This window comes from Stenella coeruleoalba (assembly GCF_951394435.1).
Source record: "Stenella coeruleoalba genome assembly, chromosome: 16".
In the NCBI taxonomy this organism is placed as follows: Eukaryota; Metazoa; Chordata; class Mammalia; order Artiodactyla; family Delphinidae; genus Stenella; species Stenella coeruleoalba.
In genome coordinates, this window is record NC_137162.1 from 20,618,396 (window position 1) to 20,690,484 (window position 72,089).

At 38.2% G+C, this 72,089-nt stretch overlaps 1 long non-coding RNA gene across 1 annotated transcript; it reads left to right on the forward strand.

Annotated features, from left to right (window-relative positions):
• The first annotated feature begins 14,446 nt into the window (after positions 1-14,446).
• On the forward strand, positions 14,447-37,829 carry LOC307174973. The gene is made up of 3 exons (XR_013824222.1): positions 14,447-14,543; positions 24,141-24,209; positions 37,704-37,829. It is a non-coding gene; the product is annotated as an uncharacterized lncRNA (long non-coding RNA).
• The last annotated feature ends 34,260 nt before the right edge of the window (positions 37,830-72,089 follow it).

Genomic DNA, 72,089 nt, shown 5'->3' on the forward strand with positions numbered 1-72,089 from the left:
AGGATTGCTTTGGCTATTCAGGGTCTTCTGTGTTTCCATACAAATTATGAAATTTTTTGTTCTACTTCTGCGAAAAAGGCCATTGGTAGTTTGATAGGGATTGCATTGAATCTGTAGATTGCTTTGGGTAGTAAAGTCATTTTCACAACGTTGATTCTTCCAATCCAAGAGCATGGTATATCTCTCCATCTGTTGATATCATCTTTAATTTCTTTCATCAGTGTGTTATAGTTTTCTGCATACAGGTCTTTTGTCTCCTTAGGTAGGTTTATTCCTAGGTATTTTATTCTTTTTGTTGCAATGGTAAATGGAAGTTTTTCCTTAATTTCTCTTTCAGATTTTCATCATTAGTGTTTAGGAATGCAAGAGACTTCTGTGCATTAATTTTGTATCCAGCTACTCTACCAAATTCATTGATTAGCTCCAGTAGTTTTATTGTAGCATCTTTAGGATTCTCTATGTATAGTATCATGTCATCTGCAAACAGTGACAGTTTTACTTCTTCTTTTCTGATTTGGATTCCTTTTATTTCTTTTTCTTCTCTATTGCTGTGGCTAAAACTTCCAAAACTATGTTGAATAATAGTGGTGAGAGTGGGCATCCTTGTCTTGTTCCTGATCTTAGTGGAAATGGTCTCTGTTTTTCACCATTGAGAACAATGTTGTCTGTGGGATTGTCATATATGGCCTGTATTATGTTGAGGTAAGTTCCCTCTATGCCTAGTTTCTGGAGGATTTTTCTCATAAATGGGTGTTGATTTTTGTCAAAAGTTTTTTCTGCATCTTTTGAGATGATCATATGGTTTTTATTCTTCAATTTGTTAATATGGTGTATCACATTGATTGATTGGCATATATTGAAGAATCCTTGCATTCCTGGAATAAACCCGACTTGATCATGGTATATGATCCTTTTAATGTGCTGTTGGATTCTATTTGCTAGTATTTTGTTGAGGATTTTTGCACCTATGTTCATCAGTGATATTGGCCTGTAGTTTTCTTCTTTTGTAACATCTTTGTCTGGTTTTGGTATTAGGGTGATGGTGGCCTTGTAGAATGAGTTTGGGAGTGTTCCTCCCTCTGCTATATTTTGGAAGAGTTTGAGAGGGATAGGTGTTAGTTCTTCTCTAAATATTTGATACAATTAGCCTGTAAAGCCATCTGGTCCTGGGCTTTTGTTTGTTGGAAGATTTTTAATCACAGTTGCAATTTCAGTGCTTATGATTGTTCTGTTTATATTTTCTGTTTCTTCCTGGTTAAGTCTCGAATGGTTGTGCTTTTCTAAGAATTGGTCTATTTCTTCCAGGTTGTCCATTTTATTGCTGTATAGTTGCTTCTAATAATCTCTCATGATCCTTTGTATTTCTGCAGTGTCAGTTGTTACTTCTTTTTCATTTCTAATTCTATTGATTTGAGACTTCTCCCTTTTTTTCTTGATGAATTTGGCTAATGGTTTTGTTTATCTTCTCAAAGAGCCAGCTTTTAGTTTTATTGTTGTTTGCTATCATTTCCTTCATTTCTTTTTCATTTATTTCTGATCTGATCTTTATGCTTTCTTTCCTTCTGCTGACTTTGGGGTTTTGTTGTTCTTTTTTCTCTAATTGCTTTAAGTGTAAGTTTAGGTTGTTTATTTGAAATGTTTCTTGTTTCTTGGGGTAGGATTGTATTGCTATAAACTTCCCTCTTAGAACTGCTTTTGCTGCATCCCATAGGTAATACGTTGTTGTGTTTTCATTGTCATTTGTTTCTAGTTATTTTTTTATTTCCTCTTTGATTTCTTCAGTGATCTCTTAATTATTTAGTAGTGTATTGTTTAACCTCCATGTGTTTGCATTTTTTACACATTTTTCCTGTAATTGATATCTAGTCTCATATCATTGTGGTCGGAAAAGATACTTGATATGATTTCAATTTTCTTAAATTTATCAATGGTTGTTTTGTGACCCAAGATATGATCTTTCCTGGAGAATGTTCTAGGTGCACTTGAGAAGAAAGTGTTATCTGCTGTTTTTGTATGGAATGTCCTATAAATATCAATTAAGTGCATCTTGTTTGATGTGTCCTTTAAAGCTTGTGTTTCCTTATTTATTTTCATTTTGCATTATCTGTCTATTGGTGAAAGTGTGGTGTTAGAGTCCCCTACTATGATTGTGTTACGATCGATTTCCCATTTTATGTCTGTTAGCATATGCCTTATGTTTTGAGGTGCTCCTATGTTGGGTGCAGAAATATTTACAATTGTTCTATCTTCCTCTTGGATTGATCCCTTGATCATTATGTAGTGTCCTTCTTTGTCACTTTAATAGTGTTTGTTTCAAAGTCTCTTTTGTCTGATATGAGAATTGCTACTCCAGGTTTCTTTTGATTTCCATTTGCATGGAATATGTTTTCCCATCCCTTCACTTACAATCTGTATGTGTCCCTTGGTCTGAAGTGGATCTCTTTTAGACAGCATATATATGGGTCTTGTTTTTGTATCCATTCAGCCAGTGTATCTTTTGGTTGGAGCATTTAATCCATTTACATTTAAGATAGTTATCGATATGTATGTTCCCATTACCATTTTCTTAATTGTTTTGGATTTGTTATTTTAAGTCTTTTCCTTCTCTTGTGTTTCCTGCCTAGAGAAGTTCCTTTAGCATTTGTTGTAGAGCTGGTTTGATGGTGCTGAATTCTCTTAGCTTTTGCTTCTGTGTAATGGTTTTAATTTCTCTGCCAAATCTGAATGAGATCCTTGCTGGGTAGAGTAATCTTGGTTGTAGGTTTTTCCCTTTGATCACTTTAAATATGTCCTGCCACTCCCTTGTGGCTTGCAGAGTTTCTGCTGAAAGATCAGCCATTAACTTTATGGGGATTCTCTTTTATGTTATTTGTTGCTTTTCCCTTGCTGCTTTTAATATTTTTTCTTTGTATTTAATTTTGATAGTTTGATTAATATGTGTCTTGGCGTGTTTCTCCTTGGATTTATCCTGTATGGGACTCTCTGTGCTTCCTGGACTTGATTGACTGTTTCCTTTCCCATATTAGGGAAGTTTTCAACTATAATCTCTTCAAATATTTTCTCAGTCCCTTTTTTTTCTCTTCTTCTTCTGCGACCCCTACAATTCAAATGTTGGTGAGTTTAATATTGCCCGAGAGGTCTCTGAGATTGTCTTCCATTGTTTTCTTTCTTTATTCTTCTCTGAGGTAGTTATTTCCACTATTTTATCTTCCAGGTCACTTATCCGTTCTTTTGCCTCAGTTATTCTGCTACTGATTCCTTCTAGAGAATTTTTAATTTCATTTATTGTGTTGTTCATTATTGTTTGTTTTCTCGTTTGTTTTTCTTGGTCCTTGTTAAACATTTCTTGTATTTTCTCCATTCTATTTCCAAGATTTTGGATCATCTTTAGTATCACTACTCTGAATTCTTTTTCAGATAGACTGCATATTTCCTCTTCATTTGTTTGGTCTGGTGGGTTTTTACTTTGCTCCTTCATCTGCTGTGTATTTCTCTGTCTTCTCATTTTGCTTAATTTACTGCATTTGGGGTCTCCTTTTCATAGGCTGCAGGTTCGTAGTTCATGTTGTTTTTGGTGTCTGCCCCCAGTGGATAAGGTTGGTTCAGTGGGTTGTGTAGGCTTCCTGGTGGAGGGGACTGGTGCCTGTGTCCTGGTGGATGAGTTTAGATCTTGTTTTTCTAGTGGGCAGGACCACGTCAACTAGTGTGTTTTGGGGTGTCTGTGAACTTCTTATGATTTTAAGCAGCCTCTCTGCTAATGGGTATTGTTGTGTTCCTGTCTTGCTAGTTGTTTGGCATAGGGTGTCCAGCACTGTAGCTTGCTGGTCGTTGAGTGAAGCTGGGTCTTAGTGTTGAGATGGAGATCTCTGGGAGAGCTTTTGCCATTTCATATTATGTGGGGCTGGGAGGTCTCTGGCTGACCAATGTCCTGAACTCGGCTCTCCCACCTCAGAGGCTCAGGCCTGACACCCGGCCAGAGCACCAAGACCCTGTTTGGAAGTCTGAGGTCTCCTGCCAGTGTTCAGTAGGTATTCTGTAGGAGTTGTTCCACATGTAGATGTATTGATGATATATTTGTGGGGAGGAAGGTGATCTCCATGTGTTACTCCTCTGCCATCTTGAAGGTCTCCTCTCTAAGAGTCTGTTTTTAAAATCTACTCTTTCTTCATCTTTTTCTCCATAATAATATTAGTAAGGAGCCAGATAGAGATTTCAAGCCTTCTAAATCTACCCTCTCTACTCATTTAATTGGAGAAATTATTCTTCATTCTGGACTTAACACATTATAGATGTTTACTTCATGTTGTCATGTTGTAACCTCATTTCACTGGTAGAAAAAAGAATATTATTGCTGTGAGCATTTATTTGTATCCCCATTTCATATTCTAGCCTTTGGCCCTGGTCACTGGGTTAACCATTATAAAACCTGATCTGACAAAGCTGGACATGACACAAATCAATCTGAAGTATAATTGTTATGATTTTTCAGGTAGCACTGAGGATTTAGGAAATGGGTTCTATGTATTTAATTTTAGAGGGCAAATGATGACTGAGTGACCCAGAGATTCAGCATCCAAGGATCAGAAATGTAAAAGTCTTACAGGAAATTCTTGTAAGAAAGCAGAGTCACGAAGCTGAGGCATTAGTGAGTGGTTATCAGTTTTTAAAAAATCTGATGTATGGGCTTCCCTGGTGGCACAGTGGTTGAGAGTCCGCCTGCCGATGCAGGGGACACGGGTTCGTGCCCCAGTCCGGGAAGATCCCACATGCCACGGAGTGGCTGGGCCCGTGAGCCATGGCCGCTGAGCCTGCACGTCCGGAGCCTGTGCTCCACAACGGGAGAGGCCACGGCGGTGAGAGGTCCGCGTACCGAAAAAAAAAAAAAAGTAGGCAATACTATTCCATAGGGTAGTGCGGCAAACTTAAGTGTCTGCAGAGACCCGGCAGGAAATATGAACCCAGACTAAAGGGAGGTCCAACATATTGCTGCTCCGTGGGAAGGTAGGCCCGGAATTGCGAGATTTCTAATTTTTAAGTAAAATCCATGACTCCTTAGTTCAACTGATATTTTTAAACTATTAAATGTAGGTTTAAATTAAAACAACAACAATGAAAAAGAACTGAGGTTATGAAGGTGAACAAAACCTGCCTAGAAGCTGCTGGCTTGAGTTATCTGTACCATAGAAGTAGGAAATCTTTTTGTCACAGTTATTGTACTAGAAAATGAACAAACAAACAAACAATATATGTATAGTACTAGGTATATAAACTTTGGTAAGGCATATGACCTTCTAGGACCTCAATTGCCTCAGCTATAAACTATTCTCCCAATGCCCTGTACACTTCTCTTGCCCCAACTCTAAAATCTCAGATGTTCATAATAAAACCCATGATACTGAATTTGCATCATTCATAGGATGGTTGAGGAGTTGTAAAACACTTAGATATAAAAAAAATATATTTGAAGATTCTTTCATAGCAGATGACAGTTAACTTCAAATGGGCCCTTATATGCATCTTTGATCTCCTCTTGCCAAGTGAAGGTGATTAGATTAAGTAAATGCAAACTTCCAAAGGTGTCCCAGTGGTCAGAGCCTAGAAAAGTATTCAGGCACCTGGAACTCTAGCAGTAGGATATATTTGGCAAAGATTAGGTAAACATGAATTTGGAAAATGGGGATTGGCAATTTGGTGAGCAATATATGAGTCTGCAGGAGAGAAGACTTGGAGGACAATTATGATTTCAAAGAGATGAATGACTGTCAGACACAGAGAGGGGTTGATTTTTTTTTCTGCCTGACTCTAGAGGTTTGCATTTGCATCAGCATATGAGGGATGCTGGAGAGAAATTTTGCTTGTATAGAAGAAATCACTTCTTAAAACTGTTATATATAGACAGAGATGCTTCAAGGGACATTTTGAGTTCATTATTAAAAATATTTAAGCCAAGGTAACAGAAACACTTGGCAGCAATATTGCAAAAGGGACTTGAGCAATGGAATTTAGGGTGAAATGAATAAGATAGTGATTTGCAAGTGTGACTGCCCACCAGACTCACTTAGAAGGGCGGTTAGGCATATAGTAAACATAGTATCTAATTCACTATCTATGGGGTATTGAATGAAAAAACACGTATTTTTTATCAAACAGCTCTAGACGATTCTGTTGAATTCACTTGTCTACAGAAACACTGGAGTAGATTTCCTTAAGCTTCTTATATGCCCAGTATTATCAAAAAAAAAGGAGAAGAAAATGATCATTAAAATCTACTGAACAAATGCTTTGTTCCAGGTATTGGCTACTTGCATTACATTTATTTCATTGTAAGCTCACTCATCCCCACTGCTTTATGGATGATAAAAGTGAGGCTTCAAAAAGTTAAATAAATGGTAACCATGAGGTTGTGAGGTAAGTGAAGGAGCAAAAATCTGAATTTGGAGGTTTACACCAAAACCTCTTAACTCTTAGATATACTGTCCATGGTATGTTTTTACTGTGCCATAGAATCTGCTGTTGGAGACAGAGATCTTGCAAGGCATTGGGTGGGGTGATACTCTTAGGAAGAGATTAGCACCTTTGTCAGGTATTCAAGCACCAGCATCTGTAATTTTGTCTCCCTAGAACAAAAAATTGCAACTTCCACCTTAACGCTAATCCCTCAGGTGGCATCTATGATTATATGAATAAATTAAATCAAGGGGCAAGGGCAAAGATAAAATGAAGCGAGGCCACAAAAAAAGCATGATTTTCAAATGGAATGCTATTTGTCTGATTGATGCTCTAGGCTGACTGCCCACATTTAATGAATACATCTCAGAGCCACACAGAACTCTGTAATGAATATGAAAAAACAAACTTAATACAAACACAAGCAAGAGGACCTGTTTCAGAGGGAAGCAGGGGCTGTGCCTGCAGTGTTAAATTTTTTTTTAATAAATTTATTTATTTTATTTTTGGCTGCGTTGGGTCTTCGTTGCTGCGTGTGGGCTTTCTCTAGTTGCAGAGAGCGGGGGCTAGAGCGCAGGCTCAGTAGTTGTGGTGCACAGGCTTAGTTGCTCCACGGCATGTGGGATCTTCCCAGACCAGGGCTCGAACCTGTGTCCCCTGTATTGGCAGGCAGATTCTTAAGCACTGTGCCACCAGGGAAGCCACTGTTAAATATTTTAATTTTCACTATCTCCATAGCTGCAGCAAGGCAGAGCAATGTCTACGTGATTAAGAAGAAAATTTTGTTCACTTCTTTAATTTATTCATTTCTCCAGGAGAGGACAAGGCAAGTGTGAAGGTATTTCTATTCATATCAAGAAGACCAAATTTTGTTAAATTAAAATAGTCTCCAGGTTGTAAAAGTTGGCCTCAGTCTTGACTGTTTTTATGTATTCTCAGCAACTCCTTGTCCAGTCTTTGTAGCTTCCAGCTTTTAACAGAGATGCTTGAAGATGCCATGAGAAATGGCCAGTGATGAATATAATACGTTTCAGAATTATAAATAGCTGGGGCAAGTTCAACACACACACATACACTCACAGACACAGGTACACACACCACACTCACACACACCACACTCACATTGACTAAAAGCACTATAAGTATACCGCATATAATTAAATAAACTATTAAATTTAAATAGAATGATCTTTCTAGAAAGAACAATGGGACCATTGTGTTGTGCAGTTCTGTTACTTGATGGTTGGTTGTTTAGGATCTGCAGTTATAGGGGTGTTAGCAACAAAGAAACCAAGTGACACCTATTTCTTTTTTTACTAAGGTCTTGGCATGTATTGCTATCCTATTTATGGTGCAAAATAGATGTTAGTTCCCCAGGTAACAAAATTCCCTGCTAGTAAATGCCGTATACAAGAGAAGAGAACAAGTAGGGGAATGTTACCATAGGGTAGTAGGAGTAGAAAGGGCATATATGCCTTTGAGGCTCCATTCAGAGACAGCATTTCTGCCTGTCACCACGCAAGACACATACTAAGCTCCCAATAAATGTTGCTTTCTTTTTAACTGAATTTAAAAAATGGCAACTGATTGGATAAAGGACAAGTTAAAGCCGACTTTAAGTTGAAAGGCAACACGTTCATGATAGAGGACCCAGGAAGGGTTGGGATTTGGAAGTATGAGAAAGCTGGTGATTTGGATTTTGACTGAATGATTTTGCCAACATTTGTAAATGCTGCAAAAATTCAGATAAAAACATGAAATAAAGTAATAAGTAACAAATTGTGAGATATCAGTATTTCAACAAAAAGATGATCTCCACATCTAAGGAATATGGATTTTTAAAAATTGGCCCTCCAGTTGGCACTTACGTACAAGGGGATGAGATTTGGAGCCTCTGCCTTAGTAGTTTTAGTTTCCACAAGTCACTATTGCTTGTAACAACCCATCAGATTAATGCACCAAGTTGAGAGAAATGCTTTGTACTGGAGGACAAAGACATAGAAGTCAGAGTTGGAAAGCATACATATGCATCTTAAAGTCAGGGTCAATTTTACTGCAATGATGTCTACCAGCAGAGTGACCATTTCATTTTATCAGGTCTTTGACGTGTTACCTACTAACATAGTTATCATCCCCTAAAAAAGCCTCAAATTTCCCAAATGTACAGACTCAGAAATGTTACCTAGGGATAGATTTACATAGAAGTGATTAAAACATTTGGTTTACTTCTTATTTATTTAAAGTCCTTCACTTCATGAACTTCAATAATTTTAATGAGAAAATAGAGACACATTAATACGTGTGATCACCAGGGATTTAATGCTCCTTTATTTTTTTTTAAATAGCTAATATCTTAAATAGTTATTTCAGATTTCTAAGCGTGAAAGCGTAATCATTCCTCGGTCACAAATATGGTGGTTGTAGGTTACTATGTCTGTTTCTGTCTCTCAGCATGGTTTGGTCTCTTGCCTTCAGCTTTCCACCTACAGAAACTGGATTACTGGTAAGCCTATTTCATGGGTGGTGAGGGGAAGACACATTTGACCTTCTTTTAGTGGTCCAAATTAGCCTTATTGAAAATCACAGTAATGTTTTCTCTGGACTTAGCTCCTGGCCTTTTTTCCAGATAAAGTCTAAGAAAGAGAAAAATATTCGAGTCTTGAAGAGAGGATTCATGTTTCTTTTGAATCATTTCTCTAGTTTAGTGTGCCTGGTTAGTTTACTCCTTTGGGTATAATAATAAAATGTTATCCATTCCTTAGTACATCATGTTGATGCAGAAAGGAGATACTTTTGATTCCTGCCAACATGGACGTCCTTCCTAGACTCCCAGTTAATTAATAGCTTTGCATTCACAGTCAGACCACCTCCTTCCATGGTTTCTCATGCTGTTCTCAAAAGCGAGTGTGTGCTTTCCTGTTTGGATCACGGACAAGTTATTATCCTGAACTTAGTCATCCAATTTCTTGCACTTATTAGACCACATTGTAAAATCAATTTCAAACCCTTCTTGCCGTGCCATGTGTCACAGGACATAATCTCAATTACAAAGATACTAGGAAGTACAGGTTATTTGATGCAAAGAATACATACAGATTGAAGAGAGTTTGGAACGCTGGTCATAAAAAGAGTTCCCCCTTAACAGTTGTTTTTCTTATTTTTCCGGAGGTGACATTCAGTCTTCCCTGAGAATGTCCATTGAAGTTGTGCATCTGGGAACATTCCTCAAAACTGCCTGTGTTTAGTCAACTAGTCAATGCATGCCATCTATTACCAAATAGCTAATATTTTTAAGACCTTTGATTTAACAATATTTTATGCTGAGCAGATGCTCTGCATTCCTATTATATAGTATTTTTTATCCTTGCATGATGGAATAGTTCCATGTTCTCAAATACCTTATTGGAATCAGGCACTTCTAACACCAGTTAGGCTCACTATAACATGTAACGAAACAAAATCACTACATTACATGGAATGGTGAATTACTGGGAGTTTATTGAATTTATAGCTGGCTTTTCTTTCCAAATGCTTTTATTATTTATACTAAATGATGTTTGGAATTCAAATGGATAAAGCATCCAATTTACCCATGAATCAATGAATACAGCAATTTGGAATTTGTTACTTGGGTATCTTACTGCTCTTAGCATGTAGGATCATCAAAATACCCTAAGGGCAGTGAAAAATATTTGAATAAACAGCAGTTCAATTATTTCTGTTCATGAAATGAAAGGTTTTACAAAAGCTAAGTATTATATATTACCTACATCCTCTGAATCAAAACAACATGGGAAAGGGAATTATTCTGGAAGTGATTTAAGTCAGATAAAAAGGGAAAAAAAGAGTGAGAAAGAGCTAGGGTATACTAATCAAATTGAAAACTTACAGTCAATATCTGAGTTTCACTTGTGTCCACAAAAATTGCACTAGTAATTGCCAAGTCATCCTGAGGAATCCAAAGAGGACTGCCATTCTCTAGATACAAAAGCAGGGATTTATGAAGAGAATTTTGCTTGAGATTCTGGGAAAATTATCTATCATCTATCTATCATCTATCTATCTATCTATCATCTATCTATCTATCTATGAATTAGTGTGTGTGTTTGAACCTCTCCTGTGCATTTTCTAATTGATTCTTAATTTTGTCACATACTAAGAAAAAAATTTAAAAAAGGGAAACGAATCTCCTCAACAGTGGAAACTGGGCTTAAAAATGAAGAAGTTCCCTCAAGGATAATACTATCATATTCTTAATTCTGGATGTAACAATCTTTCTTCAAAGAGAAATGTGGCCAAACTAATGATAAACTGCTTTGAAATTCCAGATGGGAAAATCACTGTATGTCTCACATTCAGATTTGTTGCTTTTGGAAAGTAGAAAAATTGGCAGATTCATCAAAATAAGGCCTTCCACTTTCCATCATGCTTTTGATGAGGGTAACCTCTCATATTCACCCCAAATTTTGGCTTCTCAGTGATAGTTTTGTGGGTTTTTTCCCCCACAATAAATGATCAGTTTAGCACTTTTGAAGCAAAGTGCTATGTAGAATTTTTGAGGGAAAATGAGTTTGTAACCACATAAAAGATCAGCTGTTCTTGTTTTGAGCCAACACCCGGCTAGATCACGGTTATTTAGACCCAGGATCCTGGTAGGATGCCTGGGTTACCAGCTCTTTATGTTCCGAACTCAGCTAGCTGGCAACACACTCCTTCTAGTCACAGATGTAGAAGACACTTGAGTAAATAACGGGTAACTGAGCCAAGAACTCTCCATCCTTGACAACCTTTTCCACTATGACTGTTCATTCTCTTCTCTGCTAAAGCTGGGCCTTGATGTTTCCAACATTCACAGAAGGAAACATGTTCACTGAATGTCTTCAGTGGACTAGGTGCAGAGGCACCAGTGATTCAAAAGTGAACCAGGCCCAGGCCCTGCCTTCAGGATGCTTGCAGTTCTCTGAGGGGAGACAAAGAGATCATCTATTATCATATTATTGTTAAGAGCTACCATATTGCATTCCCGGGGTGTAAGAGGAACAAAGTGGAGGGATGAGCATGGTGAGGGATCCAGCAAGGACTGTCAGCAATGGCTGTTTGAGAATCTGTGGTCTGTATGTTGAAAGATTAATAGGGGATTGTAAGAGGAACAAAAGAGGACTAAAGATTATTAATAACAGTAGCCAACACTTGTGGAGTGAGTGCCAGGCATAAGTTACTGCACTTAATACCCTCGAGCCCCCTATGTGTTAACTGCTGTTAGTATCTCCATTTCACAGATAAAAAAAAGTAAAAGCTTTTGGGAGGGTAAGTGATGGACATGATATTCAAACCCATCCTCTTTACCAAGGCTCATATATGACAACAGAAGGGAGGAGAATCAAGTAAAGGTGACAAATTATAATTGTTTTTCACACTTTTGTAGTATGGCTATATATGAAAGTAGAGAAAATAAGAGAATAATAACTATACTGAAGAGGTAGGAAGGGATACATCAGGTGACATCATCTAAGCTGTACTACGGAGTATAGATTTTACCTGGAAAGCAATGAAGTATCATTGAAGAGTTTTCAGCAGTGTATTCCACTGGGGTCTACTGGAGTTGAGCTGTATTATTCTGCTGTTCATGGATGAGCCAGCTCGCATGTGTGGGCACAGAGTGGCTGTTGGCTGATTTAGGGTAACCTTGACTGGGACAAGACTGCCCCCATTTACCTCTGACTCTCCAGCACCTAGTCTAAGCATGTTCTCATTACAGAGGCAAAGATACAAGGGTACAAGTGGAAATGCACAAGTGCTTTTACAAGATTCTCCTTCTATAACTTTTGCTAACGTTGTCCAAAGCAAGTCAGATAAATGAACACAGAATTGAAAGGCAAGAGATCATACTTTGCTTCTTGATGGCAAAGGGCATTAACAAAAGGCAGGGTAAATAAGTGAGGCCAGTAATGCTATTGATCTGAAATAGTTTTCAAAAATGGGCCTGTCAACTTATATTCCCTCAGTATTTTTTTTTTTTTTTTTTTTTTTGCGGTACGCGGGCCTCTCACTGTTGTGGCCTCTTCCGTTGCGGAGCGCAGGCTCAGCGGCCATGGCTCACGCGCCCAGCTGCTCCGCGGCATGTGGGATCTTCCCGGACCGGGGCACGAACCCGCGTCCTCTACATCGGCAGGCGGACTCTCAACCACTGCGCCACCGGGGAAAGACCCCTCCAATACTGTTTGAGAGCCACAGTTACTCCTCTTCCAAACCAACACTTGGTATTCTTTTCTCTGTTTAAAAATTCTTCTTGGGCTTCCCTGGTGGCTCAGTGGTTGAGAGTCCGCCTGCCAATGCAGGGCACACGGGTTCGTGCCCCGGTCCGTAAAGATCCCGCATACTGTGGAGACGCTGGGCCCGTGACCCAAGGCCGCTGACCCTGCGCGTCCGGAGCCTGTACTCCGCAACGGGAGAGGCCACAACAGTGAGAGGCCCGCGTACCGGAAAAAAAAAAAAAAAAATTCTTCTTCCTCTTCCTCCTCCTCTCTCTCCTCCTCCCCTTCTGTCTCCTTCTTTTTCTCCTCCTCATTAGTATCATTATTATCTTAGTTCTTCTGGGGGATGTGTACATATTTGGCATCATGGTTTTATTTGCATTTGCCTAGTAATTAAATAAGCTAAATGCATTTTCATAGCTTTATTAGCAATTTAGATATCCTCTTTTATAAAATAAAATGCTTAAATAAGTTGTCTTTTTGTTTGTTTAGTTGGAGTTTTTGTCCATTTTTTCCCTGTTGGGTTGTGTGTCATTATTTATAGAGCTGGGTACAAGTTTTATTTATAGAGCTTTATTTATAGTTTTATTTATAAGTTGATTTTATTTATAAGTTGATTAAGTTATAAGTTGAATATATGTAAGTTGAATAAGTTATAAGTATAACTTATTTATAAGTTTTACTTATAAGTTGATTTTCCCACTTTGGAAAACTTTATATATATGAAATTTATGTACACACATGCATATGCACACACACAGATTTCTTCCTTTCTCTTTCTCTGAGTTGACTTTTCATTCTCTTAACAGCTTCTTTGATGACAGAATTGCTGAATAAATCCATTCTGCATTGCATTATTATTAGTTTGCTCAGTCCTGTGCTAGGAGATACATGTGACTCTGAATGGAAGAGAGTATCCTTTCTGCATAAATATTTTGTGGTCTAGGTTAAGGGTCAAGCGTAACACTCTGAGAGGAAGCGACATAAAACCAAATATAATTTTGAGCTACTGAGGCATTTAAAAGCCTAATTTAAATTCTGGGGTTTTTTTGTATTAAATTTAAATGTGTATAATTCACTCATCCTCTTTGAGTTTCAAATTCCTTGAAGAAGGTATTTTGTTCATTCCTCAGACCTAGGACCATGTCAAGTAAAAGAGATAGTTTAACTGTTAAGGTCATGTCCCAGATTGGGAGAAATATCTCCATCTTAAAAAAAGGCTAGAGGGGTTTCCCTGGTGGCGCAGTGGTTGAGAGTCCACCTGCCGATGCAGGGGACACGGGTTCGTGCCTCGGTCCAGGAAGATCCCACATGCCGCGGACCGGCTGGGCCCGTGAGCCATGGCCGCTGAGCCTGCGCGTCCAGAGCCTGTGCTCCGCAACGAGAGAGGCCACAACAGTGAGAGGCCTGCGCACCGCAAAAAAAAAAAAGCTAGAGTGAAAGGGTAATATTATTTACATTATTCTATAATAGTTCAGAAAGAAAGAGAAACACATGTAAAGCTATTTGTAGCTAGGCTGCATGTTTTGACTTACTATTACAATTTCCCAAGAAGTGACATTTAATGTGTTAAAGTGTCCTGAGTTTCTGATAAATATCTGTACATCGTTTCATATTGCAGAGCAGGGAGAGAAAAACCTCCAGGGGAATATTATTGAGAATTTTAAACGATGGCAATCTATCAGGAAAGACCAGTCCACGTTAAGGAGAATGAAAACTGAGAAGAAGTGTTGGAAGTCACTTCACAAAGGTAAATTGCTGTGCACAGAGGAGAGAATTTGAAACCAAGAGCTCCTAGAAAGAAGAACATTCTAAATATATGCACAGCCATCTCACCCTCAGGTATGAGGTTCTTCTCCAAGGCTAATTTCATAGTGTTATTTTAAATGAAAGTTTTATTCAATCTATAATGCCTTGAGATTGCAGCAGGTAGATCTCATAGAGAGAAGAGTCTTCCTGTAAAAACATAGGATTTAGTCTTCCACATCTCTGGGCTATTAAGAGGAAATTGTCCATGGGATTATATCATTAATTCAAAGCTGCTATAATTGTGTGTGTGTGTGTGTGTGTGTGTGTGTTTGGTCAGTATGTTTTTAAGGAATGTAATAGTTGGAATTCGAATATATTTGAAAAGGTACGTAATCATTTTTATTTTGTTGAAATTGGGACTTCAGAGAAATTTGCCTCTTCATATGTATGGTAGACTGAATAATGACCCTCCAAAGATGTCCATGTCCTAATTCCTGAAACCTAAGAATATGTGACCATACATATAACAGAGACTTTGCTGATATATGTAAATGCAGGATTTTGAGATGGGGAGATGTTGGCTCCATGTAATTAGAAGGGTCCTTATAAATGGGAAGCAGTAGGTAAGAGAGAGAAGGCAATGAGAGGATGCAAGCTGAGATAGGAGGGATGTGGCTACATGCTAAGGAAAGCCAGCAGCCTCTAGAAGCTGGAAGAGACAAGGAAGGGATTCTGCCCTAGGGCCTTCAAAAGGAAGCAGCCCTGAGAAGTAGCCCCAGAGTCTGTGTCAGGGTCCCCTTGCATCTCTGGCTGAGTACTGAGCTTCATATGCCTAAGACAAGGTCCTACGGGGCCTGATAGAGAAGAGCTACTGGTAAGCTGTGAACTTATTGGAGATTCTGTAATTCACACAGTGTTGGGCGATATTAAAATTCCAACCAGCCAGGGCGGAGAGACAGGCATTTATTTGAAATTCTAGAAAAGCTACATTTTAGGAGGAAGTTTTCTCTAACCCTAGATTAGCCCTACACTAGACCCACCCTAACAAAGCCTAAAATCCAACCTCAGTGATGTCAAAATAAGCCACTATTTAGCTGTCCATCAGAACAACACTCGAAAATCTTTGAGTAGACAACTAAATTCGGACTCTCAACAATATGGCATTCAGAGTGTTCAGAATGATAGTTGGGGAAGTTCACCATTAAGGTTTCCCTTCAAGAAATAACTTGCTATCCTGATGCAACCAGGCCAGTTAGCTGGGAGCCTCTGGCTGCAGTGCTTTCATGATCCAGCTCAACTTATGAACCAAAGCTCTTGCAGGTCAGCCTTCAGCTACTCTAGGGCTCTCGAATAAGTGCTTGTGTTTTTAAGTGATGTCTCTCCACTCTAGCTAGTTGGAATTCTATTATCTACCAGCACTGTGTGACCTCTGCATCCTCCAGAATCTCTATTCTGCTAGAACTATCTAATCATAATTAAATTCTTACTTTTCATCACTCTGGACATCAGATAATTTCCAAGTATCGTTGCTTGCTTCTTTTTCCCTAGTATCTTATCTCTCTGACTGCTTTTCTTGACACACAAGCCTTCAGTTTATATAATCTACCCAGCTTGCTCCCTCATTATTTCTTCCCTAGATTATTGTAAAAACATCACACCTGATCTTTATTGTATTCTAGGAATCTGGGGCTCTTCTAGTTACCTTTATCCAACATTTTCTTAGGAAAATTTCAAACATAAAAAAAAAATTAAAGAATTTTGCAGTGAATACCTAACCATCTACCACCAATATTATGCAATTAATATTTTACAGTACTTCCTGCAGATCCATTTATCCATCTGCTGATCCATCATTTTTTGTTACATTTCAAATAAATTCTAGATATCAGTATTTATATCTGAATGTTTTATTTAATGCATATCATTAACTAGACATCAATATTTTGCAGGGTTTTTTTCTTACGAGATAAAATTTATGTACAATAAGGTACACACATTTTGTACTTTTTCTTTACATCACAGAATAACAATAGTTTTGGCAGGTGATAGGGAAAAATAATGGTAGAAGAAATGAGCAAAAATAATGATTTTTCCTTTACACAAAAATCATAGTTTACATATACTCATACAAGTACCTATATGAAATTGTTTGAAATAGTTATGAAAACATTAGTTATAATAATATTGGGGTAGTAGATTGGGGAGGATTTTAAATAAGTGTATTTAGGGTACTATTTTATGTTATTCTTGTCAGAGTCTAACATATAAGTTTTTAACAATAAATTAAAATAAGAGGTGTTGATCATATTGACTTGAAGGGAATGAACATAAAGATTGAAAACAGAGAAACTAGGAATTTGACAGAGACCTTAGGATGAGAGATACAGGATGGGAGAAATGCTTTGCTTATAAATGCCACGAAGTCATGTTGATGATGAATTAATACATGCTAATTTAGCTTTATTAATTTAGTTTTGTCTACTTCCTTTGGCATAGCATATTGAATATTTGGAAGATAACATAAGCAAAACATCATGCATATTATAAATATCTAGAGGTAAAATAGATGGGTTTTTCAACTATATTTAATTGCATTACTACTATTAGCATTATTATCACTGCTATTACTGTTGCTAAAGCTTTTATTTTATTGATTGAATCTTCCAGTTTGTCAGCTCTCATTACCAAATAGCTCTGTAAGTATTATCCATAGGTTAATATCTATAGATAAGAGATAGTCCTATAGACCCCACATTTTTAAACACTATAAATACTATTTTATTAATAGGTTGCTTCCTTTATATTAAGTTACCCCTAAAAAGTACTTTCTTACAAATAGCTTATGCAGTTTTAAAACTCAACAGATCTGGGTTTAATCACAATTACTGAGAAATCAAGCTGCCAGCTTGATTTTGGCTAGCTCGTGTTCTAGATGAGCTAGCCAAAAGTTATTTCATAAATAAAAGCCATGAGTTCTCACATAGAGAATAGCCTGGCTCAGTTAATAGTGGAATTGGGGTAGAAAAGTTGTTCAGTTCTGAAGCCAATGGCTTTTCCCCCTGCCCCAACTTGCCTTCCCAGTTCATCCTTAGAAAATCCACATTTTTCTTCTAACAAGAATATCATCACATGCCCAGGGAAGTCCGAAGAACTTCGGAGATGGGTCAGAGTAAATGACTGTACTTTTCTTAAACTTGAGGCCACTCGCATTTATCTTTGCCTCTAAGAAAGAGAAACAGAGAGGGAACCGTAGTAGGGAAAAAGTACCTTGGAAGGAAACATGGTTTCTCCTATTTTCTAGATAGCTTTAATTTCCTTTAAATAATTATAAAAGTAATTGATGTTTAGTTTAAACAGTTTGGAAACTAAATAACAAAAGCACATAGAAGAAAATAAAAATCATTATAACCTCCTAACACAAAGGTCAACACCTTGTGCTGTAAATGTTTCTGGTTTTATATATATGCATATCAGATAATGTACAATTGTATGATATGAAATGATATATAATAATACATATACTCTCCAGCTAGCTAACATGTTTAGAGAAAAAAGAATATAACTTAAATTATCAATAGGAATTATTATAGTGATTACTTTGAATTCCATTGAAAGAATGTTGTACTGTAAGATACATATACACACATGTACATGTGTACATCTTTTAAGACTTTATTTTTTTAGATCAGTTTTAGGTTTACCACAAAATTGAGAGGGAGATACAGAGACTTCTCATATACCACCAGCCCACATGCATAGCCTCGCCCATTATCAACATCACTCACAGGAATGGTACATTTTTTACCAAGGATAGACCTACAGTCACACGTCATAATTACCTGAAGTTCATAGCTTACCTTAGGATTCACTTTTGGTGTTGTACATTCTATGGGTTTGGGTAAATGTATAGTGGCCTACAGCCATCTTATAATATCACAGTGTTTTTCACTGCCCTCAGAATCCTCTGTGCTCTGCCCATTCATTTCTCCCCCTGCCTCTAGCCAGCAAATATTCATCTTTTTACTGTCTCCATAGCTTTGCCCTTTCCAGAATGTCATACAGTTGGAATCATAGTATATAGCCTTTTCAGATTGCCTTCTTTCATTTAATAATATGCATTTAAGTTTCCTCCATGTCTTTTCTTTTTTTTTTTTAATTGAAATAAAGAAGTTTATTACACACGTCCTGGAAGAGGCACATAGCACAACACCAATATCTTTGAATCAACCCTTTGTTGATAGCTTAAAAGTTTGTATGCCCAGGGTGATGTGCCAGAGTTAGATCTAGGATGGGCAAGAAGTAGGAAAATGAGGATTATGAGAGGAGAAATAGGAAAGGAAACCCTGTGCTTTCATCTCACAAGAGTTCCTAAAAGGAAGATCAATTTTCAGAAAAGAATGCATATGAAAAATAGAGGATCTGGAAATTGTCCATGTGTTTTCATAGCTTGATAACTCATTTCTTTATAGCACTGAGTACTATTGCTTCCAATATGTATGTATCTTTAGGGAAAAATTCAACAGCGATACTTTTTTCTAATAGAACATGTTAATAATAAATGTGGGCATTTAAATTAACATATATCATTAGTGAAAACTAGTATTAAATGTATTTGCTTTTCATATATTTTGGATATTAATCTATTAATTTATAATATTTATTTCCTTATTGATAGTAGGAACTCTTTGTGTATTTAGTACAGTAACTCTTTTCTTTCATATATATTTCAAATTATTTTTACCTGATTATTTCAACTTTTGTGTTGGTAAAAGGCATTCTTTCTATTTGCTTATGTATCTGTTTTAGGGGTAGAAAGTGATAGGATCATTCTTTCTAAAATCAACATTTACAACATGAAAATTCAAAATTCATCCGCCCACATCACTATCTTATTACAGAATGCATTCCCATAGAATAGAATTGGTGTTTGATTGTTTTTACCCTTCCATCAGGCATACCTGTTTCACAGTTTAAAGTTCTCTCTGCGCAATATGTAAAGAGGTTGATGTTCTTGCATGCCAAACAGTAAATCTATAGGAAAACTGCCCATAACATCTCTTTCAAGGTGCTTAGTAAGATAGGCTTTGAAGAAATAGAAAATTTGACCTATATTGATTCTATGTCCTTTGAGAAACAGGCAGCTTAGACTCGATTAATGAGTATTTCCCATCTCATTTATGTCCCAAATCCCTGAAATTGACATCTGAAAATTCCTGTGTATTGTTCCAAAGTAAATTATGTTGAGTGCCTTCTCTGGTTGTAGTATCTCTTTGCCTCCAAAAGGCCAAGTGCTATATTCCTAGCCGTGTAGACAACAGCTAGTTTGGGAAGAAGCAAAAGAAACAAAATCAAAACAAAGCAAATCAAACCAAAAAAATTGAAATATGATAAATATGCTCTGAATCTTAGACCATAGCTACACTGAAATATTTTTGAGATGGTTTTTCTTGCATCCATGGACTCCCAAAGGACCTTTTTGTTTTGTTTTGTTTTTATATTTAAAATAGAGTAACAGTATCAGTATGAGTTAACCAATAGGAGACTGGAGATTTTGTGTCCTTATTCTGAGATTAAAATTGCATGCTCTTTTTCATGAATTTATAATCGGACATCTACACTGATATCTACAATTAAAGAATCTCAGAAATATAAGGGATCTTATAGATATGTTAATGGAGTGTTTTCTATAAAAGGATATATATTAAAATCATCTGGGAATTTTTTTTTTTTAAATACACATGTCAGGCTTATTTCCTAGAACAGGAATTGGTAAAAAAAAAAAAAACTCTGTAAAGGGACAGATATAAAATATTATAGGTTTTGTAGTTCACTCAGTCTTCATAGCAATGACTCACCTCGCTATTCTAGCCAAAAAGTAGCCATAGATAATGCCTAAACAAATAGGTGTAGCTGTGGTCCAATAAAACTTTATTTATAAAAACAGATAGTTGTCCAGATTTGGCCCAGGGCTGTAGTTTGCTGACCTCTGCTCTATAAGCTCAGTTTGATGTGTTAGCGACTTAACTGGCGATAGAAAAACAATAGCATTTGTCTTCAGAGGAGGATTGCAGAAATTAGTTTCTCTGATATATCACCCACAATGTCTCAAATAAATTTTAAAAATACTGGACATGAGAAGGAAACAGAAAATACCAGCCACAGTGAAGAGGAATAATACTTTAAAGTAAGAGATTCACAATTGCTCAAATGTTGAAATTAGCAAAGCCTTTAAAATAAGGCTTTGATAAGTTAGTTAAAAGTACACTGAAAATGATGATTATATAGGTAAAAATATTAGGAGTGTAGGGGAGATAATGAAACATAAAAGAGAATCAGGTTTAATAAGAACTAAAGAATACAGTAGTTGAAATAAATAATAAACATGAAGACCAGACAATAGAGAACCAAGTGGGTCTTGGGTAAAAGGGAAGCAGGTATTCCCAGCAGAGGAGCCAACTTAAGCAAACTCATGGCAGCATTAAAAAGAAATGCATGTCATGAAAACTGCACAGAGGTGGAGTGACTTGTCCAATATCATGCAAGAACTCAGTGGCAGAGCTCATTTTCAAGTTCAATATTCTTTCCACATCTTCTTCCCTGGTGGTAAGTATCCAGGCTCTGTCTAACACACTGCTTCAAGCTTCTTGATTAGGATACTTGCCTGATTAATTGCCCTCCGAATAGGTGCTCAGAGCAAATTATCATCTTCACTTCATAGTTGCAGCCAAAATTATTTGCCATAATTTGCAAAACAGTTATGATCATGGTAATAACATCATTTGAATAATCAAATGCAATTGAAAGTAAATGTGCAAATTTAGGCTGGACATGAGCTATCGTAATGTGCATTTATGTTTAACATCCTTATGTTTCCCTGGATGCTGTGATGGACTGAGCTCTGCAATTTAGTTGTATAGGCAAATTTTGTTTCAACCATCTCTGTCCCTACGTTTGAAAGGGAGGGGGAACAATCAACTTGCTGTAAACTGATTATAAAAAAATTACAATAGGGCTCAGGTAATGAAGGATGGGCAATTATAATTGCATTCCAATTATTATTATTGGCAGAGCTATATTGCACTAGTGTTAAGTAGACATGAAATAAACTGGATTTAACAAAGCACATCTGCCCTTTTGTGCGTTTCATGTAGTCTTGCTTAATACTACAGTATATTGTAAAGTGTGGACGTTTCTATTTTGGCTGCTCTAGAAATTCTCATATTAGTTGAAGATAGTGTCTGCTAAAATTTTTAGCTTTCTATACAGGAAAGGCACAATGTGTTTGGAAGTTGGAAATCCAGGACGTGTATTAAAGAATAATTTGCAGGGCTTACCTGGTGGCGCAGTGGTTGAGAGTCCGCCTGCCGATGCAGGGGACACGGCTTCGTGCCCTGGTCCGGGAGGATCCCACATGCCGCGGAGCGGCTGGGCCCGTGAGCTATGGCCGCTGAGCCTGCGCGTCTGGAGCCTGTGCTCCACAACGGGAGAGGCCACAACAGTGAGAGGCCTGCGTACAGCAAAAAAAAAAAAAAAAAAAAAAAGAAAAGAAAAAAGAATAATTTGCATATCAAAGACATTGCTTTTATCTGCATCTTGTATTTACTTGAGATAGGTTGGGACTGAGGAGCAGAGTGTGACAGGCTATCGTTACAGCTCTCCGAGGTTACCCTGTAGGGGTCACAAGTTTTGGAGACCAACTTACCCTCCCTCCAACTGTAATTGAGCTGAATGTATAAACATATTCCAAATGATCAAGCCAGGGATGGCACCTGCTTCTGTGGCAATTTATACCAATAAATAAAGACTCAAAAGCCCCTTTCCAGGCTTTATTGTTCTGTATAGAAAACAATAAATCAAATCCATCTACATTTCTTTTCCACGCAAGACTTGCTAGACATTTCAAAATAAGCGTACTGCCGTAACTAGTTGGCTGACAAACCACTTTACACAGTGAATATATACAACTTGAGGCTCTTAGAGTAATAACTGTGAATTTGTCTATTGAATTTATTTATATATAATTGCTAAAAGCATTGAGATGGTCTTAGCTAAAGACCATCTATGGGCGTCATAGAGGGGGTGTGTCCCCTGATATACCCAGGCCATCCCTGTGGGTGGAAAACATGGACCCCTCTAGACTTCCCACCCTGTAGATTCTTGATATAAATAACAAAGTGAAACAACCATACATTGCCCACAAATGTGTCCTCATATGCTGTAGTTTCATCAACTTTAGGCAAGTATGATTAACTAGGCAAGTATGTTAACTAACAGGCATGAAATAATAATTGAGGTTTAAATATTTGGCATTTCATTTTTCTAGAAGATCCCTCAGAATAAAAACATCTTTGTGCTTGGGCTAATTGATAATAAACCCACTGAATTAACTCCTAAGTCCATAGCCAACAGAAATAAAAACCAAAATTAATGATTACTATCAACATATGTTATTATGTACCTGGCACCAGTCTGAGCATCTTGCAAATATAAACGTATTTGTTTTTTATCAATGGCCCTATGACAGAGTTATTACTATTTTCCCAATTTTATCGATGAGGAAACTGAAGGTTATATATATTATTCAAGAATTTGGCTGCTCAAGAAAGTGGAGACAAGAGTACCAACAGCAAAATCCATACTCTGAACCAGAGATCTGCAAACTACACTTGGGGTCAAATCTGGCCCATTTTTGTTTGGCCCGTGAGCTACTTTTAAATAGCCAAAAAGAAAAAAAAATCAAAGATGTACAATATTTCCTCAGCCATGAAAGTTATGCTAAATTCAAATGTAAATGTCCACAAATAAAGTTTTATTACAGTACAGCTGTGCTCATTATATATTCTCCATGCCTGTTTTCCTACTATAGTGGCAGAGTTGAGTGGTTGTAACAGAGACTATATGTGGATACAGCGATGCTCAGATGTATTCTCCATGTCTGGTTTCCTGCTATAGTGACAGAGTTGTAACAGAGACCAGATGTGGTTCTGTCATCACTTTGCCCTGCTGCTTGGCACACTACAACTTGAGCGATGCAGTTATAACTGACAGTGTTTTGGTGCCTCATATATGGCGCTCAAATAGGGCATAAAATATCAAGATATTTTATTTATCTTTTTATTACTAGTGCATAATAAACGATGTAAAAATAACAACAAGAAGAAGAAGTAATGTTGTGATTTAAAGGCACAATAGTGTGGATTATTTTGTCATTGAATTAGAAGTCAAAGAATTGTATTTATTATGCAATGGCATTATAGCTATTCTAAAAGAATTCATTATACATTGACTTTAGCAAACTAAGCACTCATGACAATATCCCTATTGTGGGATATTGGAAAGCAATGTTTATAAAAATTAGAAAATTTGAAACAATATCTTATCACAGCAGAACTGCTTCACTAAAATAAAAATAAGACCACAACTAAAGTGCCTGAGTGACTCATTTGTTAGCCAAGCAAAGAAAATGGTTTACCAATTGTGGGTTAATTACACCATCTTTGATTACAACAGCAAAAGAAATGTGTCCAGAGAGAAACAAAATTGTTAAAAACTATTTGCCTTTCTGTGAAAAAAAAAATTGAAGAGTTGTGGATATTAGGAGCAAATCAGTAGTCAATTAAAAATAAGCTGGGTGATTTTGAGTTGTTCTCCTTGACTATTGATGAGTTAACAAATTTTACTTTTTTCCAGGAGTCAATACTGAGTTTGAAGTGATTGAAGAATTAGCCTTTATGAATAGCCTGCATGGAATAACCACAGGTAAGAATATTTTCAAAGAAGTTGAGAAAATACTAGCTCATTAAAACCTGAAGTGAAATCTGCTATGATGTGCTGTAACTCATGGTGGTAAAGGTATGGGTGAAGCATAAAAAGACTCATTTGGACAGATTTACAAAGCTTGTGAAAGTGTAAGTTGTTTAAAGATATGTTTATTTATTATATTATTCATCAGCACGTACTATGTGGAAAATATTTTAGCCTGTTGAATCAGTAGTACCAATGGTGAACATCATCTGCTCTAGTGGATTTAACATTGTCATTTCATGAATTTTCATAAGAAATGGGAGTTGAATATCCTAACTTGGCTTTACCACATAGCAGGTTGATGGTTTACCAGTGGTGAAGTTTTATTGTGATTTTTGATGGCAGGACCCAAATTGAATTTTTTTGAATAAGAAGAACTAACCTCAATCATTATTGTTAAACACTGACTGGCTTTAGAAATGAGCTTCTGTTGCAGATGATAATACTTCTTAGTGAATCCATCTAAACTTTCAAGGTGAGATATAGCTTATATACGAAACTTATATTGGTTTAAAGTCATTTCCATAAAAACGAATGTTTGAAATACAAGTAATTTCAACAGACTTATAACCTTCCCATGCTGACAAGAGTTAAAACAGGAAGTAAAATTATCACTATCACACAAATTTTCAGTACACAATCTACAAATTTCTAAGCTTAAACTATAGTTCCAACAGTTTGTTTCAAACCTCACACCAAGTGAAAAAAAATTTCTGTATTTCAAAATCAATTTAACCATGAAATTGAGTAGCTTCCACCTAACCTTCAACTGGAAATGATTAATCTGAAATATTATGGCATGTTAAAAGAAAAATATCAAGAGAAAAATCTAGTAGAATTCTGTAGATGCCTTCCAAGCAAAGCTCAATTTAAATTGAATAAAGAGTGACATCACCAAGATGGCAAAGTAGGAGATGCCAGCCTCTGTTCCACAACAAAGATGGACAATTTGACAGTTATTTATGGGAAAAAAACAAACAGCTCTGGAAGAGCACAGGGGTCTACTTAAGAAACTTCAGCAGCATACTAGAACAAAAAACCTGAGAATAACCAGGAAAAATGTGAAGGAAGAACAGCTTCATTTTGCCTGCATCATCATCATTCCCCAGGCCAGCACTGCTCAGTGCCGAGAGGAAACTCCCCACCTAGAAAGTGTTCCTCTGACTGGAAAGAGAGAGTGGAGTGAGTGACGAGCTTCCCCACTCTTTTGGGGCACCAAAAAAAGGACCTGCTTTGATTTCACCCCACCCAGAGACCAGCAAATCTCTGATATATAGAGATGGCTAGGAACAAAAAAGAAGAGCAGGGGCTACCGGTATCAGCCATGCAGCAGCAGCAGCTGTGGTTCCCAGTGATGAGCTCTGCAGGAGATCTTAGTAGCTTTTGCCGCTGAAGAAACCAATGGTCAGCACAGCCATAGTGGACCCAATGCAGATTTCACCATGCTTTGTCCTAGGTGTATTCATGTTCACAAACACCAGCCACTCAGTTCCCTCCCCACTCCCTCCTTGCACCTCGATCAGAGCCAGGGATTCACACAGGCCACCAGCCCAGGCTTCTGTGGCAACATGGGTGCAAGATGCCAGCCTGAAACCTCATGGCTGACTGCCACCACTATGTGCACACTTAGGTCTAGCCTCCCTAGCTGTGCACCTGTATACCACCAGCTTGACCTTTTTCACCAGTCTCTACTGCGGTGTGCACACCCATGGCAAGATCCTTCTACCACGAAGGATAGCATCTAAACTATTCTCTGGTTTAATACTAAAAATATTCTTAATCATGATATATTTGAAAACCATGTTATATTTATAATGCAGTTTCTAAAACAGAAGCACGTGGCATATTCATTTTACAGTACAATAAATTATAGATACAAAAACTCAGGTTAATGCTTTCAAGTTATCACCTTAATGCAAACAAAACTTTCCTTTAAAAAAGATTTTTTTTAATTTTTATTTTGAAAGATAATATTTCTACACATCTTTAGAAGACATAAACATATCTAGGCCATAACATGTCCTGACAAGCATTCAAGCACATTCCACCTTTACCTATATCATTTCTGTACAGATAAGGCCATTCCTGCTCTTTCTAAAATATGAATGCTTAGTCCATGAGATGATATATCCAGTTACATATTTACTAAATGAAGGAGATATTTTAAAATATGACTTTCACAGCATTGTGAACAACTCCCCACTTTTCTTTCAGCATCTAAAAGAAAATGCTGGCAACATCATTGCATAGTAATTCAAAAGAACATGGTAGGAAGACAACGTCAGTTACGATGGTTGAGTAAGGACTTTCACAACTTCTCTACTTCATAAAATCAAAGAGAACACTGGCAAACATTGTGAATATCAACTTTTTGACAAATCTGGAAATTAATCAAATACTTGCAACAATTCATAAAACACTTAATCCAGAAAAAAAAAAGCTGTGTCTCAGTAAGAATAACAAGCATTATGGTGTTTTAACTTTCTCTATCCCCATCCTCCACTACCTGACTCAGTGGTACCCTTGAAAACTAATACCTCCATAATTACAGTAAAAACCAGCAGCTTAAAAGTCCATGGGGCGGAACTGAATTGAAGCTCCTCTAAAACACTGGGTTGAGGCTTCTACAAAACTCCATTCCTAGAGAAGTGTAATTATTTGACTTATTTAGAATTTCCCCAGAAAACTCCATCTGCAAGAGTGTTCTTTCCTTGACCTGATGTAGAGCCCACCTAATGTGAACACCTTTTTCTCCCGGGATAGTTGTCAAAAGCAATCAGTAGCAATTGTTTAACGTTGCAGGAGCAACAAAAAAACTGACAAAAAAAAGAGAGAGAGAGAGAGAGAAATCTGAGAAATGAGATGGCCGTAGAAGCTTTGTAAAGTTCTGACATATTCCTGAGAATCTAATAGTCCATGAACATGCAAAGATCTAGGCGCAAGCTCAAGAAATACCTGAGAAGGCCCTAAGTCCTCACCTCTGGCTGACCTTGAAGCTCTGCACAAGCAAGAAGGCAGAGTTGTAAACTGCCTACCTGAGCATTGAAGGTATGTCCCAACGTGAACACAGAGCCCCTTGGCAAATAGTCTGGGGGACTTATTCATTCTAGGCATTTCGGGAAATATCTGGCGATCATTAACTGACACTAAGCTATCTGAGCAGAAACTACAGTGGCCACAGAAGACAAAGTATACAGACTTGACAAAGTTACATCGGCAAAGTCACTAAGCAAATAAACAGTACGAACAAGAATAGAAACAACAATAAACAGCTTATGGGAAGGGAGGAAAATCTGATATCCAGAATAGTCACATTTTATTATTTAAAACCTTCAGTTTTCAACAAAACAAGTGTAAGACACACAAAGAAACAAGAAAGTATGGCCCACACACAGGAAAAAATAATCACTAGAAATTGTCCTTAATAAAGCCAAGGTACAGAATTTATTGAAAACAGTATTTGTTGCCCATTCTGATTTTTATCTCAAAAAGTCAGGAATGCAACAGCAAAAGACTTAACTTTCTAAGTATCATTTCTTATTTCCCCAATGCATGTGTTCTCTCTTTCTGTATTTTAAATATATTGAAAGAACTAAAGTAATCCATGCATGATACCCTATAAAAAATATGAGAACTATATATCATTATGGAAAGAACATCAAAAGTTGAAGGCTTTAATACTTCACTTTCAATAATGGGTAACAAAATGAGACAGAAGATCAACAAGGTAATAGGACATATAAAAGACACAATAAACCAACTAGACTGAGTAAATAACTATAGAGCACTGCTATGATCTGAATGCTTCTGTTCCCCCTACATTCATATGCTTAAATTATAAGCCCGAAAGATGAAGGTATTAGGAGTGGGGCCTTTAGGCAATGCTTAAATCTTGAATGTATAACCTTCATGAATGAGATTAGCACTTTATAAAAGAAACCCACAGGGATCCCTAGCACTCCCACCATGTGAGGACACAGCAAGAAGGAGCATGCTGTAAACCAGAAATGAGCTCTCACCAAAATTCAAACATGCTGGAGCCTTGATCTTGGACTTCCTAGCCTCCAGAACTGTGAGCAATAAATTTCTGTTGTTTATAAGCTACCAAGTGTGTGGTGTTTTGTTGTACCTACCTGAAAAAACTGACAAGCACAACAATTTCAGATATATATATTATTTTCAAGTTCACAGGAGTCATTCCTAAGGTAGTCCATATGCTAAAACATAAAAAAGTCTCAGTACAATTAACTGGATTATAATCATACAAATTATATTCTCTAAGCAAAATGAAATGAAATTAGAAGTCAATAACAGAAGGAATTCTGGAAATTCACAAATATGGGAACGTTAAACAAATACTCTTATAATCAATGGATCAAAGAAGATAAATTAGAAAATACTCTTCTATACATGAAAACACAATGTTCCAGAGCTTGTGGAATGCAGCTAACACAGTGCTTACAGGGAAATTTATGATGTAAAAAGATATATTATAGAAGGAAGATCTCAAATTTATAATCTAACATCCCACTGTAAGAAACTAAAATAAAAAGAAGCAGGTACTTTGTTACAGCAGGTCTGAGAAAGTAATACAAATTTTGGTATCAGAAGTGGATATGTTATAAGATATCTCAAAATGTGGCAGTGGAATTGGGTAATGTATTGAGGCTGAAAGACTTTTGAAAAGTGTATTAGAGAAAGCCAACATAGTCTTGAGATTTTTGGTAGAAATATGGAGGTTAATGGTGCTTCTGGTGAGATCTCAGATGGAAATGAGGAATACCTTATTGGAAATTGGAGGAAAGGTGATCCTTGTTATAAGTGGCAGACAACTTGGCTGTACTGTGTTCTAATGTTGGGCAGAAAGTATAACTTTTAAACAATGAACTTTGATATTTAGCTGAGGATATTTCCAAGAAGTGGGCATGGTACAGCCCAATATCTCCTTGCTACTTATAGTAAAATGTGAAAGAAGAGAGGAATTGAGGAAGGGACTATTATGTAAAAAGGAACCAGAACTAAGTGGTTTGGAAAATTCTCAGCCTATCCATATTACGAAAGATACTAAGGCATGCTCTGGAGAGAACACTAAGAATACTACCAGAAAATCTTTTGCTGAAGATATTAATCATGTGCGATTTGACTTTAATCAAACATCTCAGCAGAAGCCAGCATAGAGGTGGTGTGCATCCTTTTGACTTTACATCCATGGGAGACCAGCAAATGTTTTGAGAAAGGTATATCAACAGAAACACTGCCAGCTTGGACTGAAGTATACAGGGACAGAACAAAATGCAGGAAGGCTATCAGACTTCCAAAAGTCTACAAGAAGGAAACAGTCGAGAGGATGAAGTCATGTCTGCCTCTGCAGATCCAGAGGGCAGGGCTCCAGTTGTTTCCATGGGCAAAGAGGTAGGGCAACGAACACCTTCACAGCTGAGAGGGCAGTGCCATCTCTGAGTGCTGAAGGGGGGCAATGGGCTGCTACCATAGGCCAGAGCATGGGGCTATTCCTTGGAATCCAGAGAACAGAGCATATACCCAAAGAGAATCATTCTCAGGACTTGAAATCTAATGAAAATTTCCCCTGCTGATTTTCATACTTGTTTGGGACACGTTACTCTTTATTCCTTCCATTTCTTCCTTTCTGAATGTGAATAGCTATTCTATCTATGCATGATTCAACATTGCATTTTGGAAACAGATAACTTGTTTTTTAGTCTCATTGGTCCACAGATGGAGAGGAATTTTGCTTGAGGATAGATCATACCCAAAGTCTCACCCATACCTCATTTAGATGATGAGACCTTGGACTTTTTGAGTTTATCATAGACTTAGAGTTGATCCTACAATAGGGTGGGGCTTTGGGGAATGTTAGGATGAAGTGAATGTATTTTGTACATGGGAAGGATGTGAATTTTTGGAGGCTAGCAGCAAACTACTGGGTTGAACAGTGTCCCTCCCAAAATTCATATCCACCTGGAACCTGTAAATGTGGACTTATTTGGAAACAGGGTCATTGCAGATGTAATCAAAGTTAAGATGTGGTCATAATGGACTAAGATGAGCCCTAAATCCAATGAACAGTGTCCTTATAAATAGAAGGGGACTTGGATACAGACACACACAGAGGAAGGAAGACCATGTGAAGATGGACATTGGAGTGATGCAGCTACAAGCAGAGGAACACCAAAGATTGCCAGCAACCAACCTCTAGAAGTTAAGAAAAGACAAGTAAGAATGACCCTGCCAACAGCATAATTTTAAACATCTAGCACTCAGAACTGTGAAGATATAAATTTCTGTTGTTTTAATTTACAGAGTTTGTACTACTTCATTACGGAAACCTCTGGAAACTATTAGACAGTCTGTAACCCCCCCCCAAAAAAGCAAAGCAAAGCAAATTGAATTAGTCGTCAAAATCTTCCCAAAAAGAGAAGTCCAGGATTAAATGGATTTATTGATGAGTTCCACAAAATGTTTGAAGGGGAATTAACACTAACCCTTCACAAAGTCTTCCAAAATTGAAGAGGAGAAAATTCTTCCCAACTTATTTTATGAGGCCAGTATCACCTTTGAGCAGACAAAGGTGTTACAAGAAAATACAACTACAGACTCCCTTAGGAATGTAAATTCAAAACTCCTCAATAAAATATGATCAAACCAAATGCAGCCAAATATACAAAGGATTATATACCATAACCAAGTGTTCAGTAGTGCAAGGATGCTCCAACATAAAAAATTAAACAAAAGAATATACTGTATTTATGGAATAAAAGACAAAACACACAATCCTCTCAACTGATGCAGGAAAAAAGTATTTGACAAAATCAAACCCCCTTCTATGTTAAAAGTCCTCAATGAAACTTTGAATAGAAGGAAACTTTCTCAAGCTAATAAAAGGCATTTATGAAAAACCCACAGCTGACATCATCCTTAATGGTGAAAGACTGAAAGCTTTTCTCCTAAGGTCAGATATAACACCAGAATGTCCACTCTATTCAACATCATATTGAAGGTTCTAAGTAGGGCAATTAGGCAGGAAAAATAAAAGTCATCAGACTGAAAAAGGAGAAGTAAAAAAATTTCTCTATTCACAGATAAACGATTTTGTATATACAAAATCCTAAAAAAACACACACAAAACTCTTAAAGCTGATAAACTACTTCAGCAAGGTTTCATGATATAAGATAGATATTATATAGATAATACAAACATCAGTTGTATTTTTACACACAAGCAGTGGTTACAATAGCGTCAAAAAACAATAAAATGCTTAGGAATAAGTTTAACAAACTTGAAAAACTTGTACACTTAAAACTACAAACCATCACTGAAATAAATTCAAGAAGACCTAAATAAATGGAGAAATATATCATGTTCATGAATTGGAAAATTTAATATTAAGATAATGCTACTCCCCATATTGAACTATAAATCCAACACATCCTACATCACAAGCCAGGTTTCTTTTGTGTGTGTGTGGAAATTGACAAGCTGATCCTAAAAATCTTATGTATTTTCAGTAGAACCAGAATATCTACAACTATCTTGAACAAAAAGAGAGCTTAAAATTGAGGAAATAATGTTTTCTAATTTCAAAAATTACTACAAAACAACAATAATTAAGAGTGTGTGGTACTGGCATAAGTATAGACACAGATCAATGAAATAGAATTGAGAGTTCAGAAATAAACCTTTGCATTTAAGGTCAACAGATTTTTGACAAAGATGCCAATATAACTTAATCATAACTTAAGGAAAGAATGATTTCTTCAACAAGTGGAGCTGAGACAACTTGCTATCCATTTGCAAAATACAAAATTGGATCTCAGCCTTATACCATGCACAAAAAGTCATTCAAAATGCATTAAGAACATAATGTAATTACTAAAAATATAAAATATGGACTTTAATTTTTATGACCATGGATTAGGCAAAGGTTTCTTAGATGTGACACCAAAATGCCCAAGCAAAAAAAAAAAAAAAAAGATATTTATATTGGATTTCGTAAAAAACAAACCATGTGTCCTTCAAATGGTACTATCAAGAATTTTTTAAAAAAACAGATAATGGAATAAAATATATGCAAGGGACTACTACCTATACTATGTAAAGAACTCATACAACTCAACAATAAAAAGACTATCCTATTAAATAATGGACAAAGTATTTGAAAACATCAGTTTACCTACAGAAGTTATCCAAATGACCAATAATCACATGAAAGGTGCTCAACATTATTAGTCATTAGGGAAATGCAAATTAAAACTACAAGGTATCACTTTATACCTGCTATCATTGCTATAATTTAAAAAATGGATAATAACAAACCTAGGACAAGAAGAGCAGAAATTGGAACCCAAATACATTGGTAGTAGGAATTTAAAATAGACCAGTGACTTTGGAAATTGGTTTGGGGTTGCTTCAAAAATATAAACATAAGATTACCGTATTTCCCTGCAGTTCCACTCCTGGGTATATAGTCAAAAGAAATGAAATTGTTCACACAAAAACTTGTACATGAGTGTTTATAGAAGCATTCATTATTCATAAAAGCCAAAACTTGAAACTATCCAAAGGTTCAATAATGAGTAGATAAACAAAATGCTATATACCAATACAATGGAATACTGTTTAGCCATAAAAATAATGAAATACTGATACATGCTACCACATGGATGAACCTGAATACTTTAAACTAAGTGAAAGAAGCTAGGCACAAAAGGCCAAATATCGTATGGTTCTATTTATTTGAAGTGTCCAGAATAGGGAAACCCATAGTGGCAGAAAGTACATTAGCGATTACCTGAGGTTGAGGTTACAGAAGTATGAAGAGTGACTGCTAATTCACAAAGGGGTTTTTGGGAGGCAATAATAATATTTTGGGAGTACACAGTGTTGGAGCTTGCATAAGTTTGTGCATACTAAAACCCACTGAATTTTAAAAACTTTTATACTTTAAAATAATGAATTTCATGGTATAGGAATTATATCTCAAAAGTAGCTAAAAATACTATATGATATATAATATTAGGCATGACTTAAGGTAGGCACAGGATAGGAGCCTTCACTGTAAATTACTGAAACCATTTATGTATTTCTTTTGTTCTAATCATTTGACTCTAAAAATTCTGATATCTGTGCCATGATTTCTCTGAGGTGATTCTTTTTTTCTTGTGATTTCACTATCATTTCTTCACTTTCTTTTTCTCCCATTGAAACATTGGTAATAAATTCAGTTTTTAGAAGTTCATTTCTATTAAAGTCTATTGAATGTTTAGAAATTTATGTATGAAACTGTGTGGCAGATATTTTACCAGGAACTAGGGATAAAACACTGAAAGATAAACAAACATATTCCCTGCCACCACTGAGTTTTGGGCCTAGATAAGGATTGGCACAAATTATGTCAGTAAACAAAGCCAGCGTAATATTTTTGAAGACCATATATTACACAGGATTGAAACAAGTAGAAGTAATCTTGACTAGAGTGTAATAATACGTCTTCCTTTATTTATCTCTTATTATATGCCTGTTAGCCACCATATTCAACTGAGATGTCAATTTCTAAAGAAATAGTCCATTTAAAATCAATACTCAGTTGATCCTTGACAGTCAACCACCTGTACTAGATTTCAGAACTTCAGAGATATTAAATTTGTGGTAAAAATAATGAAAAAAAATGGGGAAAAAGTTTTTGGTAGATGTTCAAACAGTTGATCTTAGTTGAAAGTATGATACAAACACTGATGGTTAATAAATTTATTCAGCTATAGTTTAAACATCTAGGGATGGTTTGGTGACCAGATCCATTTTCACCTGGGGTAATCAATTTCACTCAGTTTCCAGACTCTGCTCTGGGTCACACATGACATTACTAGAACATCGCTCCTGCTCTAAAACCTTACATATATGTGTAAAATATACGTCCACATATATATAATCCTACATACATAAATCATGTATGATTTATATATATATATAATTTATTTAAATACACATGTAGTTATCTATATATATAGAGAGAAACAGAGACAGAGACAGAGATAAAGAGAAAGGGAGAGAGAAATAATGTAATTTTAAAATTCTAAGCCAATAGCATAATTATTACATAGAATAAGTAGGTACGTGGCCGTTTCCTTAACATCTAGGGTATTTTAATGACCATGAGATCTCACTGTTTCATAATATAGGATTATATGATATTCTTATATGTGATAAAGCATTGGAAATAAGAATCTTATCAAATTTGTGCATTTAATCTTCTATTCATGGGTTACAAAACAAATATTTGAACTATCATTTGTTTATGAGCATTATTCAGTACCAAGGGCATTCTAATGAAGACTCTGAGCCTATTACTTTTAATTATACTCTTTCTAATTAAACCCAATAAATCATCTCCTGAGGAAGTACAGACAGTCCTCAATCTAGAATGGTTTGATTTATGAGGCAATATGTATTCAGTAGAAACTGCACTTCAAATTTTGAACTTTGATCTTTTCCCAGGCTAGCGGTATGCCATAGGATACCCTCTTTCATGATACTCTGTTGGCATGCTGGGCAGCCCCAGCACGTGGCAGCTGCCAGTCAGCCACAAGATCATCAGGGTAAACAACCAATATACTTACAACCATTCTGCACCCATACAACCATTCTGTTTGTCACTTTCAGTAAAGTAGTCAATAAATTACATGAAGTATTTAACAATTTATTATAAAATAGTCTCTGTGTTAGATGATGTTGCCGAACTACAGGCTAATGTAAGTGTTCTGAGCAAATTTAAGGTAGGCAAGGCTAAGCTATGATGTTTGGTAGGTTAGGCATTAAATGCATTTGCCAATTGTAACATTTTCAGTTTACCATGAGTAACCCTACCGTAAGTCAAGAAAGATTTGTAGTTTAATTTTTTGCTAGATCCACCATACTAAAGAATCCAAATAAAACTCGTTAGTGATGACTCCAAACAAAACACATTGTCCTTTTTCATAGTTGAAATCCACTATAATCTTCATAATCTTCATATCTAACAAATTCTCTTCCACTGGGCTTTCCAATGACTGTCCCTAAATTGCCATTGATCTTTTTGTCTTCCCTGAGTTCCTCAAATTTTCTGTATCTCATGGATGGGACAGTCTGTCTTCAATAACATCATCCTACCTTTGCTGGACTGTACGTTCCTTACAGGCAGAAATCATTTTGCCATTCATCCCTAAATCTTTAAATATTTAAGTCCCTGACCTTCAATATGAATCCTAGTTCTCTGAGTTGGCCTCAATAATGCAGTAAATTGTCTCCTCTAAGGCTTTCTTTTTATCACAGTTTTAATAACTGTTATGTCAAGAAGTAACCTTGAAACTGTTTGAAAAGAAACTACTTTGGGGGAATGTGCTAGAGGTAGGTGGATGTTCCCCTTGATGTCCTCCAAGATGCCTCTGGAATAAACGGAGGCATAGAGATTAAGCAACTCCTCTGAGTATGCAAAGCAAGGAAATAGGGAAGCAAAAATTCTGACCTCGGTTGGTCAGAATCTAGAGTTCAAACTTCTAACTTCTAAGCAATCTATCCTTAATAATAGGGTGTGGAGAGCATTTTTAGATCCTGTTCATTGTCTCTGCCATTAGATAGAGTTTTGATTCCTAGTAACTATGATATCTTCAACCAAATTAGTACATAATTTCATTTTTCCACTTTTTTATTGAGCTGAATACATCAAAACTTCTCAGTCATTCACACATTTTCAATAAAGAAAACCCTTATGGGCAAAGTGAGGAAAATGACTCTCAGACTACATGGCTATTCATCTCTAGCTGGGTTGCTTTTTAATACAGCTGTTTTTAAAACAGCCCTTTATATTTAAAAAAAATCCTTTTCTTTCCCCTGAAGCCAAGTCTAGAGGACTTTTTTTTTTTTTTTTTTTTTTTTGGAAGGAGTGTGACTCAACACTTCACACCTTCTTCTTTATAAGAGAAATGCATGAGACAGGGTTAGTGACCACTATCTCTGTGTGTGAGAATAATTCCTTGCTTGACCAAAATTTGGTCAGGGTCCTCAACCTTCTCCTAGGCCCATCTGTGCATTTCTTTGTAAATCTAGTTTTAGCAAAACCCCTGCTAAGTCATTTTAATTAGAACCCCCGACCCTTGATATCTGATTACCCTCGATAGCTGATCAGGTTCCTCACTCTCTGCTGTCCTCCAGATGATGTTCGATTCCTCTGGCCTGTCTTCAGCAAGAATCTGGTTAGGTCGGTTTAGCCAGAACTCTCCTTACCCCTAACGTTTTCTCTTAATAATTTTCCATCCACTGACTGCCACCGTGTTCCCTGGCTATAAATTCCCACTTGTCCACACTGTATTTTTAGTTGAGCCCAGTCTTTCTCCCCCACCGCAAAATCTCATTGCAGTGGTCCCTATACCTCTCCCAACGGTCCTGAATCAAGTCTGCCTTACCATGTTGAGCAAGTGTCATTGAATTTTTTTTTTTTCTTTAACACATGCCAAGGGTTAGTTCTGGGAATTTCAGCAAGAGTCATTATTGCTTGCAGGAAAGAGAGAAGGGAACCCAGTGATCCTCTCAGCATGGAGGGTCCAGCCCTTGAGTCAAGTCCCCAGGAGATACTGCAGTTCTGCCAACTCATGCATTTCATGGGTGGCATTAAGTCTCTTCAGTGGAGACCAGGTGTACAGGGGAAACTGGGACGGTGAACAGTAGGAAACCAGAAATAAACTTCATATATCATAGCTTACAATATTGAGATTATTAAACAACAATAATTCTAATAATAGCAGGCAACATAAATATGCCAAATGTCTCCTCCAGAACTAATTAAAAATAATGAGCAATTACTAAATAACACAGCTCTCCCAAAAGACTGTAGTATTCTGGGAATAGTAATAAGTATCAACAGCTTTCAGAGAGAGGTGACCTAAGTCGGAGAAAAGAAATACATCTCAGAATCTTATTTTATAAGCTACAAGAGGAGGAATAAGATGAGAGAAAAATTAGTTTATTGGTTCAAATAATTTTTCATTTTACAGATACAAGAGAAATATGAGACCCAGATCTGTCAAAATTCTAAAGAAATGCTATGTAAATTTCCTATCTTATTAAGAATCTTATTAGAAAGCAAAAAAAAAACAGATAAAATGTAATTGAGTTTGTGAGCCACTGTAGGGATTCTGAACTTGCAAATAGGTCAATTGCCAAGGAAAATTATACATGAAAGAAAAATCTAGAAGATTACTATCTAATAAGTCAAATGAGAAAACTTTGCATGTAATATCTTTATGTTTATCCCACACCCCCTGTGGATACTGAATTATTCAATTTTATTCTTTAAAGACATTTTCTTGTTTTGATTTCTGTGTTAGCAGAGATCAAAAATCCACTAGCGAAATAAACATTACAATGTATTTTGGTCTCATATATTATGATAATTCCAGCAGTCAAACAGCTGATGTCGGGAGATTTGAGAAGATGGCGGAAGAGTAAGATGCGGAGATCGCCTTCCTCCCCACAGATACATCAGAAATACATCTACATGTGGAACTGCTCCTATAGAACACCTACTGAACGCTGGCAGAAGACCTCAGACCTCCCAAAAGGCAAGAAACTCCCCACATACCTAGGTAGGGCAAAAGAAAAAAGAATAAACAGAGACAAGAGAATAGGGACAGGATCTGCACCAGTGGGAGGGAGCTGTGAAGGAGGAAAGGTTTCCACACACTAGGAAGCCCCTTCGTGGGCGGAGACTGCGGGTGGCGGAGCGGAGAGCTTCGGAGCCACAGAGGAGAGCGCAGCAACAGGGGTGCAGAGGGCAAAGCGGAGAGATTCCCGCACAGAGGATCAGGGCCGACCAGCACTCACCAGCCCGAGAGGCTTGTCTGCTCACCCGCCGGGCGGGCAGGGCTGAGAGCTGAGGCTCGGGCTTCAGAGATCGGGTCGCAGGGAGAGGATTGGGGTTGGCTGTGTGAACACAGCCTGCAGGGGGTTAGTGCACCACGGCTAGCCGGGAGGGAGTCCGGGAAAAAGTGTGGACCTGCCGAAGAGGCAAGAGACTTTTCCTTGCCTCTGTTTGCTGGTGCGCAAGGAGAGGGGATTAAGAGCACCGCTTAAAGGAGCTCCAGAGACGGGTTGCAAGCCCCGGCTATCAGCACAGACCCGAGACGGGCATGAGACGGTAAGGCTGCTGCTGCCGCCACCGAGAAGCCTGTGTTCAAGCACAGGTCACTATCCACACCGCCCCTCCCGGGAGCCTGTGCAGCCCGCCACTGCCAGGGTCCCGGGATCCAGGGACAACGTCCCCGGGAGAATGCACAGCGCGCCTCAGGTTGGTGCAATGTCACGCCGGCCTGTGCCGCTGCTGGCTCACCCCTCACTTTGTACCCCTCCCTCCCCCTGGCCTGAGTGAGCCAGAGCCCCTGAAGCAGCTGCTCCTTTAACCCCGTCCTGTCTGAGCGAAGAACAGACACCCTCAGGTGACCTACACGCAGAGACGGGGCCAAATCCAAAGCTGAGCCCCGGGAGCTGTGCGAACAAAGAAGAGAAAGGGAAATCTCTCCCAGCAGCCTCAGAAGCAGCGGATCAAAGCTCCACAATCAATTTTATGTACCCTGCATCTGTGGAATACCTGAATAGACAATGAATCATCCCAAATTGCGGAGGTGGACTTTGGGAGCAAGATATATTATTTTTTCACCTTTTCCTCTTTTTGTGAGTGTGTATGTGTATGCTTCTGTGTGAGATTTTGTCTGTATAGCTTTGCTTTCACCATTTGTCCTAGGGTTCTGTCCGTCCGTGGTTTTTTTTTTTCTTTTCTTTTTTACTTTTTAAAATTTTTTTCTTAATAATTATTTTTTATTTTTTCTTACTTTATTTTATTTTCTCCCCTTCCTTCCTTCCTTCCTTCCTTCCTTCCTTCCTTCCTTTCTTTCTTTCTCTCTCTCCCTCTCTATCTCTTTCTCTCTCTCTCTTTCTTTCTTTCTTTCTTTCTTTCTTTCTTTCTTTCTTTCTTTCTTTCTTTCTTTCTTTCTTTCTATTTTTTCTCCCTTTTATTCTGAGCTGTGTGGATGAAAGGCTTTTGGTGCTGCAGCCAGGAGTCACTGCTGTGCCTCTGAGATGGGAGAGCCAACTTCAGGACACTGGTCCACAAGAAACCTCCAGCTCCACGTAATATCAAACGGCGAAAATCTCCCAGAGATCTCCATCTCAACACCAAGACCCAGCTTCACTCAACACCCAGCAAGCTACAGTGATGGACACCCTACGCCAGACAACTAGCAGGACAGGAACACAGCCCAATCCATTAGTAGAGACGCTACCTAATATCATAATAAGGCCACAGACACGCCAAAACACACCACCAGATGTGGACCTGCCCACCAGAAAGACAAGATCCAGCCTCATCCACCAGAACACAGGCACTAGTCCCCTCCACCTGGAAGCCTACACAACCCACTGAACCAACCTTAGCCACTGGGGACAGACACCAAACACAATGGGAACTATGAACCTGCAGCCTGCAAAAAGGAGACCCCAAACACAGTAAGTTAAGGAAAATGAGAAGACAGAAAAACACACAGCAGATGAAGGAGCAAGATAAAAACCCACCAGACCTAACAAACGAAGAGGAAATAGGCAGTCTACCTGAAAAAGAATTCAGAATAATGATAGTAAAGGTGATCCAAAATCTTGGAAATAGAATAGAGAAAATGCAAGAAACATTTAACAAGGACCTAGAAGAACTAAAGAGGAAACAAGCAATGATGAACAACACAATAAATGAAATTAAAAATCCTCTAGAAGGGATCAATAGCAGAATAACTGAGGCAGAAGAACAGATGAGCGACCTGGAAAATAAAATAGTGGAAATAAATACTGCAGAGCAGAATAAAGAAAAAAGAATGAAAAGAACTGAGGAAAGAAGGACACTACATAATGATCAAGGGATCGACCCAAGAAGTAGATATAACAATTGTAAATATTTATGCACCCAACATAGGAGCACCTCAATACATAAGGCAAATACTAACAGCCATAAAAGGGGAAATCGACAGTAACACAATCATAGTACGGGACTTTAACACCCCACTTTCACCAATGGACAGATGATTCAAAATGAAAATAAATAAGGAAACTCAAGCTTTAAATGATACATTAAACAGGATGGACTTAATTGACATTTAAAGGACAATCCATCCAAAAACAACAGAATACACATTTTTTGAAGTCCTCATGGAACATTCTCCTGGATAGATCATATCTTGGGTCACAAATCAAGTCTTGGTAAATTTAAGAAAATTGAAATTGTATCAAGTATCTTTTCTGACCACAATGCTGTGAGACTAGGTATCAGTTACAGGAAAAGATCTGTAAAAAATACAAACACACGGCTTCCCTGGTGGCACAGTGTTAGAGAGTCTGCCTGCTGATGCAGAGGACACAGCTTCGTGCCCCGGTCCAGGAAGATCCCACATGCCTCAGAGTGGCTGGGCCTGTGAGCCATGGCCGCTGAGCCTGCGCGTCCGGAGCCTGTACTCCACAAAGGGAGAGGCCACAAGAGTGAGAGGCCCACATACTGCAAAAAACAAAAACAAAAACAAACAAAAAAAACACATGGAGGCTAAACAATACACTACTTAACTACTTAATAAAGAAGTGATCACTGAAGAAATAAAAAAATACCTAGACACAAATGACAATGGAGAGACGATGACCCAAAATCTATGGTATGCAGCAAAAGAAGTTCTAAGAGGGAAGTTTATAGCAATACAACCCTACCTTAAGAAACAGGAAACATCTCAAATAAACAACCTAACATTGCACCTAAAGCAATTAGAGAAAGAAGAATAAAAAACCCCCAAAGTTAGCAGAAGAAAAGAAATCATAAAAATCAGATCAGAAATAAATGAAAAAGAAATGAAGGAAATGATAGCAAAGATCAATAAAACTAAAAGCTGGTTCTTTGAGAAGATAAAACAAAATTGATAAACCATTAGCCAGACTCATCAAGAAAAAAAGGGAGAAGACTCAAATCAATAGAATTAGAAATGAAAAAGGAGAAGTAACAAGTGACACTGCAGAAATACAAAGGATCATGAGAGATTACTACAAGCAACTCTATGCCAATAAAATGGACAACCTGGATGAAATGGACAAATTCTTAGAAATGCACAACTTGTCGAGACAGAACCAGGAAGAAATAGAAAATATGAACAGACCAATCACAAGCACTGAAATTGAAGCTGTGATTAAAAATCTTCCAACAAACAAAAGCCCAGGACAGATGGCTTCAAAGGCGAATTCTATCAAACATTTCGGGTAGAGCTAACACCTATCCTTCTCAAACTCTTCCAAAATATAGCAGAGGGAGGAACACACCCAAACTCATTCTACGAGGCCACCATCACCCTGATACCAAAACCAGACAAAGATGTCACAAAGAAAGAAAACTACAGGCCAATATCACTGATGAACATAGATGCAGAAATCCTCAACAAAATAATAGCAAACAGAATCCAACAGCACATTAAAAGGATCATACACCATGATCAAGTGGAGTTTATTCCAGGAATGCAAGGATTCTTCAATATACGCCAATCAATCAATGTGATACACCATATTAACAAATTGAAGGAGAAAAACCATATAGTCATCTCAATAGATGCAGAGAAAGCTTTTGACAAAATTCAACACCCACTTATGAGAAAAACCTGCAGAAAGTAGGCATAGAGGGAACTTTCCTCAACATAATAAAGGCCATATATGACAAACCCACAGCCAACATCGTCCTCAATGGTGAAAAACTGAAAGCATTTCCACCAAGATCAGGAACAAGACAAGGTTGCCCACTCTCACCACTGTTATTCAACATAGTTTTGGAAGTTTTAGCCACAGCAATCAGAGAAGAAAAAGAAATAAAAGGAATCCAAATCGGAAAAGAAGAAGTAAATCTGTCACTGTTTGCAGATGACATGATACTATACATAGAGGATCCTAAAGATGGTACCAGAAAACTACTAGAGCTAATCAATGAATTTGGTAAAGTAGCAGAATACAAAATTAATGCACAGAAATCTCTGGCATTCCTATACACTAATGATGAAAACTCTGAAAGTGAAATTAAGAAAACACTCCCATTTACCATTGCAAGAAAAAGAATAAAATATCTAGGAATAAACCCACCTAAGGAGACAAAAGACCTGTATGCAGATAATTATAAGACACTGAAGAAAGAAATTAAAGATGATACAAATAGATAGAGATATACCATGTTCTTGGATTGGAAGAATCAACATTGTGAAAATGACTCTACTACCCAAAGCAATCTACAGATTCAATGCAATTCCTATCAAACTACCACTGGCATTTTTCACAGAACTAGAACAAAAAATTTCACAATTTGTATGGAAGCACATAAGACCCCGAATAGCCAAAGCAATCTTGAGAACGAAAAATGGAGCTGGAAGAATCAGGCTCCCTGACTTCAGACCATACTACAAAGCTACAGTAATCAAGACAGTATGGTACTGGCACAAAAACAGAAATGTAGATCAATGGAACAGGATAGAAAGCCCAGAGATAAACCCATGCACATATGGTCACCTTATCTTTGATAAAGAAGGCAAGAATATACAGTGGAGAAAAGACAGCCTCTTCAATAAGTGGTGCTGGGAAAGCTGGACAGGTACATGTAAAAGTATGAAATTGGACCACTCCCTAACAGCATACACAAAAATAAACTCAAAATGGATTAAAGACCTAAATGTAAGGCCAGACACCATCAAACTCTTAGAGGAAAACATAGGCGGAACACTCTATGACATAAATCACAGCAAGATCCTTTTTGACCCACCTCCTAGAGTAATGGAAATAAAAACAAAAATAAACAAATGGGACCTAATGAAACTTAAAAGCTTTTGCACAACAAAGGAAACCCTAAACAAGACCAAAAGAAAACCCTCAGAATGGGAGAAAGTATTTGCCAATGAAGCAACTGACAAAGGATTAATCTCCAAAATTTACAAGCAGCTCATGCAGCTCAATAACAAAAAAACAAACAACCCCATCCAAAAATGGGCAGAAGACCTAAATAGACATTTCTCCAAAGAAGATACACAGGTTGCCAACAAACACATGAAAGAATGCTCAACATTATTAATCATTAGAGAAGTGCAAATCAAAACTACAATGAGATATCATCTCCTACCAATCAGAATGGCCATCATCAAAAAATCTAGAAACAATAAATGCTGGAGAGGGTGTGGAGAAAGGGGAACCCTCTTACACTGTTGGTGAGAATGTAAATTGATACAGCCACTATGGAGAACAGTATGGAGGTTCCTTAAAAAGCTACAGATAGAACTACCATACGACCCAGCAATCCCACTACTGGGCATAAACCCTGAGAAAACCATAGTTCAAAAAGAGTCATGTACCAAAATGTTCATTGCAGCTCTATTTATAATAGCCAGGACATGGAAGCAAGCTAGGTGTCCATCAACAGATGAATGGATAAAGAAGATGTGGCACATATATACAATGGAATATTACTCAGCCATAAAAGGAAACGAAGTTGAGTTATTTGTAGTGAGGTGGATGGACGTAGAGTCTGTCATACAGAGTGAAGTAAGTCAGAAGGAGAAAAACAAATACCATATGCTAACACATATATATGGAATCTAAGAAAAAAAAAAGTTCATGAAGAACGTAGGGGTAAGACGGGAATAAAGACACAGACCTAATAGAGATTGCACTTGAGGATATGGAGAAGGGGAAGGGTAAGCTGTGGCAAAGTGAGAGAGTGGCATGGACATATATACACTACCAAACGTAAAATAGATAGCTAGTGGGAAGCAGCCGCATAGCACAGGGAGATCAGCTAGGTGGTTTGTGACCACGTAGAGAGTTAGGATAGGGAGGGTGGGAGGGAGGGAGATGCAAGAGGGAAGAGATATGGGACCATATGTATATGTATAACTGGTTCACTTTGTTATAAAGCAGAAACTAACACACCATTGTAAAGCAATTATACTCCAATAAAGATGTTAAAAAAACAACAGTTGATGTCACTTAAAAAACAAGAATACTTAAAATGCAACACTTGAGCAATAGCTCCTACCTGAAGATGGAATAGTCTCCCTTTCAACATTTAGAGCAAATATTTTCTTTCTGCTAGTACAATTAATGATCAAAAATTTTTTCATCTGCTTTTATACTAACATGAGTAGATTAAGTGGAATAAATATACAATTATAAGAATTCTGAAACTGTGGAATTCCTGGCAAAGGATTTTTTTGAACCTCTCTGCATGAAATATTGAAAGGAAGGATATTCTATCTGGATAAAGAGAAAAATGGAGTGTGGGAGTGGAGCGTGAATAGTTTTAAACCTCTCTTCACAGCTTTGGTTGCTTTCTGGAAGGTTTCAAATAAATCAGTGTTCATCTGACACAATTTTATGATAGCCATCTTAATTCCCATTTTATCTAGTGTTTGCATAAGGTTTTGAAATTTTCAAAAATGCTTTATTATTATTATTTTTAGAGCTGCACATCCACCTTATAGGAATGCAATGAAGATATATACATAGAGAGAGAGAGAAGTCAATTAAGATATAGAAAAATTAGGAATCTTGAAAAGGTCACACTCCAAGTTAATGGCAATATCCAGGACTGAATTTACCACTTACTCATTAATTCTTTTGGATAAGCATTTATAAGCTCATACCCATCATTATTTAAAGATAAGTTAGTCCAGCCTGTAATTACACAAATGTAAAAGCGAAGTTCTACGGAATAGGTAACAGAGCTAGAGCTCAAGGGGCAGGGAGGGAGGGAGAAGAATGGACTGGGAGTTTGGGGTTGATAGATGCAAACTATTACATTTAGAATGCATAAACAACAGGGTCTTAATATATAGCACAGGGAACTATATTCAGTATCCTGTGATAAACCATAATGGAAAAGAATATAAAAAAAGAATGTCTATATGTGTATAACTGAGTCACTTTGCTGTACAGCAGAGACTGGCACAACATTGTAAATCAACCATACTTCAATAAAATAAAAAGAAAGAAAGGACTAGGTCAAATATGGAAAATCTAGATTTATTACTTCTTTAATTTTACAAATGATTTTGTAATTAAATTCACACTCAATGTTTCCTGTCACGTCTGCACTTGCTGTGGAACAGGCTTCAAGACACAGTCCTGACTTAGCTCTGCCTCTCTAGCCAGCTTAGAATTGAAGCAAAATTTTTAAGTGTCAATGCATGTGAAACCAGTATGATGATAAAGGGCAACAATGGACATCATCAAAACACAACTTTATTTTCCACCATCCCTTTAAAATATATTCAAGACAGGGTGATTTTTCTCTGCCCTTGGATGAAAACTTCCACACCAGCACCTTTTATACACACTTTTTGACAGAGATCAGAATGTCCAATCAAAGATATCAATGAAAACTCTGAATTTTACTAAGCATTATAACCTCTCCTTCAGTGAGAACTTCAGGGGAAATGGAAGCCTGCAGTAGGAAAAAGAGAATAATAACCTTCTTGTTTAATTCTTTATTTGTTCTTTTCAGCCCTCACCCGACCTTGCTGGGCACATTCTGACACCTACAGAGTCCGGGAAGGGTGAGTGTGAAGTATTAAAGGAAAGTGAAATCTTTTATTTAAATGATACAATTATAGGTTGTTTTTATGGTCTCTGGGCCTCAAAGATGTTTAAAGCTGCTGTGTGTGTGTGTGTGTGTGTGTGTGTGTGTGTGTGTGTGTGTGGTGCTACCACAGACTCTTTAATAGTTTGTGGCTTTTCTTTCCAGCTAAAGTTCACGTGACCTGGGTAAGCAGATGCATCATTTTATGGATGACAGTTTTCCATAAATTAAGCAATTCCTAGGAATAGAAAGCATCCCCCCTTAGCTTCTTGTTACAGGGATTTGTGCATCCCATGTGACCCAATTGGACAAGACCCATTATGAACCCAGGCTGGTTCTTCCCCTTTACAGATGGCCTCCAACATCTGTAGGAAATACCTTGTTCTCACCAACTCTTAGAGGTAGGCTGATTGCAGACTAGCAGCCCTCTCCTAGATATCCAACAAAGTAGCAAGTCTTGGACCTTCCTTCTGTCCTTTGTAGGAGTCACACCAGCCTAGATGCAGGGTGACCTCTTTCACTGGGAATGAGATGAGACCTTTCTGTGAGGTGGTGGGCAAATCAGAGCACAACAACTCTTTCTAAAGAAAAACTCTTCTCAAATATTTCTTACCAAACCCTCTCTTCTTTCACTGCCAACCCCTTTTTGTAGATTTTATCTAGCTGAGGAATCCAAAAGTTCTAGACTTGATTCAAAGAATTGCCTTTTAACATCTGCTTATGGTGATTTGAAACCGCACTTTGGAAATTCTCATGTCGTGTCAATTGGTGCCTGGTTGGATTTCATTTTTAATATCTTGCAATATGTGATTTATAGTCAAGGGTATATGTATATGAGTCGTAGAGAAGCAGTTCCTGCAGCCAAGTAGGTGTTTATTAGATGTTGAGATAATAGATGGATAAAAGCAAATTCAGCCATGCTGTTGATCATTTCTGAGCTGAAATGGAAGATCTTACCTCCAGTCTATTATTTGCAATGGAGATGATTGGGAAAGGGAACATATTTACAAAAATCGTATATAGGGATTATTATTTTGACTTACCTTCCAAAACTTGTACAGTGAAAATTCTCTAATCAGGTGGGCTCTTCTAAATCAAATTAAATTTTAAGGTACTTATGGTTGTCCTTTATAATTTTCAAAATAAAATTTTAAAAAGCAATATTTATTTTGTTTAACTTAGAATATCTTCAAATTAATATGTATTTATCATATTATTTACCATTTGGAAAAAGTGCTTTTTTTTGAAGCCATCATTTGATACCACCATTAATGATAAAAACAGCAAATACAGTTTACAGATCATTGTTTATAGTCTTCTTTTCCCCATCATTATTCCTTTTATTCCAGAGGAATAAATAAGTTTTTCCAGAGTCAAGTGAAGAGCTATAGTGACAGTGATGGGCATGCATATTTTGTGCTTTGTCAATTCAAATAAAATCCAAGCTATTTTTTAGCAAGGATTGAAATCAAGTGATGTATATTTAAAAAGGACCTGTGTATACAGTCACAAGTAATGATGATAGTATTTTAGAGTATTCTTTTTTAAAAATTCATCATCTGTTCAACATGATTTGTCACGTGTCTAGTATTTTTGTTCTCCTCAGTTTTCTATCATTGGTTATATTTGAAACTGATTTGAAATACAAAACACATTATAAGGCATATTATGTGACTGGGTGCAAGACAAAGCCAAATTATCCATCAGGAATGGGGAGACCTACAAGGGGAGAAGGGGAGCAAAAATGAGAAGGATGTCACCTATGCTCACACTGTACAATTATACTGTCAGCAACTGTGCTATTCCCTGGATCACTGGCCTTTCAACACAGTAGCAAACTGAAATGACAAACACAATTTTTTCCTTCAGATACTTTATACAATCAGATTTGTTTGTACAAAATAACTAAAAAATGACTCAGAACTTAAAGAAGCCTGGAAATTATAACTGCCCAATTGTTATACTAGTGAAGCATGGATTGTGGGAAGGACTGCCCGGGTTCTAACACTGCCTTCTACACTAGTAGTTGTGTGACCAGGGTAATCACTTAAATTGCTTGAGTACTATTATTACTTAAGTAATAGTACTTACCTCAGGCAGTTTTTGTAAAAATAATGAGATAGTACATGCAAAACATGTAGCAAGTTCCTGGCACATAGTGAACTTTTGAGAATATCGGGTAGTGAGCTGCTGTACAGGCGTCAGTCAGTCCACCACTATTTAGTGACCATCACAGGGGGTCAGATACTGAGAGAGCATTGGGATCAGAGATTGACAGGCAGTGGTAGTCTCTATTCTAAAGAGCTTTCCATCTGGTAGAAAAGACAAACAAAACACAGAGTCAAAGGAAATGATTGCAAATTTTACAGACAATAAGGAGATAAAATAGGACAAAACTAGTGAGGGATCTATGTTAGCTATGGTTTTAGAAATGTTATCATTAAGAAGGGAACATTTAGTATTGCCAGTGATCAGCTTAAAAGATGAGAGGAGCCGTGTGAAGAATGTGAGCTCAAGCACTCAAGCAGGTGAAAGGCACGTGTAAATGCAATGAGAAGGGAACAATGCTTCGAACAATGTAAGAACTGATAGACCAGGGAGGCTGGAGCACACTCTGAGTAAGGGGGGCAGGGGCATCATGCCTTGAATATAAAGTCAGAGTTCACCTCACTCAAGATCCCATGGACCATTGTAAGGATTTGGGATTTCATTGTATGGAATGGGAAACAACTGAAAGGTTTTAAGCAAAGTTGCAACATGGCGTAGTTTGCACTTAAAACCTCTCTTCTGCTGCTTTATGGACAAGTATCTCCAAATGTTTTGCATGCTGATCCGTTAATGGAGAAGGCAGAATTTGAACCTAGGTAGTCATCCCCACAGCCATGTGCTTAACCATTGTGCAATGCTGCTTCTGATTCTATAACTCCTATGTCTAGGTTGTGTCATTTTTAGTTACTTCATACAAACAAATCTGATTGTACAGAGTATCTGAAGGAAAAAAAAAATAAATGCATAGCCATTTCAACTTGGCATTGTGTTGAAAACAAATAACGTGCTAACTACTCCTGTAATTCTGTGATGTGGGCACCAGGTAATATGATTTTCACTTTGCAGCTCTTCTCCCTCTTATAGGCTGTCCTAGTCTTAACTTGGCTCCTTCATCTTGCAGTCAATCACATATGTCTTATAATTGCAACAATGTTTTGATACTATTTAACAAAATACTTGGTTCCCAATGGATACCAGGCAGTATCTTGCATGTTAGATCAGTTTCAAATAGAACCAATGATAGAAAACTGGGGAGAAAAAAGATACTGAATGTGCCCAGACCCTATCAAAGGAATGGCAGATTTAAAAAAAAAAAAAAAGAATACTCTTTAAAATACTATTAGCACTAGCTGTGACTGTGTATACACAGGTCACTTTTCAGACATCACCGGCTGCTAATCTTTGCTAACAGAATAGTCTGTCATTTACTACTTGGGGTTTATTTGAATTGACAAAGCACCAAACATTTTTGCTTATCGCTGTCACTACAGTGCTTCAATTGAGTCTTGAAGAGCTTAATGCAGGAGAAAGAAAAATGATGACAGGTTAACTAATTACCAATGTAATCACCTATAAACTGTATTTGCAGTTTTTCAACAATAATGATGTTATGATCTGAGGGACTTCAAAAGAAAAAAAAAACTTTTTTTTTTTTTACCAATTGGCAAATATATTAGAAGACATTGCAAGTTAAAGAAAATAGTTTAGAAAATTATTTTGAAAACTATAAAAAGTAACCAGAAATGATGAAAACTTCCATTTTGTTTAGTGGCGATCATCTGATTAGAGAAACATAATTGTGTCAGCTTTGAGAAGTAAGTCAACATCATGACAGCAATCCATATATAAAATTTGGGAGATATGTTTCCTCTCCCAGTCATCTCCACTCCAAGTGCTAGATTGAGAGTTTGAATCTTCCATTTTTGTTTTAAGTTATATATGTACTGAAATCATCAAACGAAATAATTCAATAATTGATGGTTAATAAAAGTAAATCTCTCTATTTTTTTATACAAAAGTTAGTCTACCTAAAATATCTATGATATTTATCCTGAGTCCATTGCTGCTAAGATAATGTAACCCACATTGGAGACAATTGTAGTGGAAAGGGGATGGGAGCAAGCAGTGTTGGAGGTAGGGGGTGCATCAGTGTACATCAGTGTAGCTGCTGTGGTTGTCCAGTTGTTATTGAGGACAGCTTCAACGAGGGTGGTGGCGATTCTTATGGTGAAAAGACAATGCCTTTAAGATATATTTTTCTCATGCATAATTGACAGATCACCATAATTACTGTGACTGTACCCACTTCTTGGCTCACAGCATCAATGGTTTTCCCATTAAATGCTTATTCATTTTAATTCCACGAATGAAGTCTATTGAGGAAAGTTAGTGGGCTAATGGATTAAAAACACCTCTAATTAGATTAGTTCGCTTTCTGATATGATTGGCAAAAGGGGATTGATTTGGAGAATTTGTGATATTTTTATTCTGTTTATTGACAGAGGTCAATGGGTGGTAGAGATGTATAAAATTAAATGTAATAATGTCAAAAATTGAAGTCAACTTAATCTATATCCAGCTAGTTAGGAGGTGCCAATTTTATACTAGGGTACAATCCTGGGTTCCCAGAATAAGCCATTAATCAAGGATAGCACACACACCTGTGAACTTCCCAGGGTCCTCTGATGACAGACAGGAAACTTGCTCATTCTTCCTTCCACCTTTGTTATCAAAGGCTGAGACACTTTTTTTTTTTTGCAATAGTTTTCAGAAAGAGGACTGTTGGGTAACACCACTTGTGAAGGTTTGTAAAACAATTAAGTGTATCAATTTTCTATAAGTGTTACATACCAGCTGCAAACTTAGCGGCTTAAAACAGCAATCTTTCAGGTCACTCAGGAATTTGCCTTTGGGCAGGAACCTCTCTTCTCCGTTTCTCTTTTTTTTTTTCTTTTTACAACAGTCTGCTTTGATTTTTTTTAACATCTTTATTGGAGTATAATTGCTTTACAGTGGTGTGTTAGTTTCTGCTTTATAACAAGTGAATCAGCTATACATATACATATATCCCCATATCTCCTCCCTCTCTCGTCTGTTTCTCTTGACATTTGCTGGTACACCGTCACTAGGGCTGAGCATGCCCTTTTGAGATACCTTGATCACAGGGCCCAATCACTTGCCAAGCTGGCACTGGCTGTCAGCTGGGGCTAGTTTCTGGGGGCCTGTGTTCCTCTTCGTTATGGCAAGGTGGCTGAGCTCCAAAGCAAGTGTCCGAAGAGAACCAGGCAAAACTTGTGTAGTCTTCTGGCATCTAACCTCAGAGATCGCATAATGTCACTTCCGTCACAGCCATGCTCTGGCCAGGTTAGGAGATGGGAATGTCAAAGTCATATGATAGGTAGAGCATGTGGGGTGAGTGAAATTGTTGCAGCCATTTTCAGAAAATACAATCTGTCATAACTAACTTTTCTTAGATATTACCTAAAAGTTTTCATTTTTTATGATTAACAATTTCTCTCGAGGTGTTACCATTAGAGGCACACAGGCTAGATTTTCTGTAAGAAAACATAGTTATATTAGAAACTGGAAGTAGTATTACTTTATTGTAATTGTTATTTGTATTTTTGGCATCATTCGTTATTGATTAAATGAAGATATATTAGGATTCTAAGAACTGCAAAGACATTATTAAGCAGGCATTTCAGTCGGCTACAGGCAAACACACATACCGGTCCCCACACAAGCAGGACCTCACATTACCCTCCCCCCACCACGTGCACACACAGACCCTGCTGCTGCTTTGCATTTCCGGGATGTCCTCCACCCTGGGACGTTCAGGTTGTGTTCTGAGTGTCCCAAAGACCAAGAGCAGACAGGACGCCATCCCTACCTGCAGTACACATACCGATAACACTGACAGAGTTTCTGGAGCCCTGGAGACAAGGCTCCCAGGGGGGACAGGAGGCAGCAAAGAGAGAAGAGGTGGGGTAGGGTGTGGGACCAGGTGGCCGCAGCACCCGAAAGCCGAGAGGAAGGGTCGTTCGGGGCGGCGGCGCGTGCAATCCGTGCGCAGCCGGGGGCCGCAGCTCCCTCACTCCGGCCGCCCCGCCAGCCCGCGGTCCCTCCGCCGGTGCTTCCGTCCACCTCCAGGCCCCTTGGCGGCGGTGGGTCGTCCGCTCAAGGGGCGCCACCCGCCCCAGAACTGTCTTCGTTGGTGCCCCCTTCAACTTAAATGGAACGGGGGGTCTAAGCGCCCTGCCCTAGGACCGCTCAGGGGAGATCGCTGCGTCGCCACTCAGGTTTGGGACCTCTCTCGGGTTCAACGATGGGGAAAGGTGGGAAAAGTTGGGAGGCGGCGGCGCCACTCTTTAGCCGGGCTGTGCGCCTTCCATCACCTGTGGGCTCGCGCTCCTCTGCGGGGCGGAAGGTTGAGGCTTCTGCGGCCTCAGCCACACCCGGGCTCGGAGCTGCTCTGCACCCTGCTCTAAGGAGGGTGGCGGGATTTCAACTTGGGGAGGCGAGGCTGGGCTCCTACCGCGCCTCCGCTTCGCCCAGGGCGCCTTCTAGAGGGACCAGTGGAGAAGGGAAGGGAGCCTGAGCCCGGGGGGTAAATGCCCTGCCCTAGCGCGTGGACAAAACCTCTAGCTTGCCGGCGGAGGAGTTAAGGGGGATCCGCAGTGGGTTTGCTCCAACAGGAGATTCAGCACCGGAGCAAGCCATGGTCCGGTGGTTAAAAAAAAAAAAAAAAAAAAAAGCATAGTGAATAGAGACATGGTGATGGGCTGGGAGCCAAGAAATGAAGAGTGGAAAGGGTTAAAGTCAGCGGGGGATCAAAAGGGGAAGAGGTTGGATGAGGGCTTCTGGATTTGGGAGAAGCTATGAACTAGAGCCTACACCCATATTCCTTGGAAGTAATAAAACTTGCTGAAAAAACTATCTCCATCCCATCTCATCCCCATCTCCTTCAAAATCCAAGTGTCCAGGAAACTTCCAAGCAAGAAGACAAATCTATTTCCTGGAGAGTGAGTGCACAGATTATCCAGCCTGGTACCTTTCCCTGTTTTCAGTTGTAATGTAATTGCCAGAAATATTTTCCTGGAAGAAAAGTGCTACTTTAGTTAGTTGTACTCATCTTTAGGTTTTTATTTAAAGTTGTACACATTTTAAAATAATAATCTGCTCGTTTTTATTTCTTTGGTACATAGGTATATATTACATTAAGACAAATCATAATAATAACATTTAGTATGATATCATGCACAGGGTTTACCCTACAATTCAACCTTTATGTCACAGGTTATGATTTTATATCATTCTCTGGATTGGTTTAATTAAATAATTGAATCAGATATTCTTTCCATTAGGGTTTGAGAGACTTTTGCCTTCACTTCGTAACTTAATTACCATATCTCTCATATCACAACCCTGAAAATTAATCCTCCAATTTGAACTTGAATCCTCTTATACTAATTGAATAACTTTCCTGCTGCTTTAAATAATTATCAAAGTTCTATATTTAAGCAGAAAGTTTAAATTCTTGAAACATGTAAGACTCGTTAAGCCAAAATTCAAAGAACTTTGGGCTTGAATTATTTCTCCCTTTTAATACTGTCCAAGTTGGAAAACACCCCTTTGGGTTCTATATTTGTTCATCCTGAAATAAAAATCTTGGAAAGACTGAGGAGGAGAGAGCACATTTTTTTTGGCAAATCAGAAACTTCAGTTAAGAAATGGAACAAAATACTGCTGGGTTTTTGTCTAAAGTGCTCGAAATCTTAGTGGGGCTTATTTGGTTCAGGACACAAGAAGTGAATGACAGAATGAAATTTCTGTAGTAACCTATAATATTTGTTAAATATAAATATCAAAGCATGTTTATTAATGGAATTTCTTTTCTTTGAAGCCTTATATTCAATAATGACAACCCCCAAACACACTAAGAGGTAGCTTTTTCACTATGTGCATACTCGCTGAAAAGGAAGAATTTATTTTGTTCCCCTAAAATAATATGAAAATACAGTTCTACCTGTTTGTTTATCGTAATTACTGTGTTATTTCTCTACCTAAACAAAGATTCTGGGAAAGATTCCTTTCCCTTTCAGAAAGGGAAACACTGGACGAACAGCATTCCTGCAGCAAGCAAAAGTCATGGTAGACAAGAGTGTCAGGATGAAACACACCAGAGCGAGATTAATGGCCACCTTTGAGAAGCATGTTTCTCATTACTTTGGATGGGAAAGCTATTCGAAAGATGTACATGAGACAAAGAGCAACTTATTATATAATGTTTATTATGAAAAATAGGATCTATTCTGACATATAGGTAAGAAAAAAATAGGGTGTAAATGTTGTACACAAGAAGATTCATGTGTTTTTAAAATTCTCATGTTGGAATAATTTTAGATTCATAGAAGAGTTGCAGTGGATGTGGAGAGTTTCTGCATTCCATTCACCCAGATTTCACATTTCATATCAAATGTTTGTAATAAAATAAGATAATTAGTTTGCATCCCTTCCTGAGATTTCACAACATGATGGTTGACTTTTCTTTTAACTTGTGCTCTTTGTGATATACAGTATATGAGTTTTGTTAGATGCATAGTCATGTATCCACCACCTACTACTATAAAGAAGAGTTCCATCACCCTAAAATATTCTCTGTACTGCTGTTGTGTAGTCAGCACTTCCCCCTTCTCTCAGTACTTAGCATCCACTGATCATCATGCCATCTCACAGTTCTGTGTCTTTCTCAGTGTCATATAAATGCAGTCATGCAATATATATCCTTTTGGGTTTGACTTCTTTCACTTAGCAGAATGCTTTCAAGGTTCATCTATGTTTTTGCATGAATTAATATAGCCCATTCCTTTTTATTGTTGAGTATTATTCCATTGTGTGGATGTACTATAATTTGTTTATCCATTACCCTGTTTCCAGGTTTTATGAATAAACCTACTATAAACTCTCTTCAGGGGATTTTTACAGAGATGGTAATGTTTGTGTTGGGTCTAGAAGACTAAATTGCAGCTCACCAAGTAGAAACGCTAAATGAGAGACTTAGAGGTTGGAAAACTAATGAATAAAAATAAAAGAAAAACTTGAGTTTCAGCCCCGATTCTACCACCCAATGTTGGGAAGGACATTCTGAGTCTCAATTTCTTTATCTGTAATAGGGCTATTGCAGTAATCAAGGAAGATGCTGCACATGAAACATCCCATATGTGATAAGATGCTGTGCTTTATTGGCCATCATAGTAACTGCAGCTGAGTTCATCAATCACTTTTTTTTTTTTTTTCTTTGCGGTACACGGGCCTCTCACTGTTGTGGCCTCTCCCGTAGTGGAGCACAGGCTCCGGACGCACAGGCTCCGGATGCGCAGGCTCAGTGGCCATGGCTCACGGGCCCAGCCACTCTGTGGCATGTGGGATCTTCCCGGACCGGGGCACGAACCCACGTCCCTCTGCATCGGCAGGCGGACTCTCAACCACTGCGCCACCAGGGAAGCCCCCATCAAGCACTTTTTGAGCACACCCAGTGTGCCAAGCACTGTGTTGGTAGAAGTAGCAAGAACAGATGAGTCAGTTCCTAGATCTAAGCCCAATGTTTTATGGGAGACGGATCTGAAAAAGGAGGAACACAGAAGGTGTGTTAGGAAGACGGCATATAGATGTTAATGACAGCCTCTACTGTGCATGTTGGGCTGACTAGGAGATGGTGATGTGCACGGCAAATATGTAGATGTCAATCCTTAGAGTTAGTGTGGGGTACTGGAAAGAGCATGGACTTTGGGGTTAAAGAGAATACGTTCAATCTTATTATTCATGTGGCTATTAAATAAACCAATAGTCTTGAGCAGGCTTCATTTCTTAGGGCAGAGTGATTTACAGTTATTAATCAAGATATAAAAAGTACTTGACACGTTCACTCACTCACTCACTTATTCATTCAACCAATATTAACATTGCTTTTAATGCAATAGATTAGATAGCCAAGGAGAGGAAATAAAACCATAAATACATGAAATGAATAATGAATTCTGGATGATGATAAATCATGTAAATTTAATAGGCTGATGTGATAGGGAGTGACAGAAGAAGAGACATTAGATTGGGTGGATAAGGAAATGCTTTCAAAGGAGGGAATATTTTAGCTGAAATGTGAATGATGAGAAGGAGTTGGCTATGTTCAATGGACTGTTCCATAAACATAATGAATGCTTATTACAGAACCCATGTTTTTTATCTTAAAAAGTAGGTATCAAATTGTCAGATCAGGAAGGGGTTAGAGATAATCATAACGTGTGATTATTTTATCTTTAATTCTGAGGAGTGTGTTAAAATGCAGATCCCAGGGCTCCAGGTCTCAGTTGCTCTCTTAGCCCAGCACAGAGCCAAGGTCTAATTTCTAAGCTTGGCAAAACTATCCAAGTCCAGCTTTCTTTCTAAGGCCTCATTCTATTTGGCTTCCAAAGAGTCAACAGAGGGCTTCCCTGGTGGCGCAGTGGTTGAGAGTCCGCCTGCCGATGCAGGGGACACGGGTTCGTGCCCCGGTCTGGGAAGATCCCACATGCCGCGGAGCAGCTGGGCCCGTGAGCCATGGCCGCTGAGCCTGCGCGTCCAGAGCCTGTGCTCCACTACGGGAGAGGCCACAACAGTGAGAGGCCCGTGTACCGCAAAAAAAAAAAAAAAAAAAGAGTCAACAGATACACTGTTTCTGTGCTTCTAGCAGCCTAATTAAAAGGAAAACTGACAGGCCTCGGAGGTCCTGAAGGGTAGAATTGGAAAGAATGCCCTGAACTTATGCTGGATGTTGACCATGAATCAGGCTCTTCCAACTGCAGCTTTTTCTTCTCTGCTGGCTTCCCTGCTACCTAAAAGACAAGTTCTAGGAAAACACCATGGATTACTGTTGATTGGATAGTGAAAAATAATCTCATCTGCTTGGACCCTGCCTTGTATCAATGTTGCTATTAATGCTATTGATTTAATCAAAGGGATTTGATTGGTACAGCCCCTGTTACATGTTAACAGATTGCTGCTCTAAAAGATTGTCAGTTTATATTATTGCCAGCATTGGCTCAGGGGTCCAATAAACCCCAATAGTGAGTAAAAAAGAAGGTTCTGAATCAATTTTTTAGCTTGAAATAACTGATGCTTACTTTATATGCATACTTTTATTTAATATCCAACTTCATTTTTTCCCCTTCAAATAGCTTAAAAGAATTTTGAAATTTTGTTCCAGTTGTCCTTTCTTAGGCTCAGTTCTGCCCTCTCTTCCTCCCAGGAACTGGGTTATAGAATTGTATCTGCAAATCTTTAATGCCAGTGGCACGAAATATTGTGAAGCTATATACTGAGAGGGCTAAGTGCAAGTGCGAAGATGGTCCCTATATTGGGGACTTTTTCCTGGGCTGTGAGAGGGACTGTCCCTAAGAAAATGCACTTTGAGACCCCTTCTCTCTGTTGCTCTTTCCTTCTTACTTCCATAACTATGGGAGATCCTCTCACATCAACATTCAGAGCAGGTTCAAAAATGTGAAAAAGCCCCTAAATGTTTTCAGCCCAAGGCAGCCAACAGAGACTGAGGAGAATCCAATATCTCCCCTTTGCCTAGGGGATAGTAGGTGCTCACAGGTTTTCTGTTCTTATATGGAGTTTACTTGAGAGATAGAGGAGGCAGAAATAAATGTTTTATTAAATTAAAGAAAAGGAGTACACTGGAGTGTAAAAAGTAAAAATTAGTCCCCTTCCAAATAACATCTGGGTTAAGTTTAATGTGTTTCTAATAGATTTACATTATTTTCTTTAAAAAATGAAATAATTCTAACATATATAAAGTATTATAAAGTAACGTAATGGACTAGTGGACTCAAGAACCCATCTTTGAAACATTTTGCCATATTTCAATTTTTTATTTGCATATTAAAAATAAACTCATGATTAAGTTGGTTGATTTTTGTAACACAATTGGATCATACTGTTCATATTGTTCTTAACTTGTGTTTTTTTATTCAACAATAACTCACATTTTTGAATATATAGGATCATGTTTCTCAACATGGGAGGTGCATCATAAGCATTTGAGGAGCTTTGAAAACAACATCCACACCCACACCCACACCTGCTGAGATTCTGAGTCAATTAGCTGGGGGAGGGGTAAAAGTCCCCAGATGAATCTAATGGGTAGCCAGGCTTGGAAACGATTGATGTGAATATGCATCCTTTAAAAAAATTTATGTTGGATGTGCATGAGTTTCTGTACTTTTCCATTACTTACTTATTGATGGATATTTAGGTTAGGTTCAGTTTAACAGCATCTGGCATAGTTATCTTTTCTCCCGTACATATATATGTCCGGGAGCCCTAATGCAGCTGACAAGTCTCTGATTGATAGAAGTGCTCCTAAAATTGTAGGACACACACCTATTGACCTTGTTTGCCTTGGTTTGAAGCTAGCTTTGATAATTAGGAATCATGGTAAATGATGTGAGCTTAGACTTGATCCCAGAAAAGGCAGGTAATGACCCAACACAGGTGTGTCTGCTCAGGGCCAATCTGCGAGTTACTTTACGGCAGGCCAGCGCTGTCATGATTTGTGCTATTTAAACTCATTACCACAGCACCGGGGTGCTCACACTTTTCTAGTAGCTCAACTGACCGGTCGACTTGCGTGATAGCATCACCAGTTTTCCTGCCTCGTAGATTAGATGTTTGGTTGCCTGCTTTACGGCAGAGGCATCTCGTCAAAGATCCCGAGGAAGCAAAACATGGGACGAAGAAATATTAGCTCCTTCACTGTGTTCCTGGATATAAGGTAAGAGGAAATATTGAATTTTACTGCGTGCAAATGCGAGCTGATGTGACCTTATTCTTTAAAATGTTTGCCTGTGCTTTAAAAACAAAGCCTCTGAAAGAAATGCAAAGGAAGGGGATTAAATTGAAATGTAAGAGAACTGGAATTTGTATCTAGACTTTCGGATTTTAGAAAGGCTGGTGTAAAAGATAATTTATTTGAAAAGAAATATTGGTTGCATACAGATAGGCTGAAAGTGGTGTTTTCTCGGTGTTTATGCACCCTGTGCCCAGGGTCTCTCCTCTGCTGAGACTGCCTGGAACCAGGACTCTAGTTTTAAATTCCAGCCTGAGCTCCTTTTCAACAAAAAGAGCAATACTTCTAGGTACATTGGTGATAATTACTGGTAAAAATACGTATTTGAGGCAAAATTCATCCTTCTCAATCCTAGGCAAAGCTTGAATCTGTTTGACTTTATTCATTTTTTAACGTGTATTTACTGAGTGCCGGATATCAAACAAAGCAAGTATGGTATCCTCTTTCATAAAGCTACAAGTCTGGTGGGAAAACAGATGGAAGCATTACAGAACATAATTCAGAAAACATTCCCCCCTTTCTCTCTGTTTTTACTCTCCTCTTTCTACCTCTCCGCTTCCCTTGATTCCCTCCTCCCTCTCTCTGCCCCACCCCCCGCAATGAGGACACACACCTGAGGCTCCTGAAGATAAAGTAGCTGAGTCTGTGGGGAAATGATGTGATACATTCCCTTATACACCTGGACCAGGAAGTCTCCCAACTTGTAAGAAAGAAAATAAAATTGTCCAGAGCGAGAGACCAGCAACTAGGACATGGGCATGAATGGCAGGTGGGGGAAAGACGGAACTAAGACCCAGGCTGGGAAGACGGTTGTGTGGGATGCGTGTATGGGAGGATACTAGATTCGGAGATCTGAAATAATTTCTGTACCTCGTTTAGAAAACTATGCTTTTAGAGTTATAATTCTTTACTGAAGAAATGAAATGCAAGTACGTGGTACGAGCTATCCTTGGATGTAGTGAGCACCTGGCTCAATTCATAAGATCAGGCTGAAAAAACTTAAAGACGAGTTTACAAATGTGTCACTCCAAGAGGACATCTGGGATCATGACAGATTTTAAAAATTGTTGTAACAGCAAATTGTTCTGTCTCAGATCTCCCCTTGAGGCATTATCAGGGGTGGACCAAATACACACACACACACACACTCACTCTCAGTTTTCCTTGCCATCTAAGACTGTTGAACTGCATGAGGTAGAGGAAGATTCAGGAAGAGAAACACTGTATGTAGCTAGAGCTATAAAAATATCAATACACACCATATACGTATATACAGACATACACACTACCTTTAAAAATATATTTTGGTGCTGTCCTGGTTTTTCAAAAATGGGAGAAAGGATCTCATTCCAATTAATGAGTCTGTGATTCAAAAGAAATATAATTTTTTCTTTGGACAAATATTAGTGACAGCACAAGGACTCTGCTGGATGGATTCACACTTGATTAAGACTCAAATCATGGCAACCTTGAAAGCTGTTTCTAAGATTTGCTCGAAGTTTCTTCACTTGACCATGTCTGGTACAACATTTTTTTCAGCAACTTAAAAAAAAAAGCTTTTAATCACCTTGAGATCATTTAAAAACTAAGCTAAACAGTCATTATATTATGAGAAAAAAAAGATTCAAAACAAAATACTTGAATAAGTAATTCAGCAAGAGGTACCCAAGATAAAGTTCTATAAAACTATGCACACCTTTTGCTCCCGAAATTCAAATTATACTTTTCATCCTAAGCAAAGTATTAGGTAAGTCAATGATACAGCACTACAATTTCTCATTACTGCTTTACATAAAATAGTAAATTACAGAAACCTACATTCCCAAGACTACAGTATTAGTTTTGGCCTAACAAATTAATGAAATATTTTAAAAATCACATAAAATATGCTTTAGTAATTCCATAAAATGACCATGATATTTTGAGAAGGTGGGGGGGGAGAATGTACAAAATATTAGAGTATGATGACATTTTTTGTCTAAAAATGCACTGATTGACTGATTTACTAGGCACAACCACATAGCTCATGACTTCACAAACCTTTGTAAGTTGAACCTAATTAATTTAACTGGGAATTATCTTTGTACTCAAGTAGGGGAGGGTGGAGGGAGTTCTGTTGGCTAAAATCCATAATGTTCATGAAGCAGCATCTTCATCAAGAGAAAAAGGAACTACAGTTGGAACTGGAAATCAAGAGTGGGAAGCAAAGTGAGCAGAGGTCTGGAAGAAAAATATAAAACAAAAATTTGTGGAACCCGGTGAAAAACAACCTGGAGAACCAGGAACCTAGGAGACCCAAGGGTGAATAATGCCAGGTTCCACCAATAGGGGGAGCCCCACTCATGACAGCACCTGGGCTGGGTGGCCTTTTCTCTCTCTCCTTCAGCACTATTTGCTGTTGGAAACAAAAAAAGAATGAGACACTGATGTTACCTTAAATCACAGAAGGAGGTAGTAAGTGAGGTGGGGAGTGTCAGGGGATATTCATTTGAAACAACGAATAAATGCATTAAATACAAGTATAAGGGATGATGTCTATATTTTAAGTTTGCATGACACTTTTTGATTTAAAACCTCAAATGGAATTTGTCCCACTTGAATCTAATGGGTTATGTGAAGCAAAGACATTATCGTGCCCATTCTACAGATGAGAAATGTCACTTGCTGTGTTACCCCCAATGATAAAAACAATGGCTCACTCTCACAACACAGGGAGAAACACCTTCCTGTGAGCTGGCCTGGAGAGCCTTTATGGAGGTCAGGTAACTTGCAACAGTCCAGATTGGTTGAGCTAGAATGTAAATTCCAGGAGAGTATGGACTGTAACTGTCCCATGCATAACTGAATCACCAGCACTGAAACAATGAATACTCAACAAATGCAGAATGAAGGAATAAATGAAAGAATACATGAATGGACTGCAGCTGAGGTGTGGTTGTCAGGCAGGTGTGGACTCCTACAGACTAGGGCCCAGCCAGCCCTCTCTGACCAGGATGTTATGGGGCAGGGACTGGCCCTCTGGAGAGCTTTAGACCACACGGTTTGGACTCCTCCCTCTGAGGTGAGGATTGGTGGGCGGGGCATTCATCTTTTTCTATCAGCAAATATTTATCTGACACCCACTGTGGGGCAGGTGCTGGCCTGAATACCAGTCAATTTCCTGGCCTGGTTCAGGGATTCACACGGTTTCCCAGGCCCTTAGCAAGTGCTTGGTTGCCCCCGACAGGCCCCGTCCACTCAGGCCTCCAGCCAGGAGAGGCTGAGTGAGTAAGGTTGCTGCATCAGGGTTCCCTGTCCTGGTGAGTTGACACATCAACCTTACCCTTCTCTCCACCTACACACAGGGGCCTTGAAATGGGATCAGTCTCTGGCAGGAAGCAGAGATGGAGTCTTAGTTCTTTCCCCACAGAGGCCAGAAGAGAAGCAAAGGAACATGAGGAGTTGGAAGCAATGTCACAGTTCCAAACCTCTCCTTCAGGAACAGAGGCCTGAGAGGGTAACAGGCTTTCCTAAAGCCCCAGCCAGTAAACAGTAGCTCCTACCCTATATCCGAGCAACATATTCCCCTTCCCCTCCCCCAGTGAAGAACAGGTGCCACAGCAGTCCTGGGAGCACCAACCCTCTCAAAGGCAGGCCCTGACTCCCCAGGAGCAGAGGACTCCTTACTTAAAATGCTTGAGGAGGTCTGGAAGCAGCTGCTTCCAGCCCTGTTCTCTAAGGCGTAATGGACCCCTTGCTGCTCCCTCAGAACTGGAGAAGCATTAAACACAAAGAAAACAGGATGTTTAAAAAGCTTCCCTGTCAAAAGTTATTTTACCATTTATTTCTTTTTTTTATGGTGACAATGGGCAGAATATTTTTTAACATCTGTATTGGAATATAATTGCTTTACAATGTTGTGTTAGCTGCTGCTGTATAACAAAGTGAATCAGCTATACATATACATATATCCCCATATCTCCTCCCTCTTGCTTCTCCCTCCCACCCTCCCTGTCCCACCCCTCTAGGTGGTCACAAAGCACTGAGCTGATCTCCCTGTGCTATGTGGCTACTTCCCACTAGCTATCTGTTTTATACTTGATAGTGTATATATGTCCATGCCACTCTCTCACTTCGTCCCAGCTTACCCTTCCCGCTACCCCATGTCCTCAGGTCCATTCTTTACTGCTGCGTCTTTATTCCTGTCCTGCCCCTAGGTTCTTCAGAACCCTTTTTTTTTTTTAGATTCCATATATATGTATTTGTTTTTCTCTTTCTGACTCACTTCACTCTGTATGACAGACTCTACATCCATCTACCTCACTATAAATAACTCAATTTCGTTTCTTTTTATGGCTGAGTAATATTCCATTGTATATATGTGCCACATCTTCTTTATCCATTCATCTGTCGATGGACACTTAGGTTGTTTCTATGTCCTGGCTATTGTAAGTAGAGCTGCAATGAACATTTTGGTACATGACTCTTTCTGAATTATGGTTTTCTCAGGGTATATGCCCAGTAGTGGAATTTCTGGGTCATATGCTAGTTCTATTTTGAGTTTTTTAAGGAACCTGCATACTGTTCTCCATAGTGGCTGTATCAATTTACATTCCTGCCAGCACTGCAAGAGGGTTCCCTTTTCTCCACACCCTATCCAGCATTTATTGTTTGTAGATTTGTTGATGATGGCCTTTCTGACCTGTGTGAGGTGATATCTCATTGTAGTTTAGATTTGCATTTCTCTAATGATTAGTGATGTTGAGCATCCTTTCATGTGTTTGTTGGAAATCTGTATATCCTCTTTGGAGAAATGTCTACTTAGCCCTTCTGCCCATTTTTGGGTTGGGTTGTTTGTTTTTTTCATATTGAGCTCCAAGAGCTGCTTGTATATTTTGGAGATTAATCCTTTGTCAGTTGCTTCGTTTGCAAATATCTTCTCCCATTCTGAGGGTTGTCTTTTCATCTTGTTTATGGTTTCCTTTGCTGTGCAAAAGCTTTGAAGTTTCATTAGGTCTCATTTGTTTATTTTTGTTTTTATTTCCATTTCTCTAGGAAATGGGTCAGAAAGGATCTTGCTGTGATTTATGTCAAAGAGTGTTCTTCCTATATTTTCCTCTAAGAGTTCTATAGTGTCTGACCTTCAGTTAAGGTCTTTAATCCATTTTGAGTTTATTTTTGTGTATGGTGTTAGGGAGTGTTCTAATTTCATTCTTTTACATGTAGCTTTCCAGTTTTCCCAGCACCACTTATTGAAGAGGTTGTCCTTTCTGCATTGTATATTCTTGCCTCCTTTATCAAAGATAAGTTGACCATATGTGCATGGGTTTATCTCTGGGCTTTCTATCCTATTCCATTGATCTATATTTCTGTTTTTGTGCCAGTACTGTAGTCTGAAGTTAGGGAGCATGATTCTTCCAGCTATGTTTTTCTTTCTCAAGATTCCTTTGGCTATTCAGGGTCTTTTGTGTTTCCATACAAATTGTGAAATTTGGGCTTCCCTGGTGGCACAGCAGTTGAGAGTCTGCCTGCCGATGCAGGGGACACGGTTTCATGCCCTGGTCTGGGAAGATCCTGCATGCTGCGGAGCGGCTGGGCCTGTGAGCCATGGCCACTGAGCCTGCGCGTCCAGAGCCTGTGCTCCACAACGGGAGAGGCCACAACAGTGAGAGGCCCGCGTACTGCAAAAAAAAAAAAAAAAAAATTATGAAATCTTTTGTTCTAGTTCTGTGAAAAATGCCATTGGTAGTTTCATAGGGATTGCACCAAATCTGTGGATTGCTTTGGGTAGTAAAGTCATTTTCACAGTGTTGATTCTTCCAGTCCAGGAACATGGTATATCTCTCCGTCTGTTTGTATCATCTTTAATTTCTTTCATCAGTGTCTTATAGTTTTCTGCATACAGGTCTTCTATCTCTCTAGGTAGGTTTATTCCTAGATATTTTATTCTTTTTGTTGCAGTGGTAAATGGGAGTGTTTCCTTAATTTCTCTTTCAGATTTTTCATCATTAGTGTATAGGAATGCAAGAGATTTCTGTGCATTAATTTTTTACCCTGCACCATTACCAAATTCATTGATTAGCTCTAGTAGTTTTCTGGTAGCATCTTTAGGATTCTATGTATAGTAGCATGTCATCTGCAAGCAGTGACAGCTTTACTTCTTCTCTTCCAGTTTGGATTCCTTTTATTTCTTTCTCTTCTCTGATTGCTGTGGCTAAAACTTGCAAAACTATGTTGAATAATAGTGATGAGAGTGGGCAACGTTGTCTTGTTCCTGATCATAGTGGAAAAGGTTTCAGTTTTTCACCATTGAGGACGATGTTGGCTGTGTGTTTGTCATATATGGCCTTTATTATGTTGAGGTAAGTTCCCTCTATACTACTTTCTGCAGTTTTTTAATCATAAATGTGTGTTGAAATTTGTTGAAAGCTTTTTCTGCATCTATTCAGATTATCATATGGTTTTTTTTTTTTTTTTTTAACATCTTTATTGGGGTATAATTACTTTACAATGGTGTGTTAGTTTCTGCTTTATAACAAAGTGAATCAGTTATACATATACATATGTTCCCATATCTCTTCCCTCTTGCGTCTCCCTCCCTCCCACCCTCCCTATCCCACCCCTCCAGGCTGTCACAGAGCACCAAGCCAATATCCCTGTGCCATGCGGCTGCTTCCCACTAGCTATCTACCTTACTACGTTTGTTAGTGTGTATATGTCCATGACTCTCTCTCGCCCCGTCACAGCTCACCCTTCCCCCTCCCCATAACCTCAAGTCCGTTCTCTAGGAGGTCTGCGTCTTTATTCCTGCCTTACCCCTAGGTTCTTCATGACATTTCTTTTTCTTAAATTCCATATATATGTGTTAGCATACTGTATTTGTCTTTTTCTTTCTGACTTACTTCACTCTGTATGACAGACTCTAGGTCTATCCACCTCATTACAAATAGCTCAATTTCGTTTCTTTTTATGGCTGAGTAATATTCCATTGTATATATGTGCCACATCTTCTTTATCCATTCATCCGATGATGGGCACTTAGGTTGTTTCCATCTCCGGGCTATTGTAAATAGAGCTGCGATGAACATTTTGGTACATGACTCTTTTTGAGTTTCGGTTTTCTCAGGGTATATGCCCAGTAGTGGGATTGCTGGGTCATATGGTAGTTCTATTTGTAGTTTTTTAAGGAACCTCCATACTGTTCTCCATAGTGGCTGAACCAATTCACATTCCCACCAGCAGTGCAAGAGGGTTCCCTTTTCTCCACACCCTCTCCAGCATTTATTGTTTCTAGATTTATTGATGATGGCCATTCTGACTGGTGTGAGATGATATCTCATTGTAGTTTTGATTTGCATTTCTCTAATGATTAATGATGTTGAGCATTCTTTCATGTGTTGTTGGCAGTCTGTATATCTTCTTTGGAGAAATGTCTATTTAGGTCTTCTGCCCATTTTTGGATTGGGTTGTTTGTTTTTTTGTTGTTGAGCTGCATGAGCTGCTTGTAAATTTTGGAGATTAATCCTTTGTCAGTTGCTTCATTTGCAAATATTTTCTCCCATTCTGAGGGTTGTCTTTTGGTCTTGTTTATGGTTTCCTTTGCTGTGCAAAAGCTTTGAAGTTTCATTAGGTCCCATTTGTTTATTTTTGTTTTTATTTCCATTACTCTAGGGGGTGGGTCAGAAAGAATCTTGCTGTGATTTATGTCATAGAGTGTTCTGCCTATGTTTTCCTCTAACAGTTTGATAGTTTCTGGCCTTATATTTAGGTCTTTAATCCATTTTGAGCTTATTTTTGTGTATGGTGCTAGGGAGTGTTCTAATTTCATTCTTTTACATGTACCTGTCCAGTTTTCCCAGCACCATTTATTGAAGAGGCTGTCCTTTTTCCACTGTATATTCCTGCCACCTTTATCAAAGATAAGGTGTCCATATGTGCATGGGTTTATCTCTGGGCTTTCTATCCTGTTCCATTGATCTATCTTTCTGTTTTTGTGCCAGTACCATACTGTCTTGATAACTGTAGCTTTGTAGTATAGTCTGAAGTCAGGGAGCCTGATTCCTCCAGTTCCTTTTTTTGTTCTCAAGATTGCTTTGGCTATTCGGGGTCTTTTGTGTTTCCATACAAATTGCGAAATTTTTTGTTCTAGTTCTGTGAAAAATGCCAATGGTAGTTTGATAGGGATTGCATTGAATCTATAGATTGCTTTGGGTAGTAGAGTCATTTTCACAATGTTGATTCTTCCAATCCAAGAACATGGTATATGTCTCCATCTATTTGTATCATCTTTAATTTCTTTCATCAGTGTCTTATAGTTTTCTGCATACAGGTCTTTTGTCTCCTTAGGTAGGTTTATTCCTAGATATTTTATTCTTTTTGTTGCAATGGTAAATGGGAGTGTTTTCTTGATTTCACTTTCAGATTTTTCATCATTAGTATATAGGAATGCCAGAGATTTCTGTGCATTAATTTTGTATCCTGCTACTTTACCAAATTCATTGATTAGCTCTAGTAGTTTTCTGGTAGCATCTTTAGGATTCTCTATGTATAGGATCATGTCATCTGCAAACAGTGACAGGTTTACTTCTTCTTTTCCGATTTGGATTCCTTTTATTTCCTTCTCTTCTCTGATTGCTGTGGCTAAAACTTCCAAAACTATGTTGAATAAGAGTGGTGAGAGTGGGCACCCTTGTCTTGTTCCTGATCTTAGTGGAAATGCTTTCAGTTTTTCACCATTGAGGATGATGTTTGCTGTGGGCTTGTCGTATATGGCCTTTATTATGTTGAGGAAAGTTCCCTCTATGCCTACTTTCTGCAGGGTTTTTATCATAAATGGGTGTTGAATTTTGTCAAAAGCTTTCTCTGCATCTATTGAGATGATCATATGGTTTTTCTCCTTCAGTTTGTTAATATGGTTTATCACATTGATAGATTTGCGTATATTGAAGAATCCTTGCATTCCTGGAACAAACCCCACCTGATCATGGTGTATGATCCTTTTAATGTGCTGTTGGATTCTGTTTGCTAGTATTTTGTTGAGGATTTTTGCATCTATGTTCATCAGTGATATTGGTCTGTAGTTTTCTTTCTTTGTGACATCCTTGCCTGGTTTTGGTATCAAGGTGATGGTGGCCTCGTAGAATGAGTTTGGGAGTGTTCCTCCCTCTGCTATATTTTGGAAGAGTTTGAGAAGGATAGGTGTTAGCTCTTCTCTAAATGTTTGATAGAATTCGCCTGTGAAGCCATCTGGTCCTGGGCTTTTCTTTGTTGGAAGATTTTTAATCACAGTTTCAATTTCAGTGCTTGTGATTGGTCTGTTCATATTTTCTATTTCTTCCTGATTCAGTCTTGGCAGGTTGTGCATTTCTAAGAATTTGTCCATTTCTTCCAGATTGTCCATTTTATTGGCATAGAGTTGCTTGTAGTAATCTCTCATGATCTCTTTTATTTCTGCAGTGTCAGTTGTTACCTCTCCTTTTTCATTTCTAATTCTATTGATTTGAGTCTTCTCCCTTTTTTTCTTGATAAGTCTGGCTAGTGGTTTATCTATTTTGTTTATCTTCTCAAAGAACCAGCTTTTAGTTTCATTGATCTTTGCTATTGTTTCCTTCATTTCTTTTTCATTTATTTCTGATCTGATTTTTATGATTTCTTTCCTTCTGCTAGCTTTGGGGTTTTTTTGTTCTTCTTTCTCTAATTGCTTGAGGTGCAAGGTTAGGTTGTTTATTCTAGATGTTTCCTGCTTCTTAAGGTGGGCTTGTATTGCTATAAACTTCCCCCTTAGAACTGCTTTTGCTGCATCCCACAGGTTTTGGGTCGTTGTGTCTCCATTGTCATTTGTTTCTAGGTATTTTTTGATTTCCTCTTTGATTTCTTCAGTGATCACTTCATTATTAAGTAGTGTATTGTTTAGCCTCCATGTGTTTGTATTTTTTACAGATCTTTTCCTGTAATTGATATCTAGTCTCATGGCGTTGTGGTCAGAAAAGATACTTGATACAATTTCAATTTTCTTAAATTTGCCAAGGCTTGATTTGTGACCCAAGATATGATCTATCCTGGAGAATGTTCCGTGAGCACTTGAGAAAAATGTGTATTCTGTTGTTTTTGGGTGGAGTGTCCTATAAATATCAATTAAGTCCATCTTGTTTAATGTATCATTTAAAGCTTGTGTTTCCTTATTTATTTTCATTTTGGATGATCTGTCCATGGGTGAAAGTGGGGTGTTTAAGTCCCCTACTATGAATGTGTTACTGTCAATTTCCCCTTTTATGGCTGTTAGTATTTGCCTTATGTATTGAGGTGCTCCTATGTTGGGTGCATAAATATTTACAATTGTTATATCTTCTTCTTGGATCGATCCCTTGATCATTATGTAGTGTCCTTCTTTGTCTCTTTTAATAGTCCTTATTTTAAAGTCTATTTTGTCTGATATGAGAATTGCTACTCCAGCTTTCTTTTGGTTTCCATTTGCATGGAATATCTTTTTCCATCCCCTTACTTTTAGTCTGTATGTGTCTCTAGGTCTGAAGTGGGTCTCTGGTAGACAGCATATGTAAGGGTCTTGTTTTTGTATCCATTCAGCTAGTCTGTGTCTTTTGGTGGGAGCATTTAGTCCATTTACATTTAAGGTAATTATCGATATGTATGTTCCTATTCCCATTTTCTATATTGTTTTGGGTTCGTTATTATAGGTCTTTTCCTTCTCTTGTGTTTCTTGCCTAGAGAAGATCCTTTAGCATTTGTTGTAAAGCTGGTTTGGTGGTGCTGAACTCTCTCAGCTTTTGCTTGTCTGTAAAGGTTTTAATTTCTCCATCAAATCTGAATGAGATCCTTGCTGGGTAGAGTAGTCTTGGTTGCAGGTTTTTCTCCTTCATCACTTTCAGTATGTCCTGCCACTCCCTTCTGGCTTGTAGGGTTTCTGCTGAAAGATCAGCTGTTAACCTTATGGGTATTCCCTTATGTGTTATTTGTTGTTTTTCCCTTGCTGCTTTTAATATGCTTTCTTTGTATTTAATTTTTGACAATTTGATTAATATGTGTCTTGGCGTATTTCTCCTTGTATTTATCCTGTATGGGACTCTCTGTGCTTCCTGGACTTGATTAACTATTTCCTTTCCCATATTAGGGAAGTTTTCAACTATAATCTCTTCAAATATTTTCTCAGTCCCTTTCTTTTTCTCTTCTTCTTCTGGAACCCCTATAATTCGAATGTTGGTGCGTTTAATGTTGTCCCAGAGGTCTCTGAGACTGTCCTCAGTTCTTTTCATTCTTTTTTCTTTATTCTGCTCTGCAGTAGTTATTTCCACTATTTTATCTTCCAGGTCACTTATCCGTTCTTCTGCCTCAGTTATTCTGCTATTGATCCCATCTAGAGCATTTTTAATTTCATTTATTGTGTTGTTCATCGTTGCTTGTTTCATCTTTAGTTCTTCTAGGTCCTTGTTAACTGATTCTTGCATTTTGTCCATTCTATTGTCCATTCTATCTCCAAGATTTCGGATCAACCTTACTATCATTATTCTGAATTCTTTTTCAGGTAGACTGCCTATTTCCTCTTCATTTGTTAGGTCTTGTGCATTTTTATCTTGCTCCTTTATCTGCTGTGTGTTTTTCTGTTTTCTCATTTTGCTTATCTTACTGTGTTTGGGGTCTCCTTTTTGCAGGCTGCAGGTTCGTAGTTCCTCCTGTTTTTGATGTCTGTCTGCAGTGGCTAAGGTTGGTTCAGTGGGTTGTGTAGGCTTCCTGGTGGAGGGGACTAGTGCCTGTGTTGTGGTGGAAGAGGCTGGATCTTGTCTCTCTAGTGGGCAGGTTCACGTCTGGTGGTGTGTTTTGGGGTGTCTGTGGCCTTATTATGATTTTAGGCAGCCTCTCTGCTAATGGGTGGGGTTGTGTTCCTGTTTTGCTAGTTGTTTGGCACAGGTTGTCCAGCACTGTGGCTTGCTGGTCGTTGAGTGAAGCTGGGTGCTGGTGTTAAGATGGAGGTCTCTGGGAGATTTTCGCCGTTTGATATTATCTGGAGCTGGGAGGTCTCTTGTGAACCAGTGTCTTGAAGTTGGCTCTCCTACCTCAGAGGCAGAGCCCTGCCTCCTGGCTGGAGCACCGAGAGCCTTTCATCCACACGGCTCAGAATAAAAGGGAGAAAAAGTAGAGGGAATTAGTAGACGTATGAGGAAAGAAAGAAGGAAAGGAGGGAAGGAAGGAGGGAAGGAAGGAAGGAAGGAAGGAAGAAAGAAAGAAAGAAGCAAAGAAGGAAAAAAGGCAAGAAGGAACGAAAGGAGGGAGGGAGGGAGGGAGGAAGGAAGGAGGGAAAGAAGGAAAAACAAAAAGAAAAAAGATACAGTAAAAATAAAATAAAGTATAATAAAGTTATTGAATTAAAAAATTCTTAATTAGAAAAAAAAAAGGACGGATAGAACCTTAGGTCAAATGTTGGAAGCAAAGCTGTACAGACAAAGTCTTACACAGAAGCGTACACATACACCCTCACAAAAAGAGGTAAAGGGGGAAAAATCATAAATCTTGCTGTCAGAGACCACCTCCTCAATTTGGGATGATTCGTTGTCTAAAGGAGGGAAGGAAGGAGGGAAGGAAGGAAGGAAGGAAGGAAGAAAGCAAGCAAGGAAGGAAAGAAGGCAAGAAGGAACGAAAGGAGGGAGGGAGGAAGGAAGGAAGGAGGGAAAGAAGGGAAAACAGAAAGAAGATACAGTAAAAATAAAATAGAGTATAATAAAGTTATTGAATTAAAAAAATTCTTAATTAGAAAAAAAAAAAAAAAAAAGGGACGGATAGAACCTTAGGACAAATGTTGGAAGCAAAGCTATACAGACAAAGTCTTACACAGAAGCGTACACATACACCCTCACAAAAAGAGGTAAAGGGGGAAAAATCATAAATCTTGCTGTCAGAGACCACCTCCCCAATTTGGGATGATTCGTTGTCTAAAGGAGGGAAGGAAGGAAGGAAAGAAAGAAAGAAAGAAAGGACGAAGGTAAAGTATAATAACGTTCTTAAAATTAAAATTGATTATTAAGAAAAAAAAATTTTAAGAAAAAACCATGGACGGATAGAACCTAGGACAAATGGTGGAAGCAAGACTATCCAGACAAGATCTCACACAGAAGCATACACATACACATTCACAAAAAGAGGAATAGGGAGAAAAATCATAGATCTTGCTCCCAAAGTCCACCTCCTTAATTTGGGATGATTGGCTGTCTATTCATGTATTCCACAGATGCAGGGTACATC